This window comes from Eucyclogobius newberryi, unplaced genomic scaffold, assembly GCF_026437365.1.
Source record: "Eucyclogobius newberryi isolate DKJ021-1_F unplaced genomic scaffold, fEucNew1.0.hap1 SCAF_2, whole genome shotgun sequence".
NCBI classification, from domain to species: Eukaryota; Metazoa; Chordata; class Actinopteri; order Gobiiformes; family Gobiidae; genus Eucyclogobius; species Eucyclogobius newberryi.
Window position 1 is genome coordinate 2,098,014 of NW_027315834.1, and position 72,089 is coordinate 2,170,102.

The 72,089-nt window shown below is 43.2% G+C and overlaps 2 protein-coding genes and 1 pseudogene across 3 annotated transcripts in view; 1 reads left to right on the forward strand and 2 right to left on the reverse strand.

Moving 5' to 3' along the window:
• Positions 1 to 12,575: 12,575 nt before the first annotated feature.
• LOC140368316 (uncharacterized) lies at positions 12,576 to 27,158 on the reverse strand. Its single transcript, XM_072455296.1, has 4 exons — positions 25,690 to 27,158; positions 23,185 to 23,341; positions 21,587 to 21,631; positions 12,576 to 14,382 (listed from the first exon to the last, which is right to left on the reverse strand). The coding sequence occupies exons 1-4, from the start codon at positions 27,039 to 27,041 to the stop codon at positions 13,267 to 13,269; spliced, it is 2,670 nt and encodes an 889-aa protein (XP_072311397.1). The 5' UTR covers positions 27,042 to 27,158; the 3' UTR covers positions 12,576 to 13,266.
• Positions 27,159 to 36,750: 9,592 nt separating this feature from the next.
• On the forward strand, positions 36,751 to 46,960 carry LOC140367918 (uncharacterized; annotated as a pseudogene).
• Positions 46,961 to 66,658: 19,698 nt separating this feature from the next.
• nagk (N-acetylglucosamine kinase) overlaps positions 66,659 to 72,089 on the reverse strand; it is a 24,763-nt gene continuing 19,332 nt past the window's right edge. For both annotated transcript variants that reach the window (XM_072454696.1, XM_072454695.1), the window contains one exon: positions 66,659 to 66,995. In XM_072454696.1, the coding sequence (XP_072310797.1) occupies positions 66,793 to 66,995 (203 nt within the window). In that variant the 3' untranslated portion in view covers positions 66,659 to 66,792. The remainder of the gene's footprint in view (positions 66,996 to 72,089) is intronic.

The following is a 72,089-nucleotide window of genomic DNA, read 5'->3' on the forward strand; positions in this document are numbered from 1 at the left end:
TTCGCTGGACAGATGAATGGTGTAGACGCAAATGTTCTGGACTGATTAAAGGTGTAGACGCGAATGCTCTGGGATGAAGAATGCTGTAGACGCGAATGCTCTCGACAGATGAATGGTGTACGCGCGATTTCTCTGGACTGATGAATGGTGTACGATCGAATGCTCTGGATTGATGAATGGTGTAGACGCGAATGCGCTAGACTGATGGTGTGGACGTGAATGCTCTGGACTGATGAATGTCGTGGACGCGAATGTTATGGACTGATGAATGGTTTAGACGCGAATGATCTGGACTGATGAATGGTGCAGACGCGAATCCTCTGGACGGATGAATGGTGTAGACGTGAATGCTCTGTACTGATGAATGGTGTGGACGCAAATGCTTTGGTCTGATAAATGATTTAGATGCGAATGAACTTTACTGATGAATGGTGTAGACGCAAATTCTCTGGACTGATGAATGGTGTAGACGCGAATGTTCTGGTCTGATGAATGGTTTAGACGCAAATGATCTGTACTGATGAATGATTTGGACGCGAATGATCTGTACTGTTGAATGGTGTGGACGCGAATGCTCTGGAATGAAGAATGTTTTTGACGCGAATGCGCTGGACTGATGAATGGTGTAGACGCAAATGCTCTGGACTGCAGAATGGTGTAGACCCAATTCTTTGGCCTGGTGAATGGTGTGGACGCGAATGCTCTGGACTGATGAATGGTGTGGAAGCGAATACTCTGGACTGATGAATGGTCCTTTCCCCCTGTATCTACTGCGTTGTAACACCAACATTTGGACAATTAAGGATTATCTTATCTTATCCTCAGACTATGCAGATTCTATTTTATCTCACAAGCACATATATCATTTTATTAGTAGTAATTAATCATATTCATAATATATTCTACGTGATACATTATTAACACATTTACTTTCAATGATTGCGGTTTTACACCACACAGCGTGCAATTGAATTTTTGTTACTTTGACCCCTCATACAGGAGAACATGTGACGGAAACTAAACACAAGCAGAAGAACATGTGAAGATCTGGACTGATGAATGGTTTGGATGCGAATGATCTGGACTGATGAATGGTGTAGACGCGAATGCTCTGGACAGATGAATTTTGTAGAACATGTGACGAGACGAGACCACGATACACGTAAGTTGTGTTTGTTTGTCATTCCTCACATTTAACACATCGTTCCATGTGAAGTGTAAAACAACGATTACACAGTTAACACAAGTTAACACGAGCTAACACGAGCTAACACAAGCTAACACAAGCTAACGTTTAGCTACACAAAGATGCATTGGAACAACACGTCACGATGGCTCGTGCTTCTGCAAATAAATAATTCATTATTTCTCCTACTAAATGTTCTAAGAGACAAAAGGTTAAGCACAGATCAAGGAAAACTAGAGAAAGAAGGGAAATAAAGTGATGTTTGTATGATGTGCTATCAAAAACTACCAATAATTATATATTATATATATTATAATATTACATATATAAATGTAAAGGTTTTATTGAGGTTTTATTACCCATTTCATAATGAAGTGTGCTGTGTTTAAACAGCAAAGCACACGCTTGTTTTCTATAGGAATGTCATAGAGATTTAGCAAACATTTCAGTTATGTTCTAACTTCTAAGGTTTAAACTTATGCAAAAGTAAATGACTTTTGGTTCTAGCTTTAAAAATGACTGTGAAAAGAGGAACTTTTGTGTTACAGAGCGAAATGTAAATCTGTCAATAACATATTCCAGCTTTTCTCTGTTAAATGTGCAGAATATATCAATGTTCAAATGAGTATCTTTCTCATCTTCAGAGCGCTGACCAGTGAGTTTAGTCTATCTGTGCTGACCAGAGCTCTACAGGTCATTACAGGTCACTACAGGTCACTACAGGTCTCTACAGGTCACTACAGGTCACTACAAATCAAATCAATTTATTTTTGTAAGGCCCAAAATCACAACAACAGTTGCCTCTGAGGGCCACAGGGAGAAATGAATCAACAATGTCTGTGGTGGCGATGGAGTCAGACAATGTCTGTGGTGGCGATGAAGTCAGACAATGTCTGTGGTGGCGAGGGACGATGTCCCAGGGTCCTTTGTCCTTAGACTCTCCTTCTCGGCCAGGAAAAACTACAAAAAAAAACCTCTTTGGGAAAAAAGCGTAGAAACCTGGAGGAGTTCCAGTGAAGGAGAGATCCGACTCTCACAGACGGACAGACGGACACGAGGGAGACTGGAGCTGGACCCACTCTTCAGGCAGATGAGGGACCGTCCACACAGGGCAGGGACCACTTCACCAGGAGAGGGACATCTGGGTCCACAGGTCCTCAGGAGTGAGAGAAAGAAAAAGAAGGCGGTGAACAGTTTACAAGTGGAATCAAAAAATAAATATTGTTTGATAGCATAAGTAGTCAGAAGAAGAGGATAGTGCTCAAGCTGTCATACTTCCCCCAGCACAGTTACTCCTAGGGCAGCGTAGCTGAAGCTGTGGGTTTATGTTTCTGTTCCTAACTAGTCTGACCATAAGCGATTTCGAAGAGGAACGTTTTAAGCCTGGACTTAAATGAAGAGACTGTGTCAGCATATTTAACATGGGTTTAAATTTGATTCTAAACTGGACAGGAGCCAGTGAAGAGACTTCAGCACCGGCGTAATGTGCTCTCTTCTTTTTGTTCCTGTTAGTAATCTTGCTGCTGCATTTTGAACCAGTTGAAAGCTTTTTATGGAGCTTTTAGGACCTGCTGTGAGCAGGAGTTACAGTCGTCTAATCTAGTCCAGTGTGACTATCTGCTCAGATAGAGCGTCTCGTAGATGCTTAGGACCAGCACAATGACCTCGGTTTTTTCAGGGTTAAGAAGCAGGTAGTTTAGTGTCATCCAGGTTTTTATCTCCTTCACACAAGTACTAAGTCTGTCTACTTGATCGCTCTGATCAGGTTTCATTGATAAATACAGCTGAGTGTCGTCTGCATAGCAGTGGAAGTTAATGCCATGTGACCTGATCATGTGACCTAATGGCAGCATATAAAGAGTAAACAGAATTGGACCGAGTACCGAACCCTGTGGCACACCGTAAATTACTTTAGAGCAGGTGAGGAGCTCTGGTTTACATGAACAAATTGGTGCCTATCAGATGAATAGGATTTAAACCAGCTGAGGGCTGTTCCTCCAACACCTACTACAGGTCACTGCAGGTCACTGCAGGTCACTGCAGACACAGAGTCATCTCAAGTAAACTCCTGACGACTCCAAAGCAAAAGGTATTTTACTAATAACTGTTTTGTGATGACCAAGTGTATGTTATATGACTTGTATAAATCTAAACATATGAAGTGTATGTTATATGACTTGTATAATCTAAACATGTGAAGTGTATGTTATATGACATGTATAAATCTAAACATATGAAGTGTATGTTCTATGACTTGTATAATCTAAAGCTGTGACATGTTCTGTTTCTCTCAGTCATACGATGGAGCTGAACGGTGCAGTTACTGAAGTACAGAAGACTGTGTAACCATGGAAACAAAGTCTTGTTAAATACTGAGATATTCAGTATTTAACACAATAATGTCACATTCATGTGCATATAACTGATGTAAAAAGAGTGTTTATTTTACCATTATTATTAGTATTATTTTGTCTTACGCTGTTTTTATTTTATCTTTATCTTTATTTTTCCCTCCATTCCTTATTAAGGTATGAGAGGTTCTGTTTATAGGAGATTTTGTTTATAAGAGTTCTTCTATTAAGAGTGTTTTTTAAACTTCCTATAAGTGATCTGTCCTTTTCCTCTGAATCTACTGTGTTGCAACAACACAATTTCCTCATGTGTGGACAATAAAGGAATATTTTATCTTATTCAGTTTGTTCTATTTGACTTATACAGGTTGTTTTATCATTGTTACTGTTTTTATGTTGCACTGAATCACCAAAGCAAGTTCCACTGTTTGTGGATTCTGTTCTTTGACAATGGAATAAACCTTTTCTGATTCTATTAATGATGATAATAATAATGAACAGTACAGACTCCAAAACCCCTTAATAAGGAGACAATTTAACCACATAGTAGCTTTAAAACTCATTGGAGCTTTAAAACTCAACTAAAACTGTGGCTAAAATCAATTTATCATTTGTAGTTATAAACAGATTTACATTTATTGAACAAGTTCATTCATGTTCATTATTCTTATTAAATACAGTAATAAACAAATGTGTTTTGTATTTATTAAAGATTGACATGATACAAAAACGACACAAAAGGAAACTGAATATAATTAAATACTGCTTAACTCAATTATGTAACAGATTTGATGATTATATTTTATATTTCTTCTCATCTGATTAAAAAAAATGCATATTGGCCAAATTATATTATGTAAATAAATAACTGAAAAGTTAATAACAAAATAAATACCCAAACCAAAAACTACAGAAAATGATGAGGACGTTATTCCACCTCTAAATGTAATTCATTGTCATTAAACCAGACTTTTTATCTTAACACTTCTTAAATATCAGAGCTTTACAACATGATACATGTATATTTATAGATGGATATAACAATACATCATTATACGTTACGTAAACAGAATATTTCAAGCCGAATCATTCCAAAAGTCCGTGTTGACTCTTCTCAGTCGTTCACGCTGCTGTGACGAGCGCGCTCCCGACGCCAAAGCCTCACTTTTTTGGAACCATGCGCCAATGAGCAGCTCCATAGGTTTCAATGGCGGCCATCTTGGCTTCCGGGGGCTTGAACCCATGACACTCCCTTGGGGCGTGCCATTATCAATACACACTACTTGAGATAAAGTGCTGCTCTGACTTGAACACTTCTCTCTTGTAAAAATGCCCTGATCCAATGGAAAGTGCGACCTGGAATGCCTGCATCATACAGTTGAATGATCAGCCCCGCCCTCCACAGCAGGTCATCGACCTGAACAAGAACCTCTTTACATGCAGATGCTTTTATTCTGTCACAGTCTAGAGAGAATACTGACTCCATGGGGCTCCTCCCCTTCCTAAAGCCATTCTGATCGAGGACAAAGCAGTTCTCCTTCTACAACTTATAGACGAGTCTTTCTGTCCCCGTCCTCTCCATGATCTTACAAAGGACTGATGTAAGAGCTATGGGCCCATATCAACCTGCTTTCTTTACCTCCTCATTGTTCCTCCCACTCATCCTACATCCTTTTCAGCTAGTGCAGCCTCTGCACTGCCCTCTGTCTTCCACTAGAGGGAGCGTGTCACATGAAAAACCTAAACCAGGTCTAAACCAGGACTAAACCAGGTCTAAACCAGGACTAAACCAAGACTAAACCAGGTCTAAACCAGGACTAAACCAGGTCTAAACCAGGACTAAACCAAGACTAAACCAGGACTAAACCAGGTCTAAACCAGGACTAAACCAAGACTAAACCAGGTCTAAACCAGGACTAAACCAGGACTAAACCAGGACTAAACCAGGTCTAAACCAGGTCTAAACTAGGTCTAAACCAGAACTAAACCAGGTCCAAACCAGGACTAAACCAAGACTAAACCAGGTCTAAACCAGGACTAAACCAGGTCTAAACCAGGACTAAACCAAGACTAAACCAGGACTAAACCAGGTCTAAACCAGGACTAAACCAAGACTAAACCAGGTCTAAACCAGGACTAAACCAAGACTAAACCAGGACTAAACCAGGTCTAAACCAGGACTAAACCAAGACTAAACCAGGTCTAAACCAGGACTAAACCAGGACTAAACCAGGACTAAACCAGGTCTAAACCAGGTCTAAACTAGGTCTAAACCAGAACTAAACCAGGTCCAAACCAGGTCCAAACCAGGTCTAAACCAGGACTAAACCAGGACTAAACCAGGACTAAACCAGGTTTATAATAATATTTAGTTGATGATTTCTCCAAATGAGATGGTGATGACTCTGTTTCAATGATCAAAACTGTCAGTTTGATGAGATGAAGTAAGTTTCATGAGTGAAAATACCAAGACATTTCCCAATATCACCCAACTACTTTATTCAGTCATATAAGCACTTATTTTGTGCGTTCAACAGATCAGACGAGGAAGAAGCATTTAATAAGAGAAGAAAAGATGTTGTCTTGGAGTCAGCTTTACTCACCTTGTTATCTGTGTGTTCTCTATGTTATGGAACCAATCGCTGTTACAGACAGGTACATTTCTAACCACCTGGGTTTATCCTTCAACACAACTGATTGTAAATGATACCAGTTGCCAAGACCTATGTCATATTACACATTCAAATACATTATTTCAGGCGAGAGGCGCCCTTCTTGCTGTAAAGACGCTGTGTGACAACTGTGGTGAAAAGGGTGAATGGTGAAGTCAACCATCAGTCAGACAAATGCCACTTCTCAACATTCTCCTCAGTGCAGCCATATTGTTCACCGGGTCCAGGACAACCACAGTCTTGTGGCTTTTCCCGTAGGTTCTAACTGTATAATATTTGTTTTTATCTGGATTATTTAGCTCAATTTACTCCAGAATTAGTTGTCTACATTTTCTGATGTTGATCACTTTTTATTTCCAGTTTCCTCAACATACAGTGTATTTCAATGAGGACATTCTTTTATCATCAGTCTCTTTACCTACATGAGGTTGTTTTTGACACCTGCAAGGACAGCAAAGAGAGACTCATGGGAAAGTACCAGGGCTAAAGTCTCATTTCAGGAGCTGATGCCCGATGCCATCCCATGGGTCATTGTGCAAAGTTTGGGAGTTACAGTCTCTTGGAGCGAGCCACAAATAAGCTGATTTCAGTTCAACTTGTTCAGGTGAGATATGACTTTACACGTTGTGATGAAATGTAAATATATGATTATATTTCTGTAATGTATTTTATTTGCATAATAGTGATATGACCATATTTGTATATTATCTGCATCATTAGTCTAAGAGAAAAATGGCATGTAAGAAACTGCATTTGGTACAGCTGGCAGCCCGGTGTAAACGCTCTCTCTTCTTTCTCACACTTATTGTGCTTTATCTCCTATATTTTGTAAATATTGTTAGTATATTTTTTCTATTTTTCTGTACGATAGGGACACGCGCTGGAATAGTTTTTTAATTCAACTGTTTTTGACTTTTTTCGGCTGGATTTGAGCGTTTTTCGTTGCGTTCGTTGTGTTGTTGTGACGTGAGCTAGCTCCGAGCGAGCCCACCAGCCCTCCGGCCGCGCTAAAGTACGGCGTGTCGTCGGTACACGTTTATATACACGTTTATATGAAAGAGGAACTTCACGAACGATCGGGACACGCACTGGAATCGCTTTAAATTAACTTGTTTTGACTTTATTCGGCTGGATTGAGTGTTTTCGTCGTGTCGTTGCGATGTGTCTTGGCTCTGAGTCCCCCGGCTCCGGCCCCGCCCCCCGGCTCCGGCCCCGCCCCCGGCTCCGGCCCCGCCCCCCAGCTCCGGCCCCGCCCCCCGGCCGGCGCCGTACCGCGTTTCCACAAAGGAGGAACTCATGAAACTGCGGAGAACAGTCGTCTTACCCGGAGATCGTCACGTTATCCCGTCGCAATACTGACCTAACCTAATACTGATGTGCAATTCTGTCATATGTGCAATTACTGTGAAATTCATGTGCAATCTATGTGCTGTCGTGACACATATTCATGTGCAATTACTGTCGGGATCACATGCAATGGTATTTATGTATTTATTTGTCTATGGGAGTTTTTATTTATTTATAGGAGATCTTCTACTGAAAGTGTTTTTCAGACTTCCTAGAAGTAGAAAAAGCTTCAGTTGTTTCATCTGGACTCAGTTTGAAAAAATAGACGTTTCGACTCTCATCCAAGAGTCATTGTCAATAAAAGAATTTAGGTCGAGAACTCCGATATTAATACTATTCTGTGGTAAGACCCGCTCATTGGGAGGAGCCTTCCTGAAGTAGAAAGAGTTGTTTGTTTCAACAGAAACTCCCCCCTTGTATCTACCGAGCCTATTCAGAATCTTAATGGGCTATTAGAATCCTCTTTGTCTTTGTGAGACCCTGGCTCAACCACCCTGAGTACCTGATTAGCATCTGAATGTCCTCTACCTTTCCAGGGGTTCAGTAACCCATTATAAATAACAGGACGATTAAACCTTAGCCCTCCATTTCTGTTTAAAGAAGGTCTTTCTTTTTTAACAAAAATAGCTTCCTTGACTCCTCTTTCAAACCATCTTTTCTCCCTGCTTAAAACCTTCACCTCACCGTCTTCAAACGAGTGATTAGAGGCTTCAAGATGGAGATGCACGGCACTCTGAGGTCCTGAACTAGTATTTCTTCTGTGCTGATAAAGCCTCTTGTGTAGAGGCTGTTTCGTCTCACCTATGTAACGTTCTTTACAACTTTCTTCACTGCATTGGATCGAATAAACTACATTGCTCTGTTTTTGAGTCGGCAACTTGTCCTTTGGGTGAACCAGTTTTTGTCTTAAAGTGTTTCCTGGTTTAAAATAAACAGGGACTTCGTGTTGTCTAAAAATTCTCTGCAGTTTTTCCGACAGGCCAGACACATAAGGGATAGAAACACCCTTCCTTCTCTGTTCAGTTTCCCTTTTGTCCTGCTTCTTGGTTCTCTTCACTCTGTTGAGAGCCCAAGCGGGGTAACCACAGGCTGAGAGGGCATTTCGGACATGTTTGTCCTCTTTCTTCTTGCCCTCTGAGCTGGTGGGCACACCTTGAGCTCTGTGTTGTAAGGTTCTGATCACTCCCAGCTTGTGCTGTAGTGGGTGGTTGGAACCAAAGAGCAGATACTGGTCCGTGTGTGTAGGTTTCCTATATACTTCTATTTGGAGTTTCCCGTCCTCTCCTCTGATCGTGGAACAATCAAGAAAGGCCAAGCGATTCTCCTTAGGGTCTTCTCTTGTAAACCTGATATGTGGGTCCACAGCATTGATGTGATCAGAGAAGGTTTCCAGCTCTTGTTTCTTGATTGTTACAAAAGTATCATCGACATAGCGGAGCCACAGTTTTGGGGCTATGCCTGAGAATGAGGACAGTGCCTTCTTCTCAAAGTGCTCCATGTACAGGTTGGCCACTATGGGAGAGACGGGCGAGCCCATGGCACAGCCATGAATCTGTCTGTAAAATTGTCCCCGGAATTGAAAGTAAGTGGTGTTCAGACAGATGTCCAACAGTTTACATATGTGTTCAGGTGTCAGTTTGGTCCTTTCCTGTAGGGTGGTGTCTTCCTGCAGTCTGGTCCTCACTGCTGCTACTGCATCAGAGGTTGGGATGCAGGTGAACAGGGACACCACATCATATGAAACCATGAGGTCATCTGGGTCCAGTTGGAGATGTTTCACTTTATCCACAAAGTTGTGCGTGTTTTCCACATGATGTTCCGAATTCCCCACAAGCGGAGCCAATATAGTTGTTAAATGCTTGGCCACATTGTAAGTGATGGAATCTGTGCTGCACACTATGGGTCTGAGTGGAACCTCCTTTTTGTGTATTTTTGGAAGGCCATAAATGCATGGCATGGCTTCACCAGGATACAGTCTGTAATACAGAGGCCGGTCTATCACTTCCTCTTTTTCCAGCCTTTGTAAACAGTCTATCACTTTCTTCTTGTAGCCACTGGTCGGATCTCTTTTCAAGCGCTCGTATGTGGTCGTGTCCTCGAGGAGGGTGTGGACTTTGGCTTCGTAATCAGCTGCGTTGAGAATCACAGTGCAACGTCCCTTGTCTGCTGGGAGGATGTTGATGCTATGATCTTTTTCCAGTGCTGAAAGTGCTTTTCTCTCTTCAGCTGTGATATTTGAAGGCGGTGGTTTGGCACTCTTCAGGGTCGCTGTGACACGTAACCTCAGGTCTGCAGCCTCCGATTCAGTCATTTTGTTGTTTCTGAATCGGATTGTGTGTCTGGCCTCTCGGAAAAACTGCAGAGAATTTTTAGACAACACGAAGTCCCTGTTTATTTTAAACCAGGAAACACTTTAAGACAAAAACTGGTTCACCCAAAGGACAAGTTGCCGACTCAAAAACAGAGCAATGTAGTTTATTCGATCCAATGCAGTGAAGAAAGTTGTAAAGAACGGTACATAGGTGAGACGAAACAGCCTCTACACAAGAGGCTTTATCAGCACAGAAGAAATACAAGTTCAGGACCACAGAGCGCCGTGCATCTCCATCTTGAAGCCTCTAATCACTCGTTTGAAGACGGTGAGGTGAAGGTTTTAAGCAGGAGAAAAGATGGTTTGAAAGAGGAGTCAAGGAAGCTATTTTTGTTAAAAAAAGAAAGACCTTCTTTAAACAGAAATGGAGGGCTAAGGTTTAATCTTCCTGTTATTTATAATGGGTTACTGAACCCCTGGAAAGGTAGAGGACATTCAGATGCTAATCAGGTACTCAGGGTGGTTGAGCCAGGGTCTCACAAAGACAAAGAGGTTTCTAATAGCCCATTAAGATTCTGAATAGGCTAGCTCGGTAGATACAAGGGGGAGTTTCTGTTGAAACAAACAACTCTTTCTACTTCAGGAAGGCTCCTCCCAATGGGTGGGTCTTACCACAGAATAGTATTAATATCGGAGTTCTCGACCTAAATTCTTTTATTGACAATGACTCTTGGATGAGAGTCGAAACGTCTATTTTTCAAACTGAGTCCAGATGACTACAACTGAAGCTTTTTCTACTATGGAACACGCCTGGACGAATGAGGGATTACACCGACACTTCCTATAAGTGTTCTGTTCTTCTGTTGTATCTACCTCTGTATCTACCTGCGTTGCACCAATGAAATTTCCCCATGTGGGACAATAAAGGAATATCTTATCTTAAGATGGGGCAAAGGAATGTTTGCTCCAGGGAGGGGTGTAACAGCCCAGGGGAGTTTAGGTAGACATTACCCATGCTTTATCTCTAAGGAAAAATACCAACTGTTGTAAAAGACAAGTGCCTTGATGTGAAGCTGACCAATGAGAATGTGACCCGCCTATTTCATAATGTCTAATAAAACCAACCTGCATGAGAAAAAACGCCGTGAGACCAAGGAGGGTCGCCGGGCTGCTTACAACAGCCTTGGTGACCCGGCCCGGCGGTTTCTCCCATGCATGCTACACAAGAGTCTGACGTTTCTGTATAGTTTCATATTCTAAGTTGAATTGTGTTCTCTGTGTGTTAAGGAATAGCATTGGCTTATGTGTAATTCCATGACACACGTATTTACACATCTTATTTAATAAATGAGAGCTTAGAAAAACTGTTGATTATACCATATATTGTTTAGAGCAATGAAACCCTGGGAAGCTCGCACATGGAGTTGTCTAAAACGTTGTCGGCATGAAGTTGGTGACATCCAATTACAGCTCTAGTGACAGACCGACACAGAAAGGAGGCCAAGTGGGTACGAGAGGGAAGTGCCTCATTTCTATGATTGCTGGCATGTGGCGAAAGGTAACTAGAATCAGAATATTGTCTTATGCCGTCTTGGTTTCCTAGTTTTCACCCATATGCCTTGTATACTTTCATGACTCAGCAGAAAACTGGATGCACTGTGAAAAAAGAAGGACAATGAGAGGATGAAGGAGTGGATAAAGGGGAGAACATATCAGCTGTATTGGTGTGTTATGTGGTCAGACCTGGTGATGAAGACACCATAAAGGAGAAGTGGTTATGGACCATTGACCACTTGCAGAACATACATGAGAAGTGTCAAAGCCAGGGTCCTGGTTTAAGAAGAAATGGTTCAAAGCAGGTCTATTCTTCTCTTCTATTCTTCATGATAAAGAAACCAAACATTGTCACAATTTAAGCACAACATTTGTTCAGGTAGAGAATGCTTTGTTGAGTTGGAGGAGCTCTTAACAAAACCTCATTTCCTAAAAGACGCTGTCGAGATGTCCTCATACGGTCAAACAAGTGGAGTAGAAAGCTCTCACAGCCTCAACCACTTCACTCCAAAGATGTACAGCTTTTCATACCATGGTATGTGCAGCAGCTCATTTCAACTTTACCACTTACGCTTCACTTTTATTTTTCAAAGTGTCTTAGCTTTTAATTACAGGTCGATCACTTTATGATAGGATTCTTCTAGCAGCCATGACCTACAATGAAAATGCTGGTAGGCCCCAAGCCGTGACAAAGGCAGGTTCTGCACAATACAGCGTTGCCTTTCCCAAGTTCCAAAAGGGAGGCTACACCCTGAAAAAGGTCCTAGTTGATGCATCTTATCCTAAGTATTATCAACTCAGGATCTGGAACGTTCAGAATGTTCACATTGTAATGATGAATGTCATTCTTCATTTCAGACAAACATTTTCAGGAGAAGAAACTTTTTCAAATTGGATTCACATAAACACATTCCTATGTTCATTGCTAACACTCCACTTTCAATCTAGAGTCCATAACTGCTCCACTCTTAGAACTCCTGATATAGGCCTCACTGGTACATGTGCTCACTGTGCCATCACTGTCTTGTCTCTCTGGTTGTGGATATGTTGTCTGAGGCTTTCATAGATAATCTGCTCAAAATAAAAGTCATTGAAGGAAAAAAAAAAAATCGTCAAAATATTTTTTATTAAAAATGTACAATGAATATTCAGAGAAATTAAATTGCCAAACCCGATCCTAATCATTAATTTGAACTAATTTGGATTAGTTTGGGGTGAATGGGGTGTGGCCTAGAGTGGGCGTACTCTCAGTCAAACATATTCCTAATTTGGACAAATATAAGTTAAAGCATCAAAATGACATGTAACCATAACAACAAACTGCAACAATGAGAATGAACACACATCATGAGCAGGTCATGAGGAAGTACATTAAATATGACAAACACATTTCAAACACAGTTCTTAAGACAAACTAAACTAAAGCATGATTTAGTGACAAGTTTAGATCACACAGTAAACGTTAAGTCACTTTAAATGTGAAATACAGTCATTAAGGACTTCATCCTGAGAAAGTTTCCATCCAGCAGAACAAGAGCATTTGTTACAGTGGACGATTCCACTTCTCCACAGGGGTCAGGTCCTTGGACCCATTTGGTGTCCTCTGTGTTCTTTATCAGAGGTGTTGACCCAAAGGGGGGGGGGCGGTCCACCTGGTGGGCGGGGCCAACTCAGAGTAGACTAAAGATCTGCATTATCAAACTAGATCCTCAGATTGAAAATGACTCTTGAACGAGTTAAAATTTCCTGTTTGTCTAAAAAACAGTGTCCAGATGACGAGCTCATTAATCGTAAAACATGAACATTAGCAGGAGTTTGATACGAAAACACATGAATCTGATAAAACTAAGGCTTTTCAACAGTGTGAACTCTCATGTGTTTTATTAAGCCGCTTGAGACTGAAAATACCTTCTCACAAACATCACAGCTGTAAGGTTTCTCTCCAGTGTGGATTCTCATGTGTGATATTAAGTTGCCTAAGTCTGAAAATGCCTTCTCACAAACTTCACAGCTGTAAGGTTTCTCTCCAGTGTGGATTCTCATGTGTTTTATTAAGCTGCTTGAGTGTGAAAATGCCTTCTCACAAACATCACAGCTGTAAGGTTTCTCTCCAGTGTGGATTCTCATGTGTGATATTAAGCTGCTTGAGTTTGAAAATGCCTTCTTACAAACATCACAGCTGTAAGGTTTCTCTCCAGTGTGGATTCTAGTGTGGGTCTTTAGAGCACTTGCTCTAGAAAAGCGGTACCCACACTGGTCACACTCGTATGGTTTTTCTTCTGTGTGGATTCTCATGTGTGATATTAAGTGGCTTAACTGGGAAAATGCCTCCTCACAAACATCACAGCTGTAAGGTTTCTCTCCAGTGTGTCTTCTCATGTGTGATATTAAGCTGCTTAACTGGGAAAATGCCTCCTCACAAACATCACAGCTGTAAGGTTTCTCTCCAGTGTGTCTTCTCATGTGTGATATTAAGCTGCTTGAGTTTGAAAATGCCTTCTTACAAACATCACAGCTGTAAGGTTTCTCTCCAGTGTGGATTCTCATGTGTGATATTAAGCCGCTTGACTGGGAAAATGCCTTCTCACATACATCACAGCTGTAAGGTTTCTCTCCAGTGTGTCTTCTCATGTGTGATATTAAGCTGCTTGATATTGAAAATGCCTTCTCACAAAATTCACAGCTGTAAGGTTTCTCTCCAGTGTGGATTCGCATGTGTCTTATTAAGTGGCTTGAGTTTGAAAACACCTTCTCACAAACATCACAGCTGTAAGGTTTCTCTCCAGTGTGGATTCTGGTGTGTCTCTTGAGAGCCTCTGCTGTAGAAAAACAGTTTCCACACTGGTCACACTTGTATGGTTTTTCTCCTGTGTGAGTTCTGTAGTGTGTCTTGAGAGCAGAAGCAGACCTCCATGTCTTTCCACACTGGTCACAGGTTAACCCCATTCTTCTGATGGACTTTTAGATCTGCCATGAACACAGAAAGAAGATGTAAAGTAATAATAGTGTTAAATAAAGAACTTGTCAGTTCCTTATCACTGTTGAGAGTGGTGTTGTTACGCAAGTCATTTTCACAAGCTTCAGTGAGTTATAAAAATGAACAGAACTTTACTGTTTCTATAAGAATGTGGACAGTGTAACAGGCTCTGGCTTTGGGTGAGGACCGACAGTATCAAACCAGTCTGACCCAGAGCTCTGTCATTTAAACATGTTTACATTCAACATTTTGGCAAAAAGATACTGAACATCAATGATGGAGGGTTTGTTCTTCTTTTACTGTGGCAAACAGGACACGCCCGTTGTTACTGCAGCTTCCAATAATCTTTCCCTAGTTCTACATGAAATTAAGTTGTACATTTTCAGCTTTTCTCTGTAAATCCCTTTTTGAACCTGGAGCTTTGACTTGTTCCCACCCACCTGCTCGCCGGCGAGCATTTTCCATCTCTCAAATATTCTCTTACATCTTTCACTTTTATTTCCGTGGTCAATACCAGCAAGTTGTACATAATTTTAAAGCTTATTTTCTCAACAAAACGAATATGTCATTGATTTACATTGAATAATATACCCCAAGAAGCAATTGCCAATAGTTTGTGAGAAAGTCTCAACTTTTACAAACGCATGTCCTGTTTGTGTTTATGACGGTCAAAACGGCTTTAATTCTGTTCATCCTTGTGCTCAGTCTGTCCGTAAGGAATCATTGAAAAACTATATCCACTTGTATTTTTCCTGAAGTTTTCCTATTTTGAGATTTTGTCAAGTAAACAAAGTGTTCTTCGTTGACGATGGTCAGGATTAAGGCTCGTCCAGCGCATTTCTCCGTCCATAACAAATGACCTGTTTGACTTATAAGATCATGTTTGGCATCGATCTTTTCTTCAGACTGTTACCTACAGAACGAGACCATCCACGGGTTTGTTTGCTACAGCCTCCGCAAAAAAAAATGCGCCGTTTGCGCCGCACATGTATTCCTCTGTTTACATCTAGAGTAAACAGAAGAGTGGGTCCATGTTCCAGTCTCCTTGTGTCCGTCTGTCCGTCTGTGAGAGTCGGATCTCTCCTTCACTGGAACTCCTCCAGGTTTCTACGCTTTTTTCCCAAAGGAGGTTTTTTTGTAGTTTTTCCTGGCCGAGAAGGAGAGTCTAAGGACAGAGGACCCGGGGACATCGTCCCTCGCCACCACAGACATTGTTGATTCGGCCCTCAGAGGCGACTGTTGTTGTGATTTTGGGCCTTACAAAAAGTAATTGATTTGATCTAAATAGCGCCGCATGCTAGTGACGTAGCAGACTTTGATTGACATATTATTCCAGCCAATAAGAATAGCTTTAGAATGGTGGGCGGGTCAAAGGGTTTATTGACACGGAATCTCTGTATTCTCGTGCTCTCTGTAAAGAGCCAGATTTCTCGGCAGGATTTTGCGCATAACGTTTTCTGATTTTATTAGCCTTTTGGACGTGCATTTTGTTAGATATATGTATTATTATACTAATACAAAAATAAAATAAAAATAGATTTATTTTTTTAACCTCTATATGGGAAATTCATGGGTAAACTCATATTTACACATTTTCACATTTGTTGTTTTTAGCAGTTATAATAGGTATTAGTGGCCTAAAAAACATCAAAATGTATGTTTTGTGATTATAGAGGAGCTAAAATTGTAATAAAACAGTTTGGCACAGTTGGCACATATTTGGATCACTTGTTCCGAATATACTTTGATACAAAAAGGTCAACAGCACCAAAATGCCTGTTCCTAGAGATCTGAAACTTTACACAGTTGTTGTCAACAAGATAAACATCATGTACAGTGAACAGCATAAGCACACAATGAAGTATGTCATGCTCAGGACCATTACTAATTGACAATATTCAGGCATAACTAAAAAAGGATGTTTTGTTTATGTTTGTGCTTCTGTAGTGTGAGTTCTGAAGCCCTGACAGTGTTCATATGTTTCAAATCTGCAGAAACTAGAAGGCCGAAACTTTCTAATGATGCATCACACTTGCATGTGGAACATAAGATCCTCTTTTAATAAGCAATGCCATTTAGGTATGTCCAACCATTGTGCACAGGGCCAAATAGGTGGATGATAACAGGTTAAGCCATTTCCGTTGGGCCCGGTGACACTCCCTTTTCTGTGCCCTGACCCAATTGTCGTTTCTCCACGGCGCCTTCTGCTTATTTTTAACCATTTCAGGGCTCAGAATAAGCGGTATCGCATCGCAAAATGTGACACAATTTCCCTCAAATGCGATGCATTCGTCAGAAAAAAAAAGTGGTTTTGATTCACAGCTTTTGTGATACAAAGAATTGTGTTCAATTGTAAAACCAAAGCTCCTAAAAAAGCTCTGATCACTCGTAAATCGATCATCAACAACGGCATGACACACTTGACGAGGTCCTACTGCTGTCACAGATCGCACGTGTGAAAACTGGAGAGCGGGAGGAGCCACCGGGAGAGCGGGAGGAGCCACCGGGAGAGCGGGAGGAGCCACCGGGAGAGCGGGAGGAGCCACCGGGAGAGCGGGAAACACTTTGCGACCCCCACTCTCTGCCGCGACTATAAATCATATAATTTGTCTATATAATAGTTTCAGACTTAAACAATGGTGTTAGGTGTACTTATAATATAACTAGGTTTCACCTCTGCAGAACATTGCAGACTTATTAACAGCAAAGAAAACAACAAAAAAGAAAACAGAACTATATATGTCAAATTAAAACAAAGAATAACTTAATTAGCATTGTTTTTATAGTCTGGAACAGAAAAGTGCAATAAAGTGCTCAGAAATTGTTATAATAATATAGAATGAATTACTCAAACCAAGCCTCAAAATAACGGGTCGGACACGGTCAATGCCCGACACAAAATCAAGGCTCCGGACATACGGACCGACGCTAATTTTTTGCCGTAAAATACTTAGAATTGGCAAAAACAGCGGGTGAACATACACACAGCGATTCCTATGCACAAAATGGACGCGCTACACTACAGTCCACGATTATTGTAGGTGTTCAGCGGCGGAAGCAGCGTAGCACATGTGAAGGCAGCGGAGCACATGTGCTCGCTGATAAAATCAAGGCAGATAAACCCCACGCTGCTGCCGCTGTCAAACACAAACACCAGCGGCTGCAAGGACACTCAAGACGATCACCGTCAAGAAATGGATTGATGATGATCTCGCTAAGTGTTGTGCCCGTGACTGGCTAGAGCCGTCCTTCTCAAACAGTGGAGCAACACGTCTGGAGCGTTAGAGCATCGGACACTTTGGACGCTTCACCAGAGCGGTCCAGAGGGAGAGGGAGGGAAAGAGAGAGGAGGAGACAGGTAGTTCCAGAGCGTAATCTGACCTGTAAATGCTTTTTTATTCTTCACAGTATGTTTGTTGTTGGCGTGAGCCAAAGGAAAGTTTCAAGCCCCTCCCCCGTTACCATGGAGATCATCTCACTAATAAATTATATAATGCTTAAAAGAGCTACAATGGAGGGGCCAATAAGCATACTTTTATTATTATTTAATCCATTTATGGCCATTTAATTTTTAAATGAATACGCTGTATTAAAGAGTAGGGAAGTTTATAGTTGAAAAAAAAAAACTATATAATTGTTTCCTTACTTTTTTCTGACAATTGTGAATGATCGTAAAATCTGGATATTTCTCCTCATGATAATCGTGACTAAAATGAATATTATGACATCCTTAATAACGAAACAAACAAAAGTCACTCAAAAAGCTAATAAGACGAGGAAATATGAGGAAGTGTATGTAGCACTTGTCTTCGCTGTGACTGAGGTGGGGACGAGGAAAGACCACCGCGTGAGACGAGGAAAGACCGCCGCGCGAGACGATTAAAGACCGCCGCGCGAGACGAGGAAAGACCGCCGCGCGAGACGAGGAAAGACCACCGCGTGAGACGAGGAAAGACCGCCGCGCGAGACGATTAAAGACCGCCGCGCGAGACGAGGAAAGACCGCCGCGCGAGACGAGGAAAGACCGCCGCGCGAGACGACGAAAGACCGCCGCGCGAGACGAGGAAAGACCGCCGCGCGAGACGAGGAAAGACCGCCGCGCGAGACGACGAAAGACCGCCGCGCGAGACGAGGAAAGACCGCCGCGCGAGACGAGGAAAGACCGCCGCGCGAGACGAGGGAAGACCGCCGCGTGAGACGAGGAAAGACCGCCGCGCGAGACGATTAAAGACCGCCGCGTGAGACGAGGGAAGACCGCCGTGTCCACTGTGTCTTTAATGTTGCAGCGACAGCTTGAAGCCAAATAAATGACACATCAATAAAACACTTGTGACTGATTCAGAATTGGCCATTACAGGGACCAAATGATTGGTACCCGTCATGTTGACAGGGACCAAATGATTGGTACCCGTCATGTTGACAGGGACCAAATGATTGGTACCCGTCATGTTGACAGGGACCAAATGATTGGTACCCGTCATGTTGACAGGGACCAAATGATTGGTACCCGTCATGTTGACAGGGACCAAATGATTGGTACCCGTCATGTTGACAGGGACCAAATGATTGGTACCCGTCATGTTGACAGGGACCAAATGATTGGTACCCGTCATGTTGACAGGGACCAAATGATTGGTACCCGTCATGTTGACAGGGACCAAATGATTGGTACCCGTCATGTTGACAGGGACCAAATGATTGGTACCTGTCATGTTGACAGGGACGTAAAAATAATTATTTCAAGGCTTGGAAACTATGAACAATTTAAGTAATTCTGTCATTCTCAAATGGTTTTGTGCACACAATTTGATGCAAACAAATAAAATTAAATAAAATCAATAAATAGATTCAAAAGATTAGCAACATTAACTCAGGAGCACAACATATAAAACACTTCAAACTGCCCATTGGAAACAAACATTTTGGGAAAATGTAACTTAAAGAACATTTTTTTCACATATTCGGCACGTTTCGGTTGGAAAAACTCAAGCGGCTCATCGGCGTGATCGGGGTGCAAAGTCTTTAAGCGACGCCTTCATTTATTTGGCTTCATGTTTTCCACTGCCAACATTTTTAGACACAGTAAACACACCGGTCTTTCCTCGTTTCTCACCGTTGTCACGGTGAAACCAAGCGCTACGAACGCTTCGTCTTATTTCCTCGTCTTTGTCTCATTATCTCTGTCTTTTCATCCCTGTTACACATGTTTTCATGAGATCTCTTGAGGGTTGTTCTGTGCCGTCTGCACCCCAAAACAACAGTAGAACAGGAGCTCGCGCTGACAATGCGGGCGCCACTGCCCCCTACTGTAGTGGATGTGCAATTACACTTTATTTCAGTACGGCAAAAAAAGCATCGCACCGGGACCCCCCAGGGGGTCACCACCCACTAATTGAGAAGGAGTGTGCTAATCGCACATCGTGATTGTGTAACACAGAGTTATTGTGTAACACAGAGTGATTGTGTAACACAGAGTGATTGTGTAACACAGAGTGATTGTGTAACACAGAGTGATTGTGTAACACATAGTGATTGTGTAACACAGAGTTATTGTGTAACACAGAGTTATTGTGTAACACAGAGTGATTGTGTAACACAGAGTGATTGTGTAACACAGAGTGATTGTGTAACACAGAGTTATTGTGTAACACAGAGTTATTGTGTAACACAGAGTTATGTGTAACACAGAGTTATTGTGTAACACAGAGTGATTGTGTAACACAGAGTGATTGTGTAACACAGAGTTATTGTGTAACACAGAGTGATTGTGTAACACAGAGTTATGTGTAACACAGAGTTATTGTGTAACACAGAGTTATTGTGTAACACAGAGTTATTGTGTAACACAGAGTGATTGTGTAACACAGAGTTATTGTGTAACAGAGGTGCCCAATACGTCGATCGTGATCGACCGGTCGAGATGAAGTTCTGGTTAAGCTCAACCTTCTTTCATTAGTGTAGTTGTGGTCATTATATTTTATTTTTAAAATACTCAGTTGTATTAAATGGTCGAGTTAAACAGAAGATTTTCTCTCTTTTTATATTTCACATTTGTATATGATAAACACTATTAGGCTATTAATTAAAGCCGACGTTGTGTTTCTATTGCCTAATTATGGTTAAACAAAAATAAAAACCTGTTTAATATTGACAATGAAAATAATACTAAATTATACAATCATTTAGATCTATAGTAGATCTTCGGGCTTTGTCGAATATAAAAGTAGCTCGTGAGCCGAAATGTGTAACACATAGTTATTGTCGTGAGATTAGCGAGATGCGGCGCTCGTCAAAGCCCCTCATCGCTCATTTTCAGTTTATCATTTCCATAAACAGTTCAACATGTTTATGTTTATGGGCCACTCACATGCTGAGTACGACAGCATCAAGCTCTTTAGAGTTTCTGTCACAAATATGATCCACATGCACATTGAAATCACCTGTAATGACCAGTCTGTGCGACTGAAACATCTCAGTAAAATCATCAATAAAACTTTTACAGCTCTCGTGCTCCATCGTCGTCTTCTTCTCCTCCTCCTCCTCTCCCCCGCGTCCTCCTCCCTTCATCCTCGTGACTCCATCCAGTTCAAAGCATCTGACAGACCAATGTTTCAATCTTTCCAAAGCCAGTGCTTTTGTCTGCTGTCTCTTTGTTTTACACTTTATTATGACCATTCCTTTCCTTGTTCTCCTGTTGAAATGTATGTCTCCTATCTCCTCAGCCACAATCTTGACAACCTCGTGTGGCTCATTAAATACTCCCTCGATCACATCAGTTTCCACCACACCGACCGTAAATCCTCCTTCTCCTCTACTTGCTTCACTCAAACTCCATTTCTTTTTGCTTCTTTTCTTTTGAGTTGAGTAGATTTGGCTCGTCACTGTCCGACTCCATTTCCGCCTCCATCGCGTCACTCCTCGCTCCTCGCTCTAGAGAGCGGAGAAGGTTTGGACGTGGTTCAAGTCAAACTATTTCACCCAAAAACGCAGAAAAACACGCGCCGCGACTCGTTCTTTTCCCTCCCCCGTGTGACTCATCTGGACATCCTTCCACGCTTCTTGTTGTTTTAGCTTTGTAGCGTTAGCCGACTAGCTAACGTCACAAACAAGTTAAAACGTTGTCCTAAACGCTGGATATAAGTGAATGAAACACATTCCTGTACAAACATAATGTCATTCTCCACTGACCTTCGGCTGTGTTGAGCTGGAGCCGTTGGAGTCGAACTTAAATGTCTTTTATTGAGAGGATTAGACAGAAGTCAGTAACAGAGACAACAGCGTCCATCTTAGGTCAAAGGTTCCTCCTTCTGACGTCATCAAGCAGCGACAAGCTGCAACACAAAGCAGTGGCGCCTCCTAGTGGAGCACATAGTAATGATCAGATGAAATCACATCACATCTCCCTCTTTAGCTGATTCACAACAGCAAAGTAAACATGGGAAACTGTTGTGTACAATCTCAAAAGAAAATATCATTGTGATTCAACTTTCAACTCAATTCTAATAAATCATGAACAAAGTGGTTTTGTCTGAGCCCCAGTTACTGCCAGAAAGACACAGCATGACATGAATTACTCCATTACATTTATCTGCCACTTTCCCAACGTGTCCTCTCCATGTCAACTTTTCTTAGTTTATTTTAACTATTTATTGTTTTTGAAACACACAACAACAAAAATTACATCACACAAAAATAACCGATTTAAAGAATTAGGGAAGAAAAACACACACATATTAAAAATAATAAAGGGATCTCAGAATATGTAAAGGGTCAGCAGAGAGTGAACTAGCATCTAATAGAAAAGGGCTTAAAGCATCTTATGGCAGGAAGTATGAGTCCCATTTTGTCCGTTGCTTGTTGAATTTGTCCATTTCCAGGTTGAGTCTGGCGGTTATTTTTTCCTTGTTGCGTATGTCAGTTATGATGTCCGTCCAGTCCTTAACCGTCGGGGCAGCTTGGGTCATCCACTTTTTTGTTATCGCCTTCTTCCCGGCCGCCAAAAGCACGTTCCAGAGATATCCATCCATTATGTTCATGGCAGGAGTTTTGAGACATAAATACATTGTTCCACATTTGAGTGGGAGAGTGCTGTCAAAAATAGTCTGTATCGCTTTGTTAATTTGTGTCCAGTATTTTTGCACAACAGGACAGTCCCAAAACACAAGGTAATGATCTGTCTCCTGGCAACCACAGTCTCTCCAGCATCCGGCCCCTCCCTGTGAATAATGTGCACTCTGACCTGGTGTTATGAAAAAACGAGTCACATTTTTCCAACAAAATTCCCTCCAAACATGGACTTTGTGCTCCTCCACTGTGATGTACATATTTCTTCCCACTCCTCATCCGTCAAAACAAAATGACCTTCCTTTTCCCATTTACTTGTAATAGATTTAGTGGATTGGCTGTCCATGTCATTGATGCATCCATATACTTTAGATACCATTCCCCTTGAGAGTTCACATTTATATGCTTTGATAAAGATTTCAGTAAGAGTATTGTAATTGTTGCTGCTTGGTTTTATAATAGCTCCTTATTTGTAAGTAGCTATAGAAGTCCTGTTTTTCCAGACCAAAGGATTTTTTCAACATATTGAATCTTTCCATCTGATTATTTTTTACAATCTGGTCAAAAACTTTTATGCCTTTTGTTAAACAAATCTTGAATCTTAAGTCGGTGCAGTTTGGCTTAAAGCTTTGATCACAAGCCAACCAGCTTAGTATTTTCATGTCTTTGTTCATTTTATATGTTTTGATTAGCTTCTTCCATGTCGTAAGTGCAGATTTTACACATGAGTTATTCAGCCGTTTGTTGTCTGCCAATAAGGCCTGCACAGGAACCTCCGGCACAGCATTGCATTCAATATGTTTCCATTGTGCCTCGTATTCTGGGTCACACCAGCAGTGCTCTGATCTGGGATATTTTTTATTATCAAAGAATTTGGAACTTATCAAAGAATTTTGAACTTATTGTAACATTTTGTTCTTAGTATCAGTTAACCTGTTACCACCCACCTATTTTCGCCCTGTGCACAATGGTTGGACATACCTAAATGGCATTGCTTATTAAAAGAGGATCTTATGTTCCACATGCAAGTGTGATGCATCATTAGAAAGCTTAGGCCTTCTAGTTTCTGCAGATGTGCACATGACACACTGTCAGGGCTTCAGAACTTACACTACAGAGGCCCAAACATAAACAAAACATCCTTTTTTAGTCTTGCCTGAATATTGTCAATTTGTAATGGTCCTGAGCAGGACATACTTCATTGTGTGCTTATGCTGTTCACTGTACATGATGTTTATCTTGTTGACAACAACTGTGTAAAGTTTCAGATCTCTAGGAACAGGCATTTTGGTGCTGTTGACCTTTTTGTATCAAAAAGTATATTCGGAACAAGTGATCCAAATATGTGCCAACTGTGCCAAACTGTTTTATTACAATTTTAGCTCCTCTATGATCATAAAACATACATTTTGATGTTTTGTAGGCCACTAATACCTATTATAACCGCTAAAAAAAAATATGTGAAAATGTGTAAATATGAGTTTACCCATGAATTTCCCATATAGAGAGGTTAAAAAAAAAAAAAAAAATTATAATATTTTTATTTTATTTTTGTATTGGTATAATAATACATATATCTAACAAAATGCACGTCCAAAAGGCTAATAAACTCAGAAAACGTTATGCGCAAAATCCTGCCGAGAAATCTGGCTCTTTACAGCCTTACCTGAGCCTTACGCACGAGAATACAGAAGATTCTGTGTAAATAAACCCTTTGTCCCGCCTATCAGGAAAAAGGTCTCCTGATTGGCTAGAATAATATGTCACTCAAAGTCTCCTGCGTGCCTGTTAGCAGAAGCTAAGGGCTAAAAACAAAGATGGACGCGCGCTTCGGAAGCGCCGAATTTTTTTCCTCCGGAGGCTGTAGCAAACAAACCCGGTGACAGAAAAATTGGTGGATGGTCTCATTCTGTAGGAAACAGTCTAAGGAAGAGATCGATGTCAAACACTATCGTATAAGTCAAACAGGTCATTTGTTATGGACGGAGAAATGCGGCGGACAAGCGCATTCTCGTCCGGCGAGAAACGAAGAAAAGTTTGTTTACTTGACAATATCTCGAAATCGGAAAACTTCAGGAAAAATACAAGTGGATATTGTTTTTCAATGATTCCTTACGGACAGACTGAGTACAAGGATGAACAGAATTAAAGCCGTTTCGTCCATCATAAACCGCAAACAGGACATGCGTTTGTAAAAGTTGAGACTTTCTCACAAACTATTGGTAATTGCTTCTTGGGGCATATTATTTAATGTAAATCAATGACATATTCGTTTTGTTGAGAAAATAAGCTTTAAAATGATGTATGGCTTGCTGGTATTGACCACGGAAATAAAAGTGATGATGTAAGAGAATATTTGAGATATAGAAAATGTTCGCCGGCGGACAGGTGGGTGGGAACAGGTTAAGGGGCCTAATGAAGTCGAATCTGAAATGTAGTATGTGAAAAATTGGTGAGTCAAAAAACCCATGGTGAGTAGGGCTGGGTATTGCCAAGACCCTTGCGATATGATACGTATCCCGATACAGATACAATATGTATCCCGATACTTGTATATTCTGATACAATTCCAATGAAGGTTTTTTTTAAATTTTTATTAAAAATGTACAAAGAAAATTCAGAACAATGAAATTGCCAACATATTCCTAATTTGGACAAATATAACTGAAACCAGCAAAATGACATGTAACCATAGCAACAAACTGCAACAATGAGCATGAACACACATCATGAGCAGGTCATGAGGAAGTACATTAAATATGACAAACACATTTCAAACACAGTTCTTAAGACAAACTAAACTAAAGCATGATTTAGTGACAAGTTTAGATCACACAGTAAACGTTAAGTCACTTTAAATGTGAAATACAGTCATTAAGGACTTCATCCTGAGAAAGTTTCCATCCAGCAGAACAAGAGCATTTGTTACAGTGGACGATTCCACTTCTCCACAGGGGTCAGGTCCTTGGACCCATTTGGTGTCCTCTGTGTTCTTTATCAGAGGTGTTGACCCAAAGGGGGGGGGCGGTCCACCTGGTGGGCGGGGCCTACTCAGAGTAGACTAAAGATCTGCATTCTCAAACTAGATCCTCAGATTGAAAATGACTCTTGGACGAGTTAAAATTTCCTGTTTGTCTAAAAAACAGTGTCCAGATGACGAGCTCATTTATCATAAAACATGAACATTAGCAGAAGTTTGATACGAAAACACATGAATCTGATAAAACTAAGGCTTTTCAACAGTGTGAACTCTCATGTGTTTTATTAAGCTGCTTGACTGGGAAAATGTCTTCTCACAAACATCACAGCTGTAAGGTTTCTCTCCAGTGTGGATTCTCATGTGTGATATTAAGTTGCCTAAGTCTGAAAATGCCTTCTCACAAACTTCACAGCTGTAAGGTTTCTCTCCAGTGTGGATTCTCATGTGTTTTATTAAGCTGCTTGAGTCTGAAAATGCCTTCTCACAAACTTCACAGCTGTAAGGTTTCTCTCCAGTGTGGATTCTCATGTGTTTTATTAAGGTGCTTGAGTCTGAAAATGCCTTCTCACAAACATTACAGCTGTAAGGTTTCTCTCCAGTATGGATTCTGGTGTGGGTCTTGAAATGACTTACTCGAGAAAAACTTTTACCACACTGGTCACACTCATATAGTTTTTCTCCAGTGTGGGTTCGGTAGTGACGCGAGAGCTCTTTTAATGCTTTAAAAGCCTTTTCACACTGGTCACACTTAAAAGGTTTCTCTTCAGTGTGGATTCTCATGTGTGATAATAAGCTGCTTGAGTCTGAAAATGCCTTCTCACAAACATCACAGCTGTAAGGTTTCTCTCCAGTGTGGATTCTCATGTGTTTTATTAAGCTGCTTGAGTCTGAAAATGCCTTCTCACAAACATCACAGCTGTAAGGTTTCTCTCCAGTGTGAACTCTCATGTGTGATATTAAGCTGCTTGATACTGAAAATGTCTTCTCACAAACATCACAGCTGTAAGGTTTCTCTCCAGTGTGAACTCTCATGTGTGATATTAAGCTGCTTGATACTGAAAATGCCTTCTCACAAACATCACAGCTGTAAGGTTTCTCTCCAGTGTGAATTCTGGTGTGGGTCTTGAGACCACCTGCTGTAGAAAAACTGTTTCCACACTGGTCACACTCATATGGTTTCTCTCCAGTGTGGATTCTCATGTGGGTTATTAAGGTGCCTAAGTCTGAAAATGCCTTCTCACAAACATCACAGCTGTAAGGTTTCTCTCCAGTGTGGATTCTGGAGTGTTTCTTGAGAGCACCTGCTGTAGAAAAACTTTTTCCACACTGGTCACATTCGTATGGTTTTTCTCCTGTGTGGGTTCGATGGTGAAGCGAGCGCTCATTTGATGTTTTAAAAGCCTTTTCACACTGGTCACACTTAAAAGGTTTTTCTCCAGTGTGGATTCTGGAGTGTTTCTTGAGATCACCTGCTGTAGAAAAACTGTTTCCACACTGGTCACACTTAAAAGGTTTTTCTCCAGTGTGAGTTCTGTAGTGCGTCTTGAGTGCAGAATCAGACCTCCATGTCTTTCCACACTGGTCACAGGTGAACCCCATTCTTCTGATGGACTTTTAGATCTGCCATGAACACAGAAAAAGAAGACGTAAAGTAATAATAGTGTTGAATAAAGAACTTATACTTTTGTCAGTTCCTTATCACTGTTGAGAGTGGTGTTGTTACGGAAAAAGAGTCATTTTCACAAGCTTCAGTGAGTTATGAAATGAACAGGACTTTACTGTTTCTATAAGAATGTGGACAGTGTAACAGGCTCTGGCTTTGGGTGAAGACCGACAGTATCAAACCAGTCTGACCCAGAGCTCTGTCATTTAAACATTTTTACATTCAACATTTTGACAAAAAGATGTTGAACATCAATGATGGAGGGTTTGTTCATCTGTTACCGTGGGAAACAGGACACGTGAGTTGTTACTGCAGCTTCCAATTATTTCAGAAATTCACTAAAAAAAGTTCACTACTTCTACATAAAATGAGGTTGTACATGTTCAGCTTCTCTCTGTAAACTCTTTTTGAACCTGGAGCTTTGACTTGCTTCATTTCCGTTGGGCCCGGTGACACTCCCTTTTCTGTGCCCTGACCCAATCATCATTCCTCCATGGAGCAAAAACAGCGGGTGAACATACACACAGCGATTCCTATGCACAAAATGGACGCGCTACACTACAGTCCACGATTATTGTAGGTGTTCAGCGGCGGAAGCAGCGTAGCACATGTGAAGGCAGCGGAGCACATGTGCTCGCTGATAAAATCAAGGCAGATAAACCCCACGCTGCTGCCGCTGTCAAACACAAACACCAGCGGCTGCAAGGACACTCAAGACGATCACCGTCAAGAAATGGATTGATGATGATCTCGCTAAGTGTTGTGCCCGTGACTGGCTAGAGCCGTCCTTCTCAAACAGTGGAGCAACACGTCTGGAGCGTTAGAGCATCGGACACTTTGGACGCTTCACCAGAGCGGTCCAGAGGGAGAGGGAGGGAAAGAGAGAGGAGGAGACAGGTAGTTCCAGAGCGTAATCTGACCTGTAAATGCTTTTTTATTCTTCGCAGTATGTTTGTTGTTGGCGTGAGCCAAAGGAAAGTTTCAAGCCCCTCCCCCGTTACCATGGAGATCATCTCACTAATAAATTATATAATGCTTAAAAGAGCTACAATGGAGGGGCCAATAAGCATACTTTTATTATTATTTAATCCATTTATGGCCATTTAATTTTTAAATGAATACGCTGTATTAAAGAGTAGGGAAGTTTATAGTTGGAAAAAAAAAACTATATAATTGTTTCCTTACTTTTTTCTGACAATTGTGAATGATCGTAAAATCTGGATATTTCTCCTCATGATAATCGTGACTAAAATGAATATTATGACATCCTTAATAACGAAACAAACAAAAGTCACTCAAAAAGCTAATAAGACGAGGAAATATGAGGAAGTGTATGTAGCACTTGTCTTCGCTGTGACTGAGGTGGGGACGAGGAAAGACCACCGCGTGAGACGAGGAAAGACCGCCGCGCGAGACGATTAAAGACCGCCGCGCGAGACGAGGAAAGACCGCCGCGCGAGACGAGGAAAGACCGCCGCGCGAGACGACGAAAGACCGCCGCGCGAGACGAGGAAAGACCGCCGCGCGAGACGAGGAAAGACCGCCGCGCGAGACGAGGGAAGACCGCCGTGTCCACTGTGTCTTTAATGTTGCAGCGACAGCTTGAAGCCAAATAAATGACATCAATAAAACACTTGTGACTGATTCAGAATTGGCCATTACAGGGACCAAATGATTGGTACCTGTCATGTTGACAGGGACCAAATGATTGGTACCTGTCATGTTGACAGGGACCAAATGATTGGTACCTGTCATGTTGACAGGGACCAAATGATTGGTACCTGTCATGTTGACAGGGACCAAATGATAAGATAAGATAAGATATTCCTTTATTGTCCCACATGGGGAAATTTCATTGGTGCAACGCAGGAAGATACAGAGGTAGATCCAGAAGAACAGATCACTTATAGGAAGTCTGAAAAACACTTTCAGTAGAAGATCTCCTATAAATAAATAAAAACTCCCATAAACAAATTAATAAATAAATACCATTGCATGTGATCCCGACAGTAATTGCACATGAATATGTGTCACGACAGCACATGAATTGCACATGAATTTCACAGTAATTGCACATATGACAGAATTGCACATCAGTATTAGGTTAGGTCAGTATTGCGACGGGATAACGTGACGATCTCCGGGTAAGACGACTGTTCTCCGCAGTTTCATGAGTTCCTCCTTTGTGGAAACGCGGTACGGCACCGGCCGGGGGGCGGGGCCGGAGCCGGGGGGCGGGGCCGGAGCCGGGGGGCGGGGCCGGAGCCGGGGGACTCAGAGCCAAAACACATTGCAACGACACGACGAAAACACTCAATCCAGCCGAATAAAGTCAAAACAAGTTAATTTAAAGCGATTCCAGTGCGTGTCCCGATCGTTGGTGAAGTTCCTCTTTCATATAAACGTGTATATAAACGTGTATATAAACGTGTATATAAACGTGTACCGACGACACGCCGTACTTTAGCGCGGCCGGAGGGCGCGGGGGGGAGGGGCTGGTGGGCTCGCTCGGAGCTAGCTCACGTCACAACAACACAACGAACGCAACGAAAAACGCTCAAATCCAGCCGAAAAAAGTCAAAAACAGTTGAATTAAAAAACTATTCCAGCGCGTGTCCCTATCGTACAGTAAAATAGAAAAAATATACTAACTATATTTACAAAATATAGGAGATAAAGCACAATAAGTGTGAGAAAGAAGAGAGAGCGTTTACACCGGGCTGCCAGCTGTACCAGCGCCTTATGACGTATGATTGGTACCCGTCATGTTGACAGGGACCAAATGATTGGTACCCGTCATGTTGACAGGGACCAAATGATTGGTACCCGTCATGTTGACAGGGACCAAATGATTGGTACCCGTCATGTTGACAGGGACCAAATGATTGGTACCCGTCATGTTGACAGGGACCAAATGATTGGTACCCGTCATGTTGACAGGGACCAAATGATTGGTACCCGTCATGTTGACAGGGACCAAATGATTGGTACCCGTCATGTTGACAGGGACCAAATGATTGGTACCCGTCATGTTGACAGGGACCAAATGATTGGTACCCGTCATGTTGACAGGGACCAAATGATTGGTACCTGTCATGTTGACAGGGACGTAAAAATAATTATTTCAAGGCTTGGAAACTATGAACAATTTAAGTAATTCTGTCATTCTCAAATGGTTTTGTGCACACAATTTGATGCAAACAAATAAAATTAAATAAAATCAATAAATAGATTCAAAAGATTAGCAACATTAACTCAGGAGCACAACATATAAAACACTTCAAACTGCCCATTGGAAACAAACATTTTGGGAAAATGTAACTTAAAGAACATTTTTTTCACATATTCGGCACGTTTCGGTTGGAAAAACTCAAGCGGCTCATCGGCGTGATCGGGGTGCAAAGTCTTTAAGCGACGCCTTCATTTATTTGGCTTCATGTTTTCCACTGCCAACATTTTTAGACACAGTAAACACACCGGTCTTTCCTCGTTTCTCACCGTTGTCACGGTGAAACCAAGCGCTACGAACGCTTCGTCTTATTTCCTCGTCTTTGTCTCATTATCTCTGTCTTTTCATCCCTGTTACACATGTTTTCATGAGATCTCTTGAGGGTTGTTCTGTGCCGTCTGCACCCCAAAACAACAGTAGAACAGGAGCTCGCGCTGACAATGCGGGCGCCACTGCCCCCTACTGTAGTGGATGTGCAATTACACTTTATTTCAGTACGGCAAAAAAAGCATCGCACCGGGACCCCCCAGGGGGTCACCACCCACTAATTGAGAAGGAGTGTGCTAATCGCACATCGTGATTGTGTAACACAGAGTTATTGTGTAACACAGAGTGATTGTGTAACACAGAGTGATTGTGTAACACAGAGTTATTGTGTAACACAGAGTTATTGTGTAACACAGAGTTATTGTGTAACACAGAGTGATTGTGTAACACAGAGTTATTGTGTAACACAGAGTTATTGTGTAACACAGAGTTATTGTGTAACACAGAGTGATTGTGTAACACAGAGTTATGTGTAACACAGAGTTATTGTGTAACACAGAGTTATTGTGTAACACAGAGTTATTGTGTAACACAGAGTGATTGTGTAACACAGAGTGATTGTGTAACACAGAGTTATTGTGTAACAGAGGTGCCCAATACGTCGATCGTGATCGACCGGTCGAGATGAAGTTCTGGTTAAGCTCAACCTTCTTTCATTAGTGTAGTTGTGGTCATTATATTTTATTTTTAAAATACTCAGTTGTATTAAATGGTCGAGTTAAACAGAAGATTTTCTCTCTTTTTATATTTCACATTTGTATATGATAAACAATATTAGGCTATTAATTAAAGCCGACGTTGTGTTTCTATTGCCTAATTATGGTTAAACAAAAATAAAAACCTGTTTAATATTGACAATGAAAATAATACTAAATTATACAATCATTTAGATCTATAGTAGATCTTCGGGCTTTGTCGAATATAAAAGTAGCTCGTGAGCCGAAATGTGTAACACATAGTTATTGTCGTGAGATTAGCGAGATGCGGCGCTCGTCAAAGCCCCTCATCGCTCATTTTCAGTTTATCATTTCCATAAACAGTTCAACATGTTTATGTTTATGGGCCACTCACATGCTGAGTACGACAGCATCAAGCTCTTTAGAGTTTCTGTCACAAATATGATCCACATGCACATTGAAATCACCTGTAATGACCAGTCTGTGCGACTGAAACATCTCAGTAAAATCATCAATAAAACTTTTACAGCTCTCGTGCTCCATCGTCGTCTTCTTCTCCTCCTCCTCCTCTCCCCCGCGTCCTCCTCCCTTCATCCTCGTGACTCCATCCAGTTCAAAGCATCTGACAGACCAATGTTTCAATCTTTCCAAAGCCAGTGCTTTTGTCTGCCGTATCTTTGTTTTACACTTTATTATGACCATTCCTTTCCTTGTTCTCCTGATGAAATGTATGTCTCCTATCTCCTCAGCCACAATCTTGACAACCTCGTGTGGCTCATTAAATACTCCCTCGATCACATCAGTTTCCACCACACCGACCGTAAATCCTCCTTCTCCTCTACTTGCTTCACTCAAACTCCATTTCTTTTTGCTTCTTTTCTTTTGAGTTGAGTAGATTTGGCTCGTCACTGTCCGACTCCATTTCCGCCTCCATCGCGTCACTCCTCGCTCCTCGCTCTAGAGAGCGGAGAAGGTTTGGACGTGGTTCAAGTCAAACTATTTCACCCAAAAACGCAGAAAAACACGCGCAGCGACTCGTTCTTTTCCCTCCCCCGTGTGACTCATCTGGACATCCTTCCACGCTTCCATCGTCCCCAGAGTCTGACTTTCATTTGCCTTGTTGTTTTAGCTTTGTAGCGTTAGCCGACTAGCTAACGTCACAAACAAGTTAAAACGTTGTCCTAAACGCTGGACATAAGTGAATGAAACACATTCCTGTACAAACATAATGTCATTCTCCACTGACCTTCGGCTGTGTTGAGCTGGAGCCGTTGGAGTCGAACTTAAATGTCTTTTATTGAGAGGATTAGACAGAAGTCAGTAACAGAGACAACAGCGTCCATCTTAGGTCAAAGGTTCCTCCTTCTGACGTCATCAAGCAGCGACAAGCTGCAACACAAAGCAGTGGCGCCTCCTAGTGGAGCACATAGTAATGATCAGATGAAATCACATCACATCTCCCTCTTTAGCTGATTCACAACAGCAAAGTAAACATGGGAAACTGTTGTGTACAATCTCAAAAGAAAATATCATTGTGATTCAACTTTCAACTCAATTCTAATAAATCATGAACAAAGTGGTTTTGTCTGAGCCCCAGTTACTGCCAGAAAGACACAGCATGACATGAATTACTCCATTACATTTATCTGCCACTTTCCCAACGTGTCCTCTCCATGTCAACTTTTCTTAGTTTATTTGAAACACACAACAACAAAAATTACATCACACAAAAATAACCGATTTAAAGAATTAGGGAAGAAAAATAAATAATGACAGAAAAAAATCCACACGTTCACATAATCCGCATAATTCATATACACATATTACCTCTGATCAATGCACACACACACACACACACACAGATTTAAGGTAAGATAAGATAATCTTTTATTGTCCACACATGGGCAAATGTCGGTGTTACACTGCAGTAGATCCAGAGGAAAATAGAAGAACTCTTATAAACAAAACAAAAAACTCTTATTAACCAAACTCATCTCATATCTTAATAGGGAATGGAGGAAAAAAATAAAAAGATGAATAAAATAAAAAGACAAAGATTAGTGCGATTGGTGCGTTTTCTTACGCTCTCAACGCTTTGAGCACGCGTATGAGCCGGCCGATGCGGCTTACGCGACGCATTCAGATATGTTGAGGTCTCTGGCAGCTGAAGCGTAGCAACCGCCGCAGCAGCCAATCAGAGCTGACGCTCCAGTGACGTACGTACGTATTTCCACTCGCATTTCCGGTATTCCCCGTGGAATTCCCCAAGAAGAGCCACTTCTTCCTTGCTCGTCAACAATGGCAGACGAAAGACTGATTGTGGCCGTGTGGGAGAAAGGAGCTGTACGATGTATTCACGGTGGAATACAGAGACAGAAACAAACCAAAAACGCGAAAACAACACTCGATATCCGCCATTTTACACAATGAAAGGCCACACAGACAATAACTCCACTGCTCATGCGACAACACCTCTACTGCGCATGTGCGCAGAGAGCTCGAGCGCGCCGTACTCGCGCCTGTGTATGTGCCCGAGGCGTCGAGAGCGCGCGTCCAGTGCGTAAACCTTTCAAATGTACACCCGCTCAAATTCTGCGTCGGGCGCGATCAGGCGTCTGCGGTGTGTATGTAGCTTTATTTATATCAGTTGTATGCACATGAATATGACGGTATTGCACATGGTTAAGTCAGTAGAGTATGTCAAGTATTGCACGTGTTCAGATGGCAGAGTGGTCAGAGAACTTCTGCAGGACACTGTCCGCGTCGTGTTTGAAGTCTGCAGTGTAGAGGGTGAAGAGAAAGGGCGCAAGGACCGTGCCCTGGGGCCCCCCACATTGCAGATCCCCCACACTGCAGGTCCCCCACACTCCAGGTCCCCCACACTGCAGGTCCTCCACACTGCAGGTCTCCCACACTGCAGGTCCCCCACACTGCAGGTCCCCCACACTGCAGGTCCCCCACACTGCAGGTCTCCCACACTGCAGGTCCCCCACACTCCCCACACTCCAGGTCCCCCACACTGCAGGTCCTCCACACTGCAGGTCCCCCACACTGCAGGTCCCCCACACTGCAGGTCTCCCACACTGCAGGTCCCCCACACTGCAGGTCCCCCACACTGCAGGTCTCCCACACTGCAGGTCCCCCACACTCCCCACACTCCAGGTCCCCCACACTGCAGGTCCCCCACACTGCAGGTCCCCCACACTGCAGGTCCTCCACACTGCAGGTCCCCCACACTGCAGGTCCCCCACACTGCAGGTCCCCCACACTGCAGGTCTCCCACACTGCAGGTCCCCCACACTCCCCACACTCCAGGTCCCCCACACTGCAGGTCCCCCACACTGCAGGTCCCCCACACTGCAGGTCCTCCACACTGCAGGTCTCCCACACTGCAGGTCCCCCACACTGCAGGTCCCCCACACTGCAGGTCCCCCACACTGCAGGTCTCCCACACTGCAGGTCCCCCACACTCCCCACACTCCAGGTCCCCCACACTGCAGGTCCCCCTCACTGCAGGTCCCCCTCACTGCAGGTCCCCCACACTGCAGGTCCCCCACACTGCAGGTCCCCCACACTGCAGGTCTCCCACACTGCAGGTCCTCCACACTGCAGGTCCCCCACACTGCAGGTCTCCCACACTGCAGGTCTCCCACACTGCAGGTCCCCCACACTCCAGGTCCCCCACACTCCAGGTCCCCCACACTGCAGGTCCCCCACACTGCAGGTCCCCCACACTGCAGGTCCCCCTCACTGCAGGTCCCCCACACTGCAGGTCTCCCACACTGCAGGTCTCCCACACAGCAGGTCCTCCACACTGCAGGTCCCCCGCACTGCAGGTCCCCCACACTGCAGGTCTCCCACACTGCAGGTCTCCCACACAGCAGGTCCTCCACACTGCAGGTCCCCCACACTGCAGGTCTCCCACACTGCAGGTCTCCCACACAGCAGGTCCTCCACACTGCAGGTCCCCCACACAGCAGGTCCTCCACACTGCAGGTCCCCCACACTGCAGGTCCTCCACACTGCAGGTCCGAGTGTCAGACACACAGTCCCGGGCTCTCACAAACTGGGGTCGGTCTGTGAGGTAGTCCAGGATCCACTCTGCAGGTCGTACTCCACACCAGCCGTCTCCATCTTGTCCCTCAGGAGCTGATGGTGTTGAAGGCGCTGGAGAGATGAAAGAACAGGATCCTCACAGAGCTGCCAGGCTTCTCCAGGTGAGAGAGAGAGCGGTGCAGCAGGAGATGACGGCGTCCTCCACTTATTCACTTATACACACACACACACACACTCACGCTGGATTATTGTATTTTTCTTCTGTCGCTGCGATGTGCGCTGACTCTCCCCCGGCGGGTGTACACACACACACACACACACACACACACACACAAAGGAACAGCTGATTTACCTGAGAGGCGGCGCCGGAGCTGGCGCGGTCTCTCCCGGAGAAAAGCACTCCATCCCGGGGGAGATCTTAAGAAAGACACGGAGGGGCCGGCGAGCTGGTGCTGAGGAATTCATTGTTGTTGAAGTCTGGATAAATGGTCGAGTAATCACTGTTATACATTTGTATAATCCCTGTAAGAGGATGAAGGGCAGAAGGGGAGGCACATGTACCAGGCACAAAAGAAGGTAGGGAAGGTAAAAACTCTGGTGCTGAGCAGAAGAGAGCAGGTGCTGAGCAGAAGAGAGCAGGTGCTGAGCAGAAGAGAGCAGGTGCTGAGCAGAAGAGAGCAGGTGCTGAGCAGAAGAGAGCAGGTGCTGAGCAGAAGAGAGCAGGTGCTGAGTAGAAGAGAGCAGGTGCTGAGCAGAAGAGAGCAGGTGCTGAGCAGAAGAGAGCAGGTGCTGAGTAGAAGAGAGCAGGTGCTGAGCAGAAGAGAGCAGGTGCTGAGCAGAAGAGAGCAGGTGCTGAGCAGAAGAGAGCAGGTGCTGAGCAGAAGAGAGCAGGTGCTGAGCAGAAGAGAGCAGGTGCTGAGCAGAAGAGAGCAGGTGCTGAGCAGAAGAGAGCAGGTGGCAATTACAAGATTAAGGGTTAAATAAAACGTTGATGTTACTGGGGAAACATCCTTCAGGATTATGTGAATGTGGAGCTGAAAGTGAGTCCGTGGAGCATGTCCTCTTACAATGCAGTAGATTTAAGGCAAAGAGGGAGGTTTTTAAGCGGGATTTTATTACGAACAGAGAAGAAGTGTTTAGATTAAAAAATACATTGAAAACCACGGAATGTAATGATTTAGTAAAATTCTTAAGGGAAACAAAGCTGATAAATAGAATTTGAGGCGAAGATACAAAAGTGCAGATAATCTGACCCACACTCCAGCACAGCAGGTGGCGGAAATGCACCTAACGTTGGTTGTCACCCGCCAAAAAAACCCAGGAAGAAGAAGAGTGTGGGTAACCGGAAGTGCGCTGCCGAGACAGAAAGTAACGCTGGACTCTCTCGGCTTCATCGATTTGTCTGATTAAACCCAAGACCTACAACGGCTCCAGCTCAACACAGCCGAAGGTCAGTGGAGAATGACATTATATTTGTACAGGAATGTGTTTCATTCACTTATGTCCAGCGTTTAGGACAACGTTTTAACTTGTTTGTGACGTTAGCTAGTCGGCTAACGCTACAAAGCTAAAACAACAAGGCAAATGAAATGAAAACTCTTTTTATCGGCTCGGCTGGATGTGAAGTAAATTACTGAGAGTGTGTTTGTACTATTATTCTACACATTTATTGCTGCTTATGAAATATTTACGTTCTTCAACCGTTGTCCCGGCAACAATACATAGCTTCACGCTGACGTCACAACATCCGGGTCACTTAGCGAGGGGGGAAAGACACTTTGACCACCGAGTAAGCTAGCTGCGATCTCGGACACTAAAACAGTTTTAATGCCTAAAAGTGTCTCAGTTTTTGTCTGTTCAAATGTCGCTTGGCCAGAAGAAAAGGCTTCTTCTACAGGAGACCAGCAGTAAAAGGGCAAATACCAACTCAGTGGCTACAAGCGATCAAACGAGTCGAAGATGGCAAGACATGAGCCCAAAATCAAAGTGGAGCTACGTTTGCAGTCATTTTATAAACGGTTAGTTCATGAAGGCCCAGTTAGCATAATGACTGTTTATTATCAGACTAGATTTCTTTTCTCTGACACTCGCTGGGTCAGTCTCACCAAATTCTGTCTCATTCTCTTCAAACATGATTTAAAAAAATATATATATATATATCAAAGAAATTCTTTTCAAACCATAAATAATAAAGTCTGAATTATGTGTGAACATATTTTTTAGTTTATTTCAAAAACATTTAACCATATTTTAAAGCTTATTCTTCAAAACAAATCCTTAAAATCTCATTACCACAACCCTCTAAAATGTCTATATAAAATATATAGGGCTACCAAAACATACCATTATAAATTACTAAATTGTATTGGTTAGGGTTAGGGTTAAAATTGATCTCATTTCCGCAACACTTTCTCGTAGCAATGACCTCACTTATGTGTTATTTTTGTGATAACTTTTATTTTTACAAAAAAATGTGGATTCTCTGATGAAATATAATTCATAATGCGCTTAAATGTATGTTAAAACTAGTTTTAACCCCTACTCCTGCTGAAAGCGATGTTACAGCCAGTGTTTTCAGCGAGTCGCGGCTCTTGGGCAGTAACAGTGACTCTACCCGGACATCTACAATTACCTGATCAACAAATGTTCTTCGTACACTGCTGAAGCACTGACAAGGTACAAGAGCTTGGATGGCTATAAATACTTTGTGGCTGCAGAAGAGCCGCGACTCGCTGAAAACACTGGCTGTAACATCGCTTTCAGCAGGAAGTACGGGTCTGGGCCTGTCTCACCAATCTTGGATAAATAACGCTCTTTGTGAGGGTCTGACGACCTCGCAGCAGATTCAGAAAGTCCATCATTTACAGAAAGGTCTGACATCACAGAGCGTGTACCGTGTACCCGTGTGCGTATCAGTGTGTTTCTTGTCGTCCGCAACGATTGCGCAACTGAATCATGTGACGGCGTGACGTCAGGTGCACGTCCTCTATAAGCCTAAACACACTATTACATGTTGTATAAGCCTAAACACACTATTACATGTGTATAAGCCTAAACACACTATTACATGTTGTATAAGCCTAAACACACTATTACATGGTGTATAAGTCTAAACACACTATTACATGGTGTATAAGTCTAAACACACTATTACATGTGTATAAGTCTAAACACACTATTACATGTGTATAAGTCTAAACACACTATTACATGTGTATAAGCCTAAACACACTATTACATGATGTATAAGTCTAAACACACTATTACATGGTGTATAAGTCTAAACACACTATTACATGGTGTATAAGTCTAAACACACTATTACATGATGTATAAGTCTAAACACACTATTACATGGTGTATAAGTCTAAACACACTATTACATGTGTATAAGTCTAAACACACTATTACATGGTGTATAAGCCTAAACACACTATTACATGTGTATAAGCCTAAACACACTATTACATGTGTATAAGTCTAAACACACTATTACATGTGTATAAGTCTAAACACACTATTACATGTGTATAAGTCTAAACACACTATTACATGTGTATAAGTCTAAACACACTATTACATGTTGTATAAGCCTAAACACACTATTACACACACTATTACATGGTGTATAAGCCTAAACACACTATTACATGTGTATAAGCCTAAACACACTATTACATGTGTATAAGTCAACACACTATTACATGTGTATAAGTCTAAACACACTATTACATGTGTATAAGTCTAAACACACTATTACATGTTGTATAAGCCTAAACACACTATTACATGGTGTATAAGTCTAAACATACTATTACATGTGTATAAGTCTAAACACACTATTACATGTGTATAAGCCTAAACACACTATTACATGTGTATAAGTCTAAACACACTATTACATGGTGTATAAGCCTAAACACACTATTACATGTGTATAAGCCTAAACACACTATTACATGGTGTATAAGTCTAAACATACTATTACATGTGTATAAGTCTAAACATACTATTACATGTGTATAAGTCTAAACACACTATTACATGGTGTATAAGTCTAAACACACTATTACATGGTGTATAAGTCTAAACATACTATTACATGTGTATAAGTCTAAACATACTATTACATGTGTATAAGTCTAAACACACTATCACATGGTGTATAAGTCTAAACACACTATTACATGTGTATAAGCCTAAACACACTATTACATGTGTATAAGCCTAAACACACTATTACATGTGTATAAGTCTAAACACACTATTACATGTGTATAAGTCTAAACACACTATTACATGTTGTATAAGCCTAAACACACTATTACATGATGTATAAGTCTAAACACACTATTACATGGTGTATAAGTCTAAACACACTATTACATGATGTATAAGTCTAAACACACTATTACATGGTGTATAAGTCTAAACACACTATTACATGGTGTAAAAGTCTAAACACACTATTACATGGTGTATAAGCCTAAACACACTATTACATGTGTATAAGTCTAAACACACTATTACATGTGTATAAGTCTAAACACACTATTACATGGTGTAAAAGTCTAAACACACTATTACATGGTGTATAAGTCTAAACACACTATTACATGGTGTAAAAGTCTAAACACACTATTACATGGTGTATAAGCCTAAACACACTATTACATGTGTATAAGTCTAAACACACTATTACATGGTGTATAAGTCTAAACACACTATTACATGGTGTATAAGTCTAAACACACTATTACATGGTGTATAAGTCTAAACACACTATTACATGGTGTATAAGCCTAAACACACTATTACATGTGTATAAGCCTAAACACACTATTACATGTGTATAAGTCTAAACACACTATTACATGTGTATAAGTCTAAACACACTATTACATGTGTATAAGTCTAAACACACTATTACATGTGTATAAGTCTAAACACACTATTACATGTTGTATAAGCCTAAACACACTATTACATGTGTATAAGTCTAAACACACTATTACATGGTGTATAAGCCTAAACACACTATTACATGTGTATAAGTCTAAACACACTATTACATGTGTATAAGTCTAAACACACTATTACATGTGTATAAGTCTAAACACACTATTACATGTGTATAAGTCTAAACACACTATTACATGGTGTATAAGCCTAAACACACTATTACATGTGTATAAACATACTATCACATGGTGTATAAGTCTAAACACACTATTACATGTGTATAAGCCTAAACACACTATTACATGTGTATAAGCCTAAACACACTATTACATGTGTATAAGCCTAAACACACTATTACATGGTGTATAAGTCTAAACATACTATTACATGTGTATAAGTCTAAACATACTATTACATGTGTATAAGTCTAAACACACTATTACATGTTGTATAAGCCTAAACACACTATTACATGGTGTATAAGTCTAAACATACTATTACATGTGTATAAGTCTAAACACACTATTACATGTGTATAAGCCTAAACACACTATTACATGTGTATAAGTCTAAACACACTATTACATGGTGTATAAGCCTAAACACACTATTACATGTGTATAAACATACTATTACATGGTGTATAAACATACTATTACATGTGTATAAGTCTAAACACACTATTACATGGTGTATAAGTCTAAACACACTATTACATGGTGTATAAGTCTAAACACACTATTACATGTGTATAAACATACTATCACATGGTGTATAAGTCTAAACACACTATTACACGGTGTATAAGTCTAAACACACTATTACACGGTGTATAAGCCTAAACACACTATTACATGGTGTATACCGTATTTTGTGCACGAAAAGACGCACCGGATTATTAAGCGCACCATCAGCTCCATGTGTACCATGTGTACCATGTGTACTGGTCCATACATAAAGCGCATAAGATAAACAAAACAGACAGATAAGTCAGTCAGTTGAGCTTCATGAAACGCGTTCAACTCAGATCAAAATTGTTCAACATCAAAACACACTCTGCTATCGCTAACAGACACGTTAGCATATCCAAATCAATTCTCAGTCAAGATCACTTGTAAACACGTAAAATACAAACACAGAACACACTCTGCTACCGCTAAAAGACACGTTAGCGTATCCACAACAACTCCCAGCCTCGTTCAGTTGCAACACGAATCAAATCCTTTAAATGCACCGAAGTACAGCCCGCACAGCTATGACCAGACGTCCTGATTTACCTGGGACAGCCTCCTGGTTTAATGTCTGCTGGGGCGCATAATGGTCAAAGCAGCCAAAGCGCCGATAGTACTCCGTGCTAAAATCTCTTTGGTCATGTGATCCCCATCTCGGACCCACGCGGCAGTTCAGTGATGATTCCGGCCTTTTGATCCCACAGTTGACTGATAATTTAGCCCGTAAGCGCATTTCTTGGGACAATATAACAGATCCAACGGTCTCTTGGCAGGAGCCATCTTGGGCCAAGTTTCTTGGGGTCCTTTATTTACCGGTAGGTGTCTGCGTTGTGCCTGACAGAAAATGTTGTTTACGTTTTGACAAAGTGTCGCGTGCACCGCGTGCAGGTAGACCACTGTTCCCAGAATGCTTTGCACACATGTTGTTGGGACTTCCGGTTCCGGAGTACTGTAAATCTTGTCGCGCATCGGCGTCTCGTGTCCCAAATCTTCTTTATACACCATGTACCACACAAAATATCTTCACGGTTAGTAAGCACAACCACAAATAAACCATATATTAAGTGCACCAGACTATTAAGTGCATGGACGGCTTTTGAGGACGTTAAAGACTTTTACGTGCGCTTTATAGTGCGGAAAATACAGTAAGTCCATCCACCATCAAGACATTTGAATATTGTTTTCCCAAAACTTAATCGAAATGATAAATAAACACAAAGACATAGTCATTTAAAATGTATTTCAAATGGACACTGTATAATACACAATCATGTAAACGTGTACAGTTTTAGCTCATGGCAGCATCAGGCTGAAATAGTTTGGACACATCATAGTCAAGACCATCAGGGTTATTTGGACCTTCAGTTTCCAGCAGCATCAGGTTCTCCAGCATCTTTGTTCACAGGGAATTCCTTGACTTGGTCTTTATTCTCCCTAAAGTGGAGAACTCCCTCTCACAGTCTGAACTTGTTAGACGACCACATTGAGAGAGTCTCAAGAGGATGAGAGAGTGAGAAACTCACGTTTCTTGTTAAAACCTGTAATTGTCAATATCCTGAGTTTAGACCTTAGACATGTCAGAATGACAGAAGCAGGACATGTGCTTTTGTCTCTGAGAATCTCACGTCTTCTGTGATTGGCCGAAACCTCATGCGGTTTGGGTTTGTTTTGGTCCATCTTTTGGGAAGTGCGAAGTCAGCGTAATCTCTTGATTGGTTGCTGCGCCCTAATAGATCCATGGCTACGTCGCGTCCTGCCGCAAAAAAGGCTTTTCTAACTTTTCTGCACCAGCCGCGCTATTGCTGCTCCCCGCGCTAGCCGCACGCTAGCCCCACGATAAGGTATAGGGATGGTTTGTTTTCTCCCCATGTCAAAACGGATGACGGGCCATTTTGGTTTTTAATGTTATCATTCCCTGAATGTACGTAGAGAGACCCTGCGTCTAACACGCCCCCCTCCCCCTTCCCTCCACGTCGAGGGGGGAGTGGGGGTGAGGGGAGCTGTGGCAACTTCCTTTGTTCAGCTGCTGCTGCTGCTGCTGCTGTTGCTGCTGCTGCTGCTGCTGTTGCTGCTGCTGCTGCTGCTGCTGCTGCTGTTGCTGCTGCTGCTGCTGCTGCTGCTGCTGCTGCTGCTGTTGCTGCTGCTGCTGCTGCTGCTGCTGCTGCTGCTGTTGCTGCTGCTGCTGCTGCTGCTGCTGTTGCTGCTGCTGATGCTGCTGCTGCTGCTGCTGCTGCTGCTGCTGCTGCTGCTGTTGCTGCTGCTGCTGCTGCTGCTGCTGCTGCTGCTGCTGCTGCTGCTGCTGCTGTTGCTGCTGCTGCTGCTGCTGCTGCTGCTGCTGCTGCTGCTGCTGCTGCTGCTGCTGCTGTTGCTGCTGCTGCTGCTGCTGCTGCTGCTGCTGTTGCTGCTGCTGCTGCTGCTGCTGCTGCTGCTGCTGCTGCTGTTGCTGCTGCTGCTGCTGCTGCTGCTGCTGTTGCTGCTGCTGCTGCTGCTGCTGCTGCTGTTGCTGCTGCTGCTGCTGACGCTGACGCTGATGACACAGCTTGTTTATTTGCTCACCGTGCGCGTCAGCGCCCCCCAAATGTACAAAAATGCATTGAGAGATAGGAAATGGCCCCAAAAAAAAAATCATGAAATTTGGTGGCAAGAGAAGTAAAAAATATTATTTTATAAGCCGCAAACTGTAGCTAAAATTTCAGAAAATTCCCAAATGTAAAGTTACTGCTGTTTGCGCAGACGAGTCCGAATTGCGTCGAATTTTAATCGTTTGTAAAACCCTTTGCCCTAGACCAACTTAAAGTGAAACAATAAATTTGGTGCGACAGCGCCCCCAAGAGGGAAATTTAATTTTATAAGGAGAGTAAAATATTTCCATCCATCTTCTTCAGCTTTATCCGGGCCGGGTCGCAGGGGCAGCAGTCTGAGCAGGGACTCCCACACTTCCTCCTCCCCAGACACTTCCTCCAACTCCTCCGGGGGGATCCCGAGGCGTTCCCAGGCCAGCCAAGAGACATAGTCTCTCCAGCGTGTCCTGGGTCTTCCCCGGGGCCTCTTCCCGGTGGGACATGCCTGAAACACCTCCCGAGGGAGGCGCCCAGGAGGCTCCGGAACAGATGCCCGAGCCACCTCAGCTGGCTCCTCTCGACGTGGAGGAGCAGCGGCTCTACTCCGAGCTCCCCCCGTGTGGCCGAGCTCCTCACCTTATCTCTAAGGGAGCGCCCAGCCACACAGCGGAGGAAACTCATTTCGACCGCTTGTATCCGCGATCTTGTTCTTTCGGTCACCCCCCCAAAGCTCATGACCATAGGTGAGGGTAGGAACGTAGAGCGACCGGTAAATCGAGACCTTTGTCTTTTGACTCAGCTCCTCCTTCACCACAACAGTCGATGCAGCGACTGCATCACTGCAGCCGCTGCATCGATCCTGGTTGGGCAAACTCCCTCGAGTTTGCGAACAACCGTCCCCTCTCCCTCTTCCCCTCCTCTTTTGAGCTTGTGCCTTCCGGGCTTGCTTGTTCAGACATTAGTCACTTGCCTGTCACAAGACGGTTATGAAGTTATCTCAGGTGTGAACTGTTGCCCTTTTAGTCAACTGACCCAAACTACCATTTTTAGAGCCAATTACTTTCCCAGGAATGTTGTGTAGGAGCATTGCGACCCCTGCTGACCAATTACTGCCATGACTAAAACATGCGATGTCCTGTCAAATCCTACAGGCTAAAAAAGTACTCGGATTGTAAAATACAAAGGATCAAACATGACTCTCCCACTTTACACACATTCACACAAACACATTTAATTGTTTCACTGTTTGTTCATTGATGTTTAAATGACAGAGCTCTGGGTCAGACTGGTTTGATACTGTCGGTCTTCACCCAAAGCCAGAGCCTGTTACACTGTCCACATTCTTATAGAAACAGTAAAGTCCTGTTCATTTCATAACTCACTGAAGCTTGTGAAAATGACTCTTATTTTTTCCGTAACAACACCACTCTCAACAGTGATAAGGAACTGACAAGTTCTTTATTTAACACTATTATTACTTTACATCTTCTTTCTGTGTTCATGGCAGATCTAAAAGTCCATCAGAAGAATGGGGTTCACCTGTGACCAGTGTGGAAAGACATGGCGCTTTGCTTCTGCTCTCAAGAAACACTACAGAACCCACACAGGAGAAAAGCCTTACGAGTGTGACCAGTGTGGGAAAAGTTTTTCTCATACAGGCGCTCTCAAGATCCACTCCAGAATCCACACTGGAGAGAAACCTTACGGCTGTGATGTTTGTGAGAAGGCATTTTCAAAATCAAGCAGCTTGATATCACACATGAGAATCCACACTGGAGAGAAACCATACAAGTGTGACCAGTGTGAAAATGCTTTTAGAACATTAAATGACCTCTCCAAACATTACAGAACTCACACAGGAGAAAAGCCATACAAGTGTGACCAGTGTGGAAACGGTTTTTCTCAATCAGGTGCTCTCAAGATCCACTCCAGAATCCACACTGGAGAGAAACTTTACAGCTGTGATGTTTGTGAGAAGGCGTTTTCAGACTCAAGCAGCTTAATAAAACACATGAGAGTCCACACTGGAGAGAAACCTTTTAAGTGTGACAAATGTGAAAAGGCTTTTATAACATCAAATAAGCTCTCGCTACAGAACTCACACAGGAGAAAAGCCATACAAGTGTGACCAGTGTGGAAACGTTTTTTCTCAATCAGGTGCTCTCAAGACCCACACCAGAATCCACACTGGAGAGAAACCTTACAGCTGTGATGTTTGTGAGAAGGTATTTTCAGTCTCAAGCAGCTTAATAAAACACATGAGAGTTCACACTGTTGAAAAGCCTTAGTTTTATCAGATTCATGTGTTTTCATATCAAACTTCTGCTAATGTTCATGTTTTATGATAAATGAGCTCGTCATCTTGACACTGTTTTTTAGAAAAACAGGACGTTTCGACTCATCCAAGAGTCATTCTCAATCTGAGGATCTAGTTTGAGAATGCAGATATTATTCTACTCTGAGTAGGCCCCGCCCACCAGGCAGAACCTACTGATGAAGGGTGTTTACAGTTTCACTTGAGATTACTCTCCTTTGTATCCTAACTGTAAAGGGCTATCAAACCCTTTTTTTAGCTGACTTTAGCTCCCTCATCACTGAGTACCTGATAAGCTTCTCCCGCCCCGTGGCTTAAAGACACTATTGTATACGACAGGTATGTTGAACCTTAAGCTTCCATTTCTGTTCAAAGAGTGATTCTCTTTCTGAACAAAATGTCCTCTGTAGGACATGTGTCCAAAGAGACTTTTAAAAGACATGACCTTTTCATCATTCAAGACACTGTTGCAGAAAGCAAAGCAAAATGTTGGATGGGTGGAAGAATGTTCCCCATCCCCCATGGAGCAACAACACTGTCTTCACCACACCCCCCTCCCCCCCTTTGGGTCAACACCTCTGATAAAGAACACAGAGGACACCAAATGGGTCCAAGGACCTGACCCCTGTGGAGAAGTGGAATCGTCCACTGTAACAAATGCTCTTGTTCTGCTGGATGGAAACTTTCTCAGGATGAAGTCCTTAATGACTGTATTTCACATTTAAAGTGACTTAACGTTTACTGTGTGATCTAAACTTGTCACTAAATCATGCTTTAGTTTAGTTTGTCTTAAGAACTGTGTTTGAAATGTGTTTGTCATATTTAATGTACTTCCTCATGACCTGCTCATGATGTGTGTTCATTCTCATTGTTGCAGTTTGTTGTTATGGTTACATGTCATTTTGATGCTTTAACTTATATTTGTCCAAATTAGGAATATGTTTGACTGAGAGTACGCCCACTCTAGGCCACACCCCATTCACCCCAAACTAATCCAAAATAGTTCCAATTAATGATTAGGATCGGGTTTGTTGTGCATTTTTAAATAAAAAATGTTTTGACAAAATCAGTGTTTTTATCAATAACTTTTAGACCTTGTCAGAATCAGAAAATAGGTTTATTGCCATTTGTCGATAAACAAAATTCACAGACTTAGGAACTGGTTATTTTATGCAACACAAACAACAAAACATTGAACAATGATTACTGAACAGCATGATATGTACATAATAAAATATAAAGTGTGAAGTTATGTGGTGCAATAGGAAGTGACAGTGCAGTGAGTGGGAAAGAAACTGTTCTTGTGACGGGAGGTTCTGATCCGGATGGACCGTGGCCTCCTGCCTGAGGGGAGTGGCCTCCTGCCTGAGGGGAGTGGCCTCCTGCCTGAGGGGAGTGGCCTCCTGCCTGAGGGGAGTGGCCTCCTGCTTGAGGGGAGTGGCTCAAATAGTCAGTGTCCAGGGTGAGAAGGATCGGTGCTCGTCCCAGAGCCCTGGAGACGTACAGGTCTTGCAGAGTTGGAAGTCTGCAGCTGATCACCTTCTCAGCAGAGAGCACAATGCGCTGTAGTCTCTGTTTGTCCCTGGTTGTGGCTCCAGCGTACCACACAGTGATGGAGGAGGTGAGGATGGACTCAATGATTTGCTTTCCTCAGCTGCCGCAGGAAGTACATCCTCTGCTGGGCCTTGCCGGTGAGAGAGCTGATGGTGGGCTCCCATTTGAGGTTCCTGTTGATGGTGGTGCCGAGAAAGCGGAGGGAGTCCACAGTGGTGATGAAGTCTAAGGGATCATCTCAAAATGGGTTGAAGCTGAAAAGACTTTAAAAAAAAGAATTCTGGCTTCACATACAATTTTACACGTTGATAAAACGATAGTAGCTTGATGGACCTGCTTCACCTCGAGTGACCATCCTTTGATATGTTTATATTTAGAAGTTATGAACTCTCCAAATAATGTATGATGTCACCTGTCGCACATGTTTGTTTACTCAATCCACATGGTCCATGGGCCCTAGGGGCCCTAGGACCATCACATTCAACCCAAACTGTGAGATGACCACATTGAGATGGTCTCAAGAGGACGAGAGAGTGAGAAACTCATGTTTCTTGTCAAATTGTTGTTAATTGTCAATTGCCTGAGTTTAGACCTTAGACATGTCAGACTGACAGAAGCAGGACACGCCCTTTTGTCTCAGTGAGAATCTCACGTCTTCTGTGATTGGCCGAAACCTCATGCAGGGTTTGTGTTTCCTTCTTCTGGTCAGTGCGTAGCACGTTACGAGAGCATAATCTCTTGATCATTTGCTGCGCCGCGTCTTGCCGCAAAAAAGCTTTTCCAACTTTTCTGCTGGCGTTGGCGACGGCGACGCCCGCCGTGCTCCCCCGTACGCACCCGCCGTACTCCTCGCCCGCCATGCTCCGCGCACGCACCCGCCGCCTCATGTTGGCCTAATGCTCGTTGCTGAGAGAGTTTTTTAGCATTTCAAAATAATTACTGCCACAACGATGTATTGAAGCTTCAAAGCTGAGTGAGGGGGGGGGCTTTGACATTCCTGAAGTCCACGATCATCTCCTCAGTCTTCTGGGCGTTGAACTCCAGGTTGTTACCGCTGCACCAGGACATCAGCTGGTCCATCTCCCTCCTCTTGACAGACTCATCCCCGTCCGAGATGAGCCCGATGAGGGGGCCGGAGGGGGTGTCAAATCTGCAGTAGAAAGAGTTGAGTTGTTGGGCCAGTTTTCTGTCGTCAACAGAGGGGGGGTTATAGTTTGTGAGAAGCTGGAGTCCACTCCACACAGAGGCGGAGTGCGGAGCCACTCCACACAGAGGCGGAGCCACTCCACACAGAGGCGGAGCCACTCCACACAGAGGCGGAGTGCGGAGCCACTCCACACAGAGGCGGAGCCACTCCACACAGAGGCGGAGCCACTCCACACAGAGGCGGAGCCACTCCACACAGAGGCGGGGCCACTCCACACAGAGGAGGGGTTGTTGTCAGAACTGCTGCTTCAGACGCGTAAATGACGCGTACTGGGATCTAGCTCTCGACACCTCCTGCTAAATCGGCACTTTGCCTCTTTGTAGCGCTCTCTATCACAGGCCCTGTGCGCTGCCTCCTTCTGCCGCCTTAACTGCCTCAGTTTGGACAGTTTTCAGAGTGAACCAGGGTTTATCATTGTTGAAAGTGCCTTTGGTGTGTGTTGGTATAATGCTGTCCTTACAGAATCAAATGTATGACGTCACAGTGTCCGTGTATTCATCCAAACTGTCTGTGGCAGCTCTGACAACCTCCCAGTCTGTAAAGTCCAAACACGCACATAGCTCCTCCACTGCCTCGTTGGTTCACCTCTTAGAAGTCCTCACCACAGGTTTGGAGAGCTTCAGCCTCTGTCTGTACGTGGGGATCAGGTGAACCGTGGCGTGGTCTGACGAGCCCGGCCCGGGCCACAGCGCGGAAGGTGTTGCTGACTGTTGTGTAGCAGCGTCCAGCGTGTTCTGCTCTCTGGTCGTGACTTTAATAAACTGTCTGTACTTTGGTAGATCGTGGCGGAGATTCCCCTTGTTAAAATCGCCCAGGATAATACACAAGGAGTCTGGGAAGTTTTGCTCCGCTCTTCTGATCTGCTCCGCAAGCACGTGCTCCGCCTCCTGCGTGCGAATAAAATGGTTTGCAGTTGATGAAAAGATATTCCATGTAGGGAGAGCAGTGTTTGGAGATCACTGTCACGTCTGAAGACCAGGCGTTATTAATGTAGAAACTTTAGGGATCTTTAGTCTGACATCATCATCTTGTTGAAGCCAAGTTTCAGTTAGAGCTAGAAGATCTATGTTATAGTTAGGGACGTCACGATCAGGTCTTTTTGGCCCCGATCCGATTCCGAGTCATCTGATTTTGAGTATCTGCCGATACCGAGTCCTGATCCGATACTTTTGTAACACAAAATGCACAGATGCAACATAAACAGGTTGTGTCCAGTTTTTATTTTATCTCTTAACACTTTAACAGTGCACCTTTCTTTGAGCTGGAATAAGAAATAATAGTGTAAAATTCTAATAAAATAAATAGCAGCTAAACTTAAAATACCCGGCAGCCATGTAAACAAATAAGCAAAGTGCCTATTAAATGAAAGTTTAGTTTAGTTTAGTTTATTAAGATCCCCATTAGCTCCTGCAAACCAGTTGCTATTCTTCCTGGGGTCTCCTCAAATTCATTACATACAATTTTTTATATACACCAACCACACACACACACACAGACACACACCCCTAAACACACACACACACACACACTCACACCCCTAAACACACACACACACACACTCACACCCCTAAACACACACACACACTCACACCCTCAAACACACACACCCCTAAACACACACACACACACACTCACTCACACCCCTAAACACACACACACTCACTCACACCCCTAAACACACACACACACACACTCACTCACACCCCTAAACACACACACACACACACTCACTCACACCCCTAAACACACGCACACACACACACGAAAGCCCAAGGTATTATAAATATCTACCTACATACATACAGTATATATACATATACATATATATGTATATAAATACACTCGCATAGATACATATACATACATACGTATACATACACATATACATACAGAGTGATAAATAAAACCGCAGTAAATAGCTCATTCATTAAAACAAAAAACAAGAAAAATTAAAGCCGCAAGCGGCATCCAACGGCCCTCGCGGGCCGCCGGCCTTCCGACTCTGCTCTCTGCATTTTACAGAGATGGCGCTAACGCAATTGTCTAAGAACTAAGACAGCGACACATTGGACATGTACAATGCTGTGCTTAACCAGTGCAAATGAAGACAAATATCGGTCAAATGTGCAGCTCCAGCGCACAGAGACCGTGACACTTGGAATAAAAATATGAATAACTTTTGATGCTCCGCTTGTGTGGATTATTTTCCCAAAATATGAGCTTGATCGAGCTATTGCCCACAGAGGAGTTCATTAAAGTGTGAAGCATAAATGTGAACATTTCAAGGATTTGGCGTTTTTCCCATTTGTGACATATATTTGCGGCTCTACCGCACAGAGACCCTAGTACTTAAAATCAAAATATGGATAACTTTTGATGCCCCGCTTGTGTAGATGATTCTCCCCAAATATCAACTTGATCGGGTAATCGCCCTAGGAAGATTTTGTTAAAGTGTGAAGTGTAAAAATGTGGTCATTTTAGAGATTTAGCGGTTTCCCCATAGGGATAACATGGGATGTTTCTGTCATCGCTACGGCTACGCTTTACCATATATGACTTTGGCTCCCATACTTTTAATTTGGGGATGGCAAATGAGAATTGTGTGCAAAATGTCATGTCATTTGGAAAAACTCTTGTTTATTGGCCACTCTGAAGGCCAAATAGTCCAAATTCTGCGAAAAGTTTGCGGCTCAGCTGCACAGAGACCGTAAATGTTATCCATAAAATTTGAATAACTTTAGATGCCCCACTTGTCTAGAGGACGTACACCGATTTTGAGGTCGGTGGGCCAAACGCACTAGGAGGAGTTTGTTAAAGTGTAAAACATAAAAATGTGGTAATTTGAGAGATTTTGTGGTTTTCCCATAGGGATAACATGGGAGGTTTCTGTCATCGCTACGACTACGCCGTAAAAAATTAGGCATTTTTGTGATTGGCTTTTGTGATCGGGACGCCAAAATAGAATTTTGGGTAAAGTTTAGACAATTTTGGCAAAACTAATTTTTGACCTTCAATGTTAATTTAAAGGTCACTCTGTAGGGGGCGCTATCACGCCCATTTCAATTTTGTCACCATAAACTGGTCCAAACTAGAAAGTTTAACAACTGATTCAAATTTGGTCCTAATCGGACTGGTTTTGATCAAATGGGAGCAATTTTTAGACCTGCAATATTCCAAAATAAGTTGTCCAACTTTGCGGCTGCGCCGCACACAGACCGTAAAAGGTATCTCAAAAAATTGGATAACTTTAGATGCCCCACTTGTTCAGAGGACGTACGCCGATTTTGAACTTGGTGGGCAAAACGCCCTAGGAGGAGTTCGTCAAAGTTTGACGTGAACAAAATGGCTAACACAGCGTGTTTTCATTTTCAAAGGAAGATGGCGGCCATAGGGTAAGTCTGGGGGCGTGGCCGCAATAATAATTTTCTTTTGTCCTCAAGAGAGGAATGCGTGTCCCGAATTTCGTAGCTTTACGCCAAAGTTGACCTCGGGGCGTCTCCCATAGGCGCAATGTATTTTGACTTTTGTCGGAGGCTTCGCGCTGCTGTTGTCAACAATGAGTGAATGGGCGTAGCCCATTCACTCATTGTTTACTATTTCTGTCATAGCAGGAGTAAGTATGCATGATCCATGCCTTCGGCATGGGCTAGTTCACTGTACTTGCCAGGGGCGACGGGGCACCAAACATTGTGGGAGCAATAGGCCCTCCGCCCTGCTGGGGCTCGGGCCTAATAACAGTTACATAATATTATTATTAGTTATACTACCACTATCATTACCATAATTAGTAATCAGATCTTAACTCCATCCCTGAAGTGCTTTATTGTGTAAAAAGGAAGAGCTTTAACTTCTTTTGAAATAACTTTTTGTTATTTTCAAGCAACAAAAAAACAGGCAATGCTTTCCATGCAACCATGTTACCATGACGATAAACAACAGTGCACTGCATTCTATTGGTTCTACAAACAGGCAGCACACAGCTTATATTTCTACTTTGTCGAGTTTCATAATTGTGAGTATCTGAGAAAAAAGTCAGTTTATCAGAAATTACTGCTGGAATTTTAGTTATAATGACATGTCTAATAAATGTTACTCAATAGTACTTCAGTCTGCTTTTGACCCTCAACCAGGCTAATTCGTTATGCATTCTTATCACATTTGTTCTGTTCAGCCCAAGACTATTCGTGCCGCTTTGTTCTGTGCGACTTGTAACCTGTAAACATTATTTTCACATGTGTTTGACCAAATAACAGGTGCATAATCGAACTGAGAAAGTGTTAAGGACTGAACTCATTGTTTGATTGAGCATTTTGGAATACATTTCCTACAGTGTTTGATCATGCCCAGACTCCAACCCATGTTCCTCAATACATTGTTTATATGACTGTTCCATGTTCATTTAGAATCTAAAGTTACACTCAATAATTTAGTTTCTTCCACTTGTTCAACTACAGTCGCTCCAGCGGCGAAGTGTAGTGTTGTTTTTAACATGTGTTGTGACCCAATTAACATACACTGCTTGTGGTTGTGTATAAAACCAATGAAAAGTACATAGATAGTAAAAATTAAATATAGTTTTCATAGCGTTAATATTTTGTTCTAGTACACCATTTTAAAATGTCCTTGTGGTATATTTAATGTAGTAATTTGTTTGTTTTTTTATTCAGATTTCTTGCCCTGGGGACTCCTACAGGACAATCACCAGCAGCTTCAGGGTTTGTGTGTCCAGTCTCCTCCATCATCCCTGATGTCATCTAGGACTCTCTCATGGCTGTGTCCACAACACAGAGGACTGGAGGTCCACAACACAGAGGACTGGAGGTCCACAACACAGAGGACTGGAGGTCCACAACACAGAGGACTGGAGGTCCACAACACAGAGGACTGGAGGTCCACAACACAGAGGACTGGAGGTCCACAACACAGAGGACTGGAGGTCCACAACACAGAGGACTGGAGGTCCACAACACAGAGGACTGGAGGTCCACAACACAGAGGACTGGAGGTCCACAACACAGAGGACTGGAGGTCCACAACACAGAGGACTGGAGGTCCACAACACAGAGGACTGGAGGTCCACAACACAGAGGACTGGAGGTCCACAACACAGAGGACTGGAGGTCCACAACACAGAGGACTGGAGGTCCACAACACAGAGGACTGGAGGTCCACAACACAGAGGACTGGAGGTCCACAACAGAGGACTGGAGGTCCACAACACAGAGGACTGGAGGTCCACAACACAGAGGACTGGAGGTCCACAACACAGAGGACTGTGTTTTTGATAGTGTTTTTCATATTTATAGGCAAAGACCACATGTTCACTCAAGATTGAGCCCAAATGCCAGGTTGTTATAAAGTTCCATCCATCCATTTTCTGCCGCTTTATCCGGGGCCAGGTCGCGGGGGCAGCAGTCTGAGCAGGGACTCCCAGACTTCCATCTCCCCAGACACTTCCTCTAACTCCTCCGGGGGGATCCCGAGGCGTTCCCAGGCCAGCCGAGAGACATAGTCTCTCCAGCGTGTCCTGGGTCTTCCCCGGGGCCTCTTCCCGGTGGGACATGCCTGAAACACCTCCCGAGGGAGGCGCCCAGGAGGCATCCCGAACAGATGCCTGAGCCACCTCAGCTGGCTCCTCTCGACGTGGAGGAGCAGCGGCTCTACTCCGAGCTCCCCCCGTGTGGCCGAGCTCCTCACCTTATCTCTAAGGGAGCGCCCAGCCACACGGCGGAGGAAACTCATTTCGACCGCTTGTATCCGCGATCTTGTTCTTTCGGTCACTACCCAAAGCTCATGACCATAGGTGAGGTCAGAACGTAGACCGACCGGTAAATAGAGAGCTTTGCCTTTCGGCTCAGCTCCCTCTTCACCACAACGGTCCGATGCAGCGACTGCATCACTGCAGCCGCTGCACCGATCCGCCTGTCGATCTCACGCTCCATCCTTCCCTCACTCGTGAACAAGACCCCGAGATACTTGAACTCCTCCACTTGGGGCAAGGACTCCCCACCCACCTGGAGAGGGCAAGCCACCTTTTTCCGGTCGAGAACCATGGCCTCTGATTTGGAGGTGCTGATTCTCATCCCAGCCGCTTCACACTCGGCTGCAAACCGTCCCAGTGCAGCTGCAGGTCCGGGTTTGATGGAGCCATCAGGACAACATCGTCTGCAAACAGCAGGGATGGAATCCTGTGGTCCCCAAACCGGACACCCTCAGACCCCTGACTGCACCTAGAAATTCTGTCCATAAAAACTATGAACAGAACCGGTGACAAAGGGCAGCCCTGGCGGAGTCCAACATGCACTGCATGCAGATCTAAAAGTCCATCAGAAGAATGGGGTTCACCTGTGACCAGTGTGGAAAGACATGGAGGTCTGCTTCAGCACTCAAGACGCACTACAGAACTCACACAGGAGAAAAACCATACGAGTGTGACCAGTGTGGGAAAAGTTTTTCTCGAGCAAGTCATCTCAAGACCCACACCAGAGTCCACACTGGAGAGAAACCTTACAGCTGTGATGTTTGTGAGAAAGCATTTTCCCGGCCAGACAGCTAAATATCACACTTGAGAGTTCACACTGTTGAAAAGCCTTAGTTTTACCAGATAAATGTGTTTTCATGCTAATGGTCATGTTTTAAGATAAATCTAAGCTCGTCATCTGGACAGTTTTTTAGAAAAACAGTACGTTTTGACTCATCCAAGAGTCATTCTCAATCTAAGGATTTAGTTTGAGAATGCAGATATTTATTCTACTTTGAGTAGGCCCCGCCCACCAGGCTGATGAAGGGTGTTTACAGTTTCACTTGAGATTACTCTCCTTTGTATCCTAACTGTAAAGGGCTATCAAACCCTTTTGTTAGCTGACGTTAGCTCCCTCATCACTGAGTACCTGATTAGCATCAGAATGGCCAGGGCTTCTCCCGCCCCGTGGCTTCAAGACACTATTGTAGGGGACCCATATGTCCCAAAAAGACCTTTGAAAGACAGTACCTTTTCACAGCTCAACACACTGTTGCAGAAATCAAAGCATAGTGTTGGGTGTAAAGGAATGACCCCCACGGACACTGTCCTCACTGCCCTCCCCCCTTTGAATCAACGTCTCTGATAAGGGGACAGGATGGGACATTCCTCAGGATTAAGTTTCTTAATGACTATATTTCACATCTAAACTGACTTAACGTTTACTGTGTGAGCTAAACTTGTAACTAAATAATGTTTAGCTTAGTTGCCACAAGAACTGGTTTGAAATGTGTTAAACTATATTTAAAGTACTTCCTCATGACCTGCTAATGATGTGTGTTCACTGACAATGTTGTGTATTTTGTTAAAGTTACATGTCATTTTGCTGGTTTAAGTTAAATTTGTCCAAACTGAGAATAATTGACCAAGAGTTAAAGTCACTCCCACTCTAGGCCACTCCTCTGTCTCTTCTTCCCCTCGGCACGTGACCTGCCAGGACGACACACCGGGTCGGGGACCCCCGCAGGGGCCCCTCCCCCACCAGGGAGGCTGCATTGTCTTCCAAACTCGGCTTTCACCAACAACCCGAACATCTTCATCAAAGAATGCACAACTCAATGGACCTTGGACTCATCAAACTCTTCGAATGCTAAAACCTGCTCAAAGATCAGCGCCACGGACAGCTCCAAGGACGCAGAGACATGAGAAGGCCTTGCTCCACATCTTACTTGGACACGTGAGACCTGGGTGGCTGGTATTTGCAGAGTGGCATTTAAAGACAGGTTCCCTTGAATTATTCTCCAAAATCAATCAAAACTTAATTCTTAATACCAGCATTTCCTTTGACTAAGTTGAGCCCAGGCACAGCCCGTGTAACCAAATGTGTCATTAATGGCTTTTATATATTTGTTTATTAAACTACACAAAATCATCCTGGTTTATAGAGCCTTTGTATTGATCTTAATAGAATTATAATTGTCAATCAATTAATCGTGTTCTCCCCCTTCAGAGGATGAGTATTATTAATGTTTGAGAGTACGCCCACTCTAGGCCACACCCCATTCACCCCAAACTAATCCAAAATAGTTCCAATTAATGATTAGGATCAAGTTTGGCAATTTAATTTCTCTGAATTTTCATTGTAAATTTTTAATAAAATATTTTGACAAAAATACATTTTCTTCAATAACTTTGAGGCTTTGTCAATCGTTCACTCACCGATGCAAGTTCCTAGTCTGTGATTTTTGTTCACTGACAAAGGCAATAAAAGGTTTTGTGATTCTGTTTTCACACATGTAAATGGATTTTCAGGTTTGACTGAGCGTCCACGTCATCAGGAGTTAAGTTAGTCACATCTTCTTTGATATTAAAATGAAGTTCATGTACAAGCTCCTCCAAATTCCCAACAAGATGTGACAACTGCAATAAGAGATGCACATTCCTTGAATACTTTATAAACTAAGAGCTTCAATGTATTCACTTCCACATGTTCATTTCTGTATGACTTTAGTGGGAGGCATATATATACTTGGGCCCCTGACAAAACATCACCCCTGTGGACAGCTGCTGATTTATTCAGTTTTATTTATTCAATGTTGTCCACGTGTGATAAAAGGAGCTCTCAAGCTGCTAGATATGTTGTACTTCAAAAGAAAGTGTCACCCACTTATTTCCAGTTCAATCAATCATTCTGGAAAGAAGTCAGTTTGTTCTCCAAACCCACAAATAAACAAATATCCTAAAACTAATCTACATATTAATACTACATCTATATATTTCAGTGACTTTTAAAAAATCTTGTCAAAGCAACAAATGCTCAAACTAGTGTCACTCAGACCATCCTCCAGCACCAGCTTTACTCTGATTTGTATTTAACAAAGAAAATCTAGGTCTAATTTCAAATGTGTTTTTCCTCTTTGCAGAGATTGTTTCTACTTCTAATCACAATGAATCAGAAATGAAAATACAAAATGACAGAGGGTCAGCTTCAGTCCAGACACTGGTTTGTGCTCCAAAGTGTCAGAAACTCCTTCAGTTTAGTCACGTGTTTTAGGAAAAATAGGCCCCAAGCACAAGGTGTTTAAATGGGTCAATTAAAGGCTCCTGTTCTGCCTAGTGACGGTTTCTGATTGGTCGCAATTAATAGTTAGCCCCACCTCGTGTTAAGCTATCAATTTGGCTCGCGTTGCGACCGGCGGCCCACATCACCACATGGAGCCATGGGGCGTTTTCAAAAGGGTTCAAGGTAAAGTCTGACCTTTGGCATGAAGCTGGAGGTTTAGATTTACTTATGTTTCATTTTCCAGAAAACTATTTTGACAGAGGTCAGTGTCAGTGGTCAAGGCTTTCCAGCCACGTGTTTAAAGAAAAAAACAACCAAAACAAAGAGAAATGATCCCAGCACTCGCGCTCTGTTCAGCCCGGAGAGAAGCACCAGAGCCCCGCCCACAGAGGCACAGAAGCATAGAGCCCCGCCCACAGAGGCATTGAGCCCCGCCCACAGAGGCATTGAGCCCCGCCCACAGAAGCATAGAGCCCCGCCCACAGAAGCATAGAGCCCCGCCCACAGAGGCATTGAGCCCCGCCCACAGAAGCATAGAGCCCCGCCCACAGAGGCACAGAAGCATAGAGCCCCGCCCACAGAGGCATTGAGCCCCGCCCACAGACAAACAGTCCGGGACATTCAAAAAAAGACTTGTATATAAGGATGATACAACAGATCCCGGGACGTACTCGTGGTTCTTCAGGGCCGCGTGTTTGGGACTTTACACAGCCGAACCCGAACAAGAGGTTTATTTTATTAATCGGCTCGACTCAAATACTTTGGCACGTTAATATTCAAACACTTCAAATCAACTAAATCTGTGAATTTAAGTTGTCTGGATTTGAATGATTTACTTATTTAGTTTAGTTGATGTGTTTCAGTTCTAGACCTGGTTTAGTCCTGGTTTAGTCCTGGTTTAGTCCTGGTTTAGACCTGGTTTAGTCCTGGTTTAGTCCTGGTTTAGACCTGGTTTAGTCCTGGTTTAGTCCTGGTTTAGACCTGGTTTAGTCCTGGTTTAGACCTGGTTTAGTCCTGGTTTAGTCCTGGTTTAGACCTGGTTTAGTCCTGGTTTAGTCCTGGTTTAGACCTGGTTTAGTCCTGGTCTAGACCTGGTTTAGTCCTGGTTTAGACCTGGTTTAGACCTGGTTTAGTCCTGGTTTAGTCCTGGTCTAGACCTGGTTTAGTCCTGGTTTAGTCCTGGTTTAGTTCTGGTTTAGACCTGGTTTAGTCCTGGTTTAGACCTGGTTTAGACCTGGTTTAGTCCTGGTTTAGTCCTGGTTTAGCCTCAAGTGGGAGCCTCCATCAGCTCCTCATCAAGAAGGCCCAGCAGATGACGTACTTCCTGCAGCAGCTGAGGAAAGACAAGCTGACAGAGGAGATGATGGTGCAGTTCTACACGGCCATCATTGAGTCCAACCTCACCTCCTCCATCACCTCCTCCATCACCTCCTCCATCACCTCCTCCATCACCTCTTCCATCACCTCCTCCATCACCTCCTCCATCACCTCCTCCATCACCTCTTCCATCTCTGCAGGACCTGTATGTCTCCAGGACTCTGGGACGAGCAGGTCAGATCACAGCTGACCCTTCTCACCCTGGACACGGACTATTTGAGCCACTCCCCTCATGCAGGAGGCCACTCCCCTCATGCAGGAGGCCACTCCCCTCAGGTAGGAGGCCACTCCCCTCATGCAGGAGGCCACTCCCCTCAGGGAGGAGGCCACTCCCTTCAGGTAGGAGGCCACTCCCCTCATGCAGGAGGCCACTCCCCTCAGACAGGAGGCCACTCCCCTCAGGCAGGAGGCCACTCCCCTCAGGCAGGAGGCCACTCCCCTCAGGCAGGAGGCTGCAGTCCATCCGGACCAGAACCTCCCGTCATAGGAACAGTTTCTTTCCCTCTGCTGTTGAACTCATGAACACTTCTTAAGCACTGTCACTTCCTATTGCACTACATAACTTATTATGTACATTTGCCGTTTAGTATTCAGTGTTCAATGTTTTGTTGCTTGTGTTGCAGTGAATCACCAGGACAAGTTCCTATGTCTGTGAATTTTGTTCTTGACAAATGGCAATAAACCATATTCTGATTCTGAGTTTGACTGTATTGCACATGGTTATGTCAGTATTGCACATGGTTATGTCAGTATTGCACATGGTTATGTCAGTATTGCACATGGTTATGTCAGTATTGCACATGGTTATGTCAATGTATTGCACATGGTTATGTCCGTATTGCACATGGTTATGTCAGTATTGCACATGGTTATGTCAGTATTGCACATGGTTATGTCAGTATTGCACATGGTTATGTCAATGTATTGCACATGGTTATGTCAGTATTGCACATGGTCAGTATTGCACATGGTTATGTCAATGTATTGCACATGGTTGTCAGTATTGCACATGGTTATGTCAGTATTGCACATGGTTATGTCAGTATTGCACATGGTTATGTCAATGTATTGCACATGGTTATGTCAGTATTGCACATGATTATGTCAATGTATTGCACATGGTTATGTCAGTATTGCACATGGTTATGTCAGTATTGCACATGGTTATGTCAATGTATTGCACATGGTTATGTCAGTATTGCACATGGTTATGTCAATGTATTGCACATGGTTATGTCAGTATTGCACATGGTTATGTCAGTATTGCACATGGTTATGTCAGTATTGCACATGGTTATGTCAGTATTGCACATGGTTATGTCAATGTATTGCACATGGTTATGTCAGTATTGCACATGGTTATGTCAGTATTGCACATGGTTATGTCAGTATTGCACATGGTTATGTCAGTATTGCACATGGTTATGTCAATGTATTGCACATGGTTATGTCAGTATTGCACATGGTCAGTATTGCACATGGTTATGTCAATGTATTGCACATGGTTGTCAGTATTGCACATGGTTATGTCAGTATTGCACATGGTTATGTCAGTATTGCACATGGTTATGTCAATGTATTGCACATGGTTATGTCAGTATTGCACATGATTATGTCAATGTATTGCACATGGTTATGTCAGTATTGCACATGGTTATGTCAGTATTGCACATGGTTATGTCAATGTATTGCACATGGTTATGTCAGTATTGCACATGGTTATGTCAATGTATTGCACATGGTTATGTCAGTATTGCACATGGTTATGTCAGTATTGCACATGGTTATGTCAATGTATTGCACATGGTTATGTCAGTATTGCACATGGTTATGTCAGTATGTCAGTATTGCACATGGTTGTCAGTATTGCACATGGTTATGTAAATGTATTGCACATGGTTATGTCAGTATTGCACATGGTTATGATTGCACATGGTTATGTCAGTATTGCACATGGTTATGTCAGTATTGCACATGGTTGTCAGTATTGCACATGGTTATGTAAATGTATTGCACATGGTTATGTCAGTGTTGCACATGGTCATGATTGCACATGGTTATGTCAGTATTGCACATGGTTATGTCAGTATTGCACATGGTTGTCAGTATTGCACATGGTTATGTAAATGTATTGCACATGGTTATGTCAGTATTGCACATGGTTATGTCAGTATTGCACATGGTTATGATTGCACATGGTTATGTCAGTATTGCACATGGTTATGTCAGTATTTCACATGGTTATGTCAGTATTGCACATGGTTGTCAGTATTGCACATGGCTATGTAAATGTATTGCACATGGTTATGTCAGTATTGCACATGGTCATGATTGCACATGGTTATGTCAGTATTGCACATGGTTATGTAAATGTATTGCACATGGTTATGTCAGTATTGCACATGGTTATGATTGCACATGGTTATGTCAGTATTGCACATGGTTATGTCAGTATTGCACATGGTTATGTCAGTATTGTTGCTTGACCAGTCATTTCCAACACGTTTTGACTTTACAAAACCTTGAGGTTCTGGGGCTTGACCGCAGAATTTCAATTTCTAGGGCGGAGTTTAGAGAGCAGAGACAGAACCAATCACATAAAACGCGACGCGCTAAACCGGATATTACGTAGCCCATGTCAACGAGCCGGGTCACGAGCCGGATCCACCATCTTGAATGTTTTGGAACGGGGGGTGAAAAGCAACTTCCCTATCTTCAGTGTGACGCGTTAAAACCTCCGCCTGGGATTGGATCAGGCGATTATGGTGTGACGACTTCATTGGCTCTGACTCGGGTTCCAGACCCTTCTGCATTTGAACGGAATGTGGGAGGGGCTGGCGTGTCAGGCAATCAGTATTGCACATGATTATGTCAGTATTGCACATGGTATTGCACGTGACACTCTAGTAATCAGAAGTTCTATAGTCAGAGACGTGAAGCTGCCAGCTGCTGCTAGCGTCAGGTGCTACCAGCTGCTGCTAGCGTCAGGTGCTACCAGCAGCTAGTGTCAGGTGCTACCAGCAGCTAGTGTCAGGTGCTACCAGCTGCTGCTAGCGTCAGGTGCTACCCAGGGGCCAGAATGGGTGACACAGAGGTTCTGCCGAATCGTGATTCACGCAGGCGATAACGACGCCCCCCCCCCGCGCCCTCCGGCCGCGCTAAAGTACGGCGTGTCGTCGGTACACGTTTATATACACGTTTATATGAAAGAGGAACTTCACCAACGATCGGGACACGCACTGGAATCGCTTTAAATTAACTTGTTTTGACTTTATTCGGCTGGATTGAGTGTTTTCGTCGTGTCGTTGCGATGTGTTTTGGCTGAGTCCCCCGGCCCCGCCCCCCGGCTCCGGCCCCGCCCCCGGCCCCGCCCCCCGGCTCCGGCCCCGCCCCCGGCTCCGGCCCCGCCCCCCGGCCGGCGCCGTACCGCGTTTCCACAAAGGAGGAACTCATGAAACTGCGGAGAACAGTCGTCTTACCCGGAGATCGTCACGTTATCCCGTCGCAATACTGACCTAACCTAATACTGATGTGCAATTCTGTCATATGTGCAATCTATGTGCTGTCGTGACACATAGTCATGTGCAATTACTGTCGGGATCACATGACATGGTATTTATGTATTTATTTGTCTATGGGAGTTTTTATTTATTTATAGGAGATCTTCTACTGAAAGTGTTTTTCAGACTTCCTATAAGTGATCTGTTCTTCTGTATCTACCTCTGTATCTACCTGCGTTGCACCAATGAAATTTCCCCATGTGGGACAATAAAGGAATATCTTATCTTATCTTATCTTAGTTCAGAATCTGACCGATAGCCTTAGTCGCCTAAAGTGAGCACCCAGGGATGAGCCCCAGGTGCAGAGCAGCAGTGTAAGACCCTCCTCTGTCGTTGAGCTCCTGCCCGCTCTGTCACATGTGAAGTGTTCAGATTCAAGGCAGGTAGAGACTGTGCGTGTCCCTCGTGCAAATAATGCAAAATAATGCAAAAAAGTCACATCTCAGAAAAACTATTTCAGGCTCAGACCAAATAACTGAAGAAAAATAACACTCACCATGACACAAATAAACAAATAAATAAGCACATAAGATAAGATATTCCTTTATTGTCCACACATGGGGAAATGTCGGTGTTACATTGCAGTAGATCCAGAGGAAAAGGACAGAGAACTTACAGGAAGTTTAAAAAAAACACTCTTAATAGAAGAACTCTTATAAACAAAACAAAAAACTCTTATTAACCAAACTCCTCTCATATCTTAATAGGGAATGGGGGAAAAAATAAAATAAAAACAAAGATAAAAATAAAAATAAAAAAAAAATAACAAAAATAAAACATAAAATAATAATAAAGTAAAGTATAAAAAATAGCTAGCATAAGACTAAATATTACTAATACTAATGGTAAATTATCAAAACACTCTTATTTATATCAGTTGTATGCACATGAATATGGCCTTAATTGCTTGTTAGTACGACAGTAATTGCACATGAATATGACGGTATTGCACATGGTTAAGTCAGTCAAGTATGTCAAGTATTGCACGTGTTCAGGGTGAGCAGTGTTTGTCATACAGTCTGACTGATTTTAGTTAATGAATTAATTAGTGAATATAACATAGATCTTCTAGCTCTAACTGAAACTTGGCTTCAATAAGATGATTCTGTCTTTATCCAGGAGTTTTCTGAGTTTTAGCTGGGATGGTTTGAACAACTAGCTAACAAACATTCACGACTCTTTTCAATCTGGTTTCCACAAACATCATTCTACGGAAACCGCATTGCTAAAAGTGTCCAGTGACATTATGATGTCTGCTGATTCTGGAAAATGCAGTTCTAGTTCTGTTGGATCTGTCTGCACGGTTGTCCTTTGACACCGTCGACCATCATATCCTGTTAAACAGACCTGATTGGACTATCGGGGTCAGTTCTTCATTGGTTTTCCTCATATTTATCGGGTCCGAGCTTTAGTGTTGCTGCAAACCAAATAATGTCTGTTGTGTGGAGTTCCTCAGGGCTCCGTTTTGGGTCCCGTCCTATTTTTACTTTATATAATCCCCCTGGGAATGATCATTAAAGAGTTTAGTGATGTGTCCTATCACCTGTTCATGACAATATTCAGCTCTATTGCTCTTTTAAAACCTTCTGAGATCCAGAAGCTGAACTCCTTGGTCAGTTGTTTAGTGCAAATAAAACAATGGCTGAGTCAAAACTCTGCAGCTAAACGCTGACAAAACAGAAACATTGATTATTGCCCCTGATGATGTCATTCCAGGGATAAACCAGTACTTGGGTGAAGTCTTAGAAACTTGGGTGTTGTCTTTAACAAAGACATGTCTTTAGAGCACCACTCTAAGCTGTTGACGAGGAACTGTTTCTTTCAGTTGAGGAAAATCTCTAAGCTCAGGAAAATGGTGTCTCAAAATGATCTGAAACTTCTACTTCATACTTTTGTGTCTTCACGTTTAGACTATTGTAATAGCTTGTTTTCCAGTCTTGCCTGTTACTGCTGAACATACTGCAATGTTCAACCAATTTGAACCTGTTTCACTCTCCTCCCTCACAGAATTTGTTACAAAAATGAGAGCTACAAACTGTCCTTTGGACACTTTCCCCACAAAGCTGCTTAAAGAAGTGTTCTCCACTGTGGGCCCCTCCCTTATGGTTTTTATTAACACTTGTCTCCGCTCAGGATGTGTCCCTGATCCTCTTAAACGTGCTGTAGTGAGACATCTTCTTAAGAAACCTTGATACTAATGTCATGTCAAATTTTAGACAAGTTTCTAACTTGTCTTTTATTTTCTAAAGTTATTGGGAAAGTGTTTTTTATGCAATTGCAACAGTTTTTTAGAAAAAAACTTTAAGAAAAATTCCAGTCCAGGTTCAGATCAGGACACAGAATCTGCATTGCTCAAAGTGCACAATGATATTGCCCGCTCTGTGGATGCCAAGCGCCCCGTTGTCCTCGTACTGTTAGATTTAACGGCAGCTTTTGATACAGTCGACCAGTCGGTTCTGTTCTCGTCTTAAAAACTCTGTATCTGTGGCACTCACATGGTTCAAGTCCTATTTGACCAACAGAAGTTTTTCGGTCATGATTGGGGACCTGTCCTCCTCTGCTGCCTCGCTGCTCTGTGGAGTGCCCCAGGGCTCCATTTTGGGCCCTGGGGCAAAAAAAAATGTGTTTCCGGTAATCCGGCCAACCTTTGGTATTCATTCATTCATTCATTCATTCATTCATTTTCAACCGCTTGTTCCCTTTCGGGGTCACGGGTGACTGGAGCCTATCCCAGTGACGTTGGGCCTTAGGCGGGGTACACCCTGGACAGTGGCCAACTCGTCGCAGGGCCAATCACCCGGCCAACCTGAATTTTAAAAAAAATAAAAAACGGACCTTAAACATTTTATCGCATATTTACTGGCCGTACGTTTCGAGAATGTCTAATTGTGAGAGAATCCAAAAGCTGCGGGAAAAAAATCATCTGTGGGGATCGTAAGATATGAAAATTGCTGCACTTTTGATCCGTTTTTGGTGCAGACTGGTGTCCACGTTTATCTCACCGGTTAGATTACCGGGACGGGACTTTTTGAACCAAAAACACTAGTCCGGCTTTGCTTGTGGGATAAAATCATATAAACGTTTCATGAGCAAACATCTTTCACAAAGGTGGTGCGAGTACAGCGCCAGATCAACTCGGGGAACCTCCTATAGAGGGCGCTGTTACCATCCTGCAGGAAAAGCAGAAGCTGCTCAATCTGCCAGAACACAAGCTAATGACTGACGCGCAAACGAGGTACAGTACTTTTGATCTGCCGTTTGTACTGTGCTCCTCTGGGCCGAGGTGAGAAGGAGCTGTGAACCTGATCAGAAGCTTTTGGAGGTGAGAAGGAGCTGTGGACCTGATCAGAAGCTTTTGGAGGTGAGAAGGAGCTGTGAACCTGATCAGAAGCTTTTGGAGGTGAGAAGGAGCTGTGGACCTGATCAGAAGCTTCTGGAGGTGAGAAGGAGCTGTGGACCTGATCAGAAGCTCCTGTGCAGCATGTTTAGACCAGGCCAATTGTTTGGCAAGAAACATACAATACTTTACTAGAATGTGTTCCTTATATTTCTCTTTGGATCAGTTGGCTGGTTATTAGAGCAGAATGGATTTATAAATAAGTGCTTTGTGGATAAACATGACATTTTCTTATCCAGAGTAAGAACATTACCCATTAAGACCCTTTTTTCAAAAATGTATGGAATACGTATCCTAACGAGGGAATTGTATTGGAATATTCATGTGTTGGGATAAGTATTGTATCGCGAGGGTCTTGGCAATACCCAGCCCTTGCCTATTGTGCCTATATCTTCTTCGGTGATTTTAGTCTTTATTGACAACAAAATGTATCCGAAAATAAGGCAGAGACGGACCAGGAGCAGAAATGACCAGGTTTACATAATACTACTAGACACAGTCATAATTAGAGAAACACGTGGACCTGTCAAATGCCTTTGAGGTAGCTTCAAGCAAGTTCAATAACTGACAGCAGAGTCTTTGAGAGAAAATAAGTTCTATATTTGATTGACACATTAAGGCTCATTTTAGGTATTTGGATGCAGCCACATTATTGTGGTGATTATGATTCCAATCATCCCTGTTCCTGGTCACATGATTCAGCTCTCAGTTCTCATTGGCTGCTGTTGAAGGCGTGTCTGTAAAAGACTTTGGCATTGGACAAATAGTCCATTCTGATGGAGGCCCCCAGGGCCTGAGCGCCCAGACTGGCCCCGCCCAGCGCTGAGGAGTACTGCAAGGTCAGGAGTCTGTAACCATGGAAACGACTTCTGAACTGCTCACGTGACGCTGCTTCACACAGCACCTCAGTGAAACCTGGACAGAGGAATAGTGAAGTTAAAGTAGTGCGGTTTCTCCAGGTGTTGGTGGAGGTGGTTGGGCAGAAGAAGAACTCAGTGGCTTCTTTATTTTAAAAGACAAGCCGACATTTGCCTGGGAGCTCCTCTACGGTCCAATCTGGATTTACATCAGTCTTTATAGTTGGTATCACCCCCCTTCACAAAAGGCAGATCCCACATTTGCCTGCCCTTTGACCTCTTAATGCTGACCAGCTATTCAGGTCTTTGCCAAACAGTATACCACCTGTTTTCTTGACCACTTTCCTGTTTTATGGTTAAGGAATAAAAGTTATGTCTTTGGCAGACACTTCTGGCTAGAAATGCTACATAGTGACTTCAATTATAGGCTAGAGTGATAGTGGTTGCTACGGCAATTGATTCGACACTAATGTAAATTCCTGTAAATTAATAGTATGGTTCAATGTTTGTGGATTTTTATTAAGGATATTTCTTTCAAAAATCTTCCGTAGTGATATAGGTCGTTACCATCTGACATCAAGACTCTGATTATGTTCTAATTATGTCAACACAACCTATTCATGAGTCCGACACACTCACTGTCACTGCCATCTTGAGGATGAAAGCCGTTGCATCAAAAGTCTCAAAACAAAGCATCCCCAAAGACCCCGTTTGTCCAGAAAAGTATGACTTTGGTCAGGAGGGACCAGTGGACTTACAGAAATCACTCCAGACTGAGGCTGAGCTGTTTGTTTCAGGGAGTTAGTAGCTGGCTAATGCTAGAGAACATATTATTGTTTGGCTATGCTGATATGGTTAGCCTTTTTTCTTTTTTCAAACTTCGAAAACAACAAAATGCATCCATTGTGTCCATGGCAGTGGTTTTGAAGCTCTGGCAACCACAATTACTCCAACAAAACAACAAAAGTGCAAGTTTTATGAAAAAAATGTGATACATTCTTGCTCTTTCTGAGATGAGAGGACATGTGTGAGATGAGAGGACATGTGTGAGATGAGAGGACATGTGTGAGATGAGAGGACATGTGTGAGATGAGAGGACATGTGTGAGATGAGAGGACATGTGTGAGATGAGAGGACATGTGTGAGATGAGAGGACATGTGTGAGATGAGAGGACATGTGTGAGATGAGAGGACATGTGTGAGATGAGAGGACATGTGTGAGATGAGAGGACATGTGTGAGATGAGAGGACATGTGTGAGATGAGAGGACATGTATGAGATGAGAGGACGTGTGTGAGATGAGAGGACATGTATGAGATGAGAGGACATGTGTGAGATGAGAGGACATGTATGAGATGAGAGGACGTGTGTGAGATGAGAGGACATGTATGAGATGAGAGGACATGTGTGAGATGAGAGGACATGTGTGAGATGAGAGGACATGTGTGAGATGAGAGGACATGTGTGAGATGAGAGGACATGTGTGAGATGAGAGGACATGTGTGAGATGAGAGGACATGTGTGAGATGAGAGGACATGTGTGAGATGAGAGGACCGGTATGAGATGAGAGGACATGTGTGAGATGAGAGGACATGTGTGAGATGAGAGGACATGTGTGAGATGAGAGGACATGTGTGAGATGAGAGGACATGTATGAGATGAGAGGACATGTGTGAGATGAGATGTGAGATGAGAGGACGTGTGTGAGATGAGAGGACATGTATGAGATGAGAGGACATGTGTGAGATGAGAGGACATGTATGAGATGAGAGGACATGTGTGAGATGAGAGGACATGTGTGAGATGAGAGGACATGTGTGAGATGAGAGGACATGTGTGAGATGAGAGGACATGTATGAGATGAGAGGACATGTGTGAGATGAGATGTGAGATGAGAGGACGTGTGTGAGATGAGAGGACATGTATGAGATGAGAGGACATGTGTGAGATGAGAGGACATGTATGAGATGAGAGGACATGTGTGAGATGAGATGTGAGATGAGAGGACATGTATGAGATGAGAGGACATGTGTGAGATGAGATGTGAGATGAGAGGACATGTATGAGATGAGAGGACATGTGTGAGATGAGAGGACATGTGTGAGATGAGAGGACATGTATGAGATGAGAGGACATGTATGAGATGAGAGGACATGTGTGAGATGAGAGGACATGTGTGAGATGAGAGGACATGTGTGAGATGAGAGGACATGTGTGAGATGAGAGGACATGTGTGAGATGAGAGGACATGTGTGAGATGAGAGGACATGTATGAGATGAGAGGACATGTGTGAGATGAGAGGACATGTGTGAGATGAGAGGACATGTGTGAGATGAGAGGACATGTGTGAGATGAGAGGACATGTATGAGATGAGATGTGAGATGAGAGGACATGTGTGAGATGAGAGGACATGTGTGAGATGAGAGGACATGTATGAGATGAGAGGACATGTGTGAGATGAGAGGACATGTGTGAGATGAGAGGACATGTATGAGATGAGAGGACATGTGTGAGATGAGAGGACATGTGTGAGATGAGAGGACATGTATGAGATGAGAGGACGTGTGTGAGATGAGAGGACATGTATGAGATGAGAGGACATGTGTGAGATGAGAGGACATGTGTGAGATGAGAGGACATGTGTGAGATGAGAGGACATGTGTGAGATGAGAGGACATGTGTGAGATGAGAGGACATGTGTGAGATGAGAGGACATGTGTGAGATGAGAGGACATGTGTGAGATGAGAGGACATGTGTGAGATGAGAGGACATGTGTGAGATGAGAGGACATGTGTGAGATGAGAGGACATGTATGAGATGAGAGGACGTGTGTGAGATGAGAGGACGTGTGTGAGATGAGAGGACATGTGTGAGATGAGAGGACATGTATGAGATGAGAGGACATGTGTGAGATGAGAGGACATGTGTGAGATGAGAGGACATGTATGAGATGAGAGGACATGTGTGAGATGAGAGGACATGTGTGAGATGAGAGGACATGTGTGAGATGAGAGGACATGTGTGAGATGAGAGGACATGTGTGAGATGAGAGGACATGTGTGAGATAAGAGGACATGTGTGAGATGAGAGGACATGTGTGAGATGAGAGGACATGTGTGAGATGAGAGGACATGTATGAGATGAGAGGACGTGTGTGAGATGAGAGGACATGTATGAGATGAGAGGACATGTGTGAGATGAGAGGACATGTATGAGATGAGAGGACGTGTGTGAGATGAGAGGACATGTATGAGATGAGAGGACATGTGTGAGATGAGGACATGTGTGAGATGAGAGGACATGTGTGAGATGAGAGGACATGTGTGAGATGAGAGGACATGTGTGAGATGAGAGGACATGTGTGAGATGAGAGGACATGTGTGAGATGAGAGGACATGTATGAGATGAGAGGACATGTGTGAGATGAGAGGACATGTGTGAGATGAGAGGACATGTGTGAGATGAGAGGACATGTATGAGATGAGAGGACATGTGTGAGATGAGAGGACATGTGTGAGATGAGAGGACATGTGTGAGATGAGAGGACATGTGTGAGATGAGAGGACATGTATGAGATGAGAAGACATGTGTGAGATGAGATGTGAGATGAGAGGACGTGTGTGAGATGAGAGGACATGTATGAGATGAGAGGACATGTGTGAGATGAGAGGACATGTATGAGATGAGAGGACATGTGTGAGATGAGAGGACATGTGTGAGATGAGAGGACATGTATGAGATGAGAGGACATGTGTGAGATGAGATGTGAGATGAGAGGACATGTGTGAGATAAGAGGACATGTGTGAGATGAGAGGACATGTGTGAGATGAGAGGACATGTGTGAGATGAGAGGACATGTATGAGATGAGAGGACGTGTGTGAGATGAGAGGACATGTATGAGATGAGAGGACATGTGTGAGATGAGAGGACATGTATGAGATGAGAGGACGTGTGTGAGATGAGAGGACATGTATGAGATGAGAGGACATGTGTGAGATGAGGACATGTGTGAGATGAGAGGACATGTGTGAGATGAGAGGACATGTGTGAGATGAGAGGACATGTGTGAGATGAGAGGACATGTGTGAGATGAGAGGACATGTGTGAGATGAGAGGACATGTATGAGATGAGAGGACATGTGTGAGATGAGAGGACATGTGTGAGATGAGAGGACATGTGTGAGATGAGAGGACATGTATGAGATGAGAGGACATGTGTGAGATGAGAGGACATGTGTGAGATGAGAGGACATGTGTGAGATGAGAGGACATGTGTGAGATGAGAGGACATGTATGAGATGAGAAGACATGTGTGAGATGAGATGTGAGATGAGAGGACGTGTGTGAGATGAGAGGACATGTATGAGATGAGAGGACATGTGTGAGATGAGAGGACATGTATGAGATGAGAGGACATGTGTGAGATGAGAGGACATGTATGAGATGAGAGGACATGTGTGAGATGAGATGTGAGATGAGAGGACATGTGTGAGATGAGAGGACATGTATGAGATGAGAGGACATGTGTGAGATGAGAGGACATGTGTGAGATGAGAGGACATGTGTGAGATGAGAGGACATGTATGAGATGAGAGGACATGTGTGAGATGAGATGTGAGATGAGAGGACATGTATGAGATGAGAGGACATGTGTGAGATGAGAGGACATGTGTGAGATGAGAGGACATGTATGAGATGAGAGGACATGTATGAGATGAGAGGACATGTGTGAGATGAGAGGACATGTGTGAGATGAGAGGACATGTGTGAGATGAGAGGACATGTGTGAGATGAGAGGACATGTGTGAGATGAGAGGACATGTATGAGATGAGAGGACATGTATGAGATGAGAGGACATGTGTGAGATGAGAGGACATGTATGAGATGAGATGTGAGATGAGAGGACATGTGTGAGATGAGAGGACATGTATGAGATGAGAGGACATGTGTGAGATGAGAGGACATGTATGAGATGAGAGGACATGTATGAGATGAGAGGACATGTGTGAGATGAGAGGACATGTATGAGATGAGAGGACATGTATGAGATGAGAGGACATGTGTGAGATGAGAGGACATGTGTGAGATGAGAGGACATGTGTGAGATGAGAGGACATGTGTGAGATGAGAGGACATGTATGAGAT

Bases quoted from the DNA above. Each gene is read 5' to 3' on its own strand.
- LOC140368316 (XM_072455296.1), bottom strand. From the start codon at position 27,041: ATGGGGTTCACCTGTGACCAGTGTGGAAAGACATGGAGGTCTGATTCT. The intron at 23,342-25,689 runs GTTTTATCAGAT...TTCTTTGATAAG, and splicing joins CACACTGTTGAAAAGCCTTA to TTCCAAATTCTTTGATAATA. The intron at 14,383-21,586 runs GTCAGTGGAGAA...TGGCAGATCTAA, and splicing joins CCAGCTCAACACAGCCGAAG to AAGTCCATCAGAAGAATGGG.